We start from the raw sequence: 71,095 nt of genomic DNA on the forward strand, positions 1-71,095 counted from the left end.
AATGCAATGGAACTCTGACCTGAGTGTTTCAATTTTTGGCTTGCACAGGCATTTCAAGTGACAGATGGCATTCTCTTTACAGATCTCCTTATGGCTATATATGCTAATGCATACTTTTTTCGAACCATGTGTTTCTTATGTATGTATTTCTCTACAAAACAATTTCATAAATTAGAAGTCTTGCTGCAGCTACTTTCTTTTTATTGATTCTCCAATTGCTTGATACCTTGTTGATTCAATGTAATTATGTTGCACTTCTGCTCCACATCCAATTGCCTCATGGCTCTAAGATTTATGAAATCGTGTCATCTATTATTATCTATGTACTACATGAATCTAGCACTTCACATATTGTGAGATCTCTTACTGGAAAAGTCTAAGGCTCCGCATGAACCTAAAAATGGGCAATATACAAATGACATATGTGCAAAGGTCATTTTAACTAAATGTTCGAATTTACTCTAGTATATAAATATTCGGTTGGTATTACATTTTCCATCTTACGAGATACATTTGACATAAGTAAGTATCATAATACCAATATAATTACAATATGTACTTGAATATTAGCTTACTGTTGACTACAAGGTAGATAACTACAATATCATACTTACAAATAATGGCAGAGCATAGAACTCCTGTGCAGAGTCAGATTACTTTTTTAACTTAATATAATACTCTGTAAGGTTTTGAGTTTTCACACTGGTGTAGTAACTGATGAAAGTCAATAATGGCCCATTTGGACAACAGAGATCCATGCGTCTGTTTTGCTCCAACGGGACGCATGTGGATCCAACACCGGCAGGCGCGCGGCAACGCCGCGCGTAGTTTCTAGTCTACAAGCAAGCATCCACACGAAAAGCCAACATTTTTTTTTCAACAAGATCCTCGTTAATTGATAATGTGATATGTTATGAAATACAGGGAGATTGTTTCTGAACTGAAGGCAGCCGGTGCTTCATGGATTCAGTTTGATGAGCCTACCCTTGTTAAAGACCTTGATGCTCACGAATTGGCTGCATTCTCTATGTCTATACATGTGTGGAACTGACTAATCTATATCTTGGACCTATATGGCTCTATGTACTATGATCATCACTTGACCTGCTATATATATATATATATATATATATATATATATATATATATATATATATATATATATATATATATATAACTACTATCCTGTAGCTGGCTACAGAATAATTTATTCTGTAGCCACTTTGAGTTATGATAATTACTATGTTAATTTACGAGATTATAGTAACTCCTTACTAAGTGGTTTAATATAACGTTATGGTAAATATCCCCATGTGTTATAGTAACCCAACTATCGTAAATATGTATTGACATTATAGTAAATTAGTATATAAAATTATAGTAAATAGAGGTGGCTACAGAATAATTTATTTTGTAGCCGGCTACTGAATAGCCTCTCCCTATATATATATATATATATATATATATATATATATATATATATATATATATATATATATATATATATATATATATATATATATATCAAGTTGGTGTATGTATGGAAGATCTAATATATTATTTATATAAAAATCAAGTGAATTTGTTCAATGTGATGCCTTCTATATGAGCAAAAGTGGATTTGTCAAATTATTTTAATTGTAATTATATCTATGCAGTTTTGTCGACAAATTTTTTTTTGCAGGATATGGTTTGTAAAATACCTTGGAAATGGTTTGGCCAACATACAAACTGTCGGCAAAGGTCTTAACTGTCAGCGTAGGTCTTAACGGTCGGCAAAGGGTTAACTGTCGGCAAAGGTTTCAACTGTCGGCGTAGGTAGACCGTTTGCCTACACATAAAGTGTCGGGGATTCTGTTAACTGTCGGCAAAAGTTTCGCCGACGGCTTCTAGCGCGACTGTTTCTAAACTATCGGCAAAACTTTTCACGGGAGGTTATCTGTCGGCAAAGGTGTCCTTTGCCTACAATAGAAAGTGTCGGCAAAAGTATGTTGTGTTATAGTGACCCCGCTGTTCTCCAGATACACGTCCAGCCAAAGAAGAGTGCATATCCGGAGAACAACAGGGAGGTGATGCCGAAACTCTGTCTCGGACCAGAGCAGACCATGGAAACTAACACATCTACGCATCCGCGGGCTATAAAAAAAACATGGACAATCCAAAACAGATACGGTCATAGATATGCAAAGATCTGCATACCTCCAACCGTATCTCTTTCAAACGGGAGACGCCTAACTGGGTTACGTGATCTACGACCATGATACAGAAAGAGGGGTTATACCTAGGGTGGCAGTGGAGTCAGGCTAGCGGGGCCGTGGTGGGTCGGTGTAGTGGCGAGGCGACACGATGCAGGCAGACCGGCACGGCGACGGGAACTCCGACTCGGCTCCGACAGGCTCTTCTCTACAAAAATGGAACAAAATACTGTTATTTAAAAAAAAATTAGTAGAACCTCCCCTGCACGGTGAGGTTTCCAAAACCTACAAAAAACAACAGCACGATGGCCGACAAGCACATATGTCTTAAGAGAAGCCATGTAGTTTGGATATCAATCCATGCAGAAGAATATATCCAAGTAGTACCACTACTTCTACTACTACTTCCACTATTGCTACTACTACTACCACTAGTTCTACTACTACTACCACTACTTCTACTACTACTACCACTACTTCTAATACTACTACTACCACTAGCACTACTACTACAACTATCACTACCACGACAACAACAAGAGAGAGGGCATACCTGACGGGCACCAGGGGTAGGGGCGGGCGGCGTCGGGGTCGAGGTCGCCGGAGTCGGGAACGGGGTCAGGCATGGGCGGCGTCGGGGCAGGCGGTCCACAGGGCGTGGCCGGGGACAGGGCTGGCTCCTACTCCTCCTCCTCCTCTTGCTCCCCTCCTCCTCCCCCTCCTCCTCCTCCTCCCCCTCCTCCTCCTCCCCTCCTCCACCCGCCGGTGTTGGTGGGCCAGCGTGGGCGAGCTGGCCACACTTGGCCACACATGGGCGCGGGGGTGGGGGCTGGCGGGGGCGGGGGCAGGCGCTGGCGTGCGGCGCGGGGAGGGGCTGCGTCGGCGCACTGCGTCGGCGGTGGCTCGGTGGCTGGCGGGCGCTGGGGCCGCCGCTGGCTTGGCGCATGGGGAGCGGAGGGCGGCACGCGGCGTGGGGGCGGGCCGGCGTTGGCGGGCGGCGCGCGCGCTGTCTGTCTGTCTGTGGCTTGACTGACCGGCCGAATTCACCTAAGTGCCCCTACCCACCCCTTTCCGAGCGCCGGATCAGGGAGGCACTCGGCAAAGGAGGCAACTTTGCCGAGTGCCCCGATCCGGCCGTCGACATAGATTTTTTTTGAAATACCTTTGCCGAGTGCCCCTGTGAAGGCACTTGGCAAGGAGAAAATTTCTAAAAAAAATTCAAAAAAACCTCTTTGCCGAGCGTCTTATTCTTGACACTCAGCAAAGTTTTTTTTGTTTTTGTTTTTGGCCTCCAAATTTTTTGTGCAGCCCTTTTAAAGTACCAGGAACTCCTCGTTAGAATTTGGGGATTTTTTGTGGCTTTTTGATATATTTAGTTACTTTATTTCGTTTACTTGAATTTTTTCGAAAAATATAAATTTGAACTGCACGTGGTACGAATAATGGAATTTAATAATTCAAAAAATGATAGTCATGTTACTGAGTGTAGTGTGAGGCCGTATCCAGGAACAGACCCGAAATTTCGGACATCTTGTTCATGAAACATGACCGCGAACTTGCGTGCGAAGTGTTTTTAAATTCTATAAAAAGCAAACGAAGTCCGAAAATCATAAAACTTATTGAGATGTTGTAATATCGTATGTGGAGGCTATAATAAAAATTTTACAAGATGTTGTGCACGTTGTCACGTACGATGCTTACAAACCAAGACATCTCTACATATGACAACATGTAGAGAACATGCACGTACACATGTAGAGATGTCTTGGTTTGTAAGCATCGTACGTGACAACATGCACCAAATCTTCTAAAATTTTTATCATAGCCTCCACATACGATATCACGACATCTCAACAAGTTTCATGATTTTCGGACTTCGTTTGCTTTTTATAGAATTTAAAAACACTTCGCACGCAAGTTCGTGGTCATGTTTCGTGAACAAGATGTTCGAAATTTTGGGTCTGTTCCTGGATACGGCCTCACACTACACTCAGTAAGATGACTATCATTTTTTGAATCATTAAATTCCATTATTCGTACCACGTGCAGTTCAAATTTATATTTTTTGAAAAAATTCAAGTAAACAAAATAAAGTAACTAAATGTATCAAAAAGCCACAAAAAATCCCCAAATTCTAACGAGGAGTTTCTGGTACTTTTAAAGGGCTACACAAAAAATTTGGAGGCCAAAAACAGAAAAAACTTTGCCGAGCGCCGGGGCATGGCACTCGGCAAAAGGGGTCTTTGCCGAGTGCCAAGAATAAGGCGCTCGACAAAGAGGTTTTTTGAATTTTTTTTAGAAATTTCCTCTTTGCCGAGTGCCTTCACAGGGGCGCTCGGCAAAGGTATTTCAAAAAAATGTATTTTTTTAATTCCTCCCTTTGCCGAGTGCCTATGCTGTTAGACACTCGGCAAAGACATTTAAAAAAATATTGAATCTTTGCCGAGCGCTGTGTCAGGGGCACTCGATAAAGTATTTTTCAAAAAAAAAATTCTTTGCCGAGTGCCTAACAGCAGGCACTCGGGAAAAAAAGACGTGGCCGAACACCGTTACGCGGGGCATCCTATGCCAAGTGTCGCGCTTTTGCCGAGAGCCTGGCACTCGGCAAAGAAGTCCTTTGCTGAGTGCCATTTTTTGTCGAGTGCAATTCTTTGCCGAGTGCGGCACTCGGCAAAGAAGGTCTTTGCCGAGTGCCCGATTTTTGACACTCGGTGTCGGTGTTTCGGACCGAGGGGTCCTCAACCAACTAGTGAATTTATCCTGTGTGTTCTCGATTCTAGATGGTGATGCAAAGAGACACAAGGTTTATACTGGTTCGGGCAATTCGGGCCCTACGTCCAGTCTGGGAGATCGATCTTGTATTCCTTGCACCAAAATGCTTGTTGTAGGGGGTTACAAGCTAGGTGAGAGAGGGAGTTAGTCCCAGGTCTTGGCGGGGTGTGGTGTGGGTTGCTTGAGACGTTGATCTCAGGCGGCTGGGAAGTGTGTGTTACAGGGCGTTGTTCTTCGTGAGTCCCTGTCCCCCCAGAAATAGCCCAAGTCCTTTCCTTTTATAGTTTGAAGGGAGGACAAGGATAGTACATGAGCTAACTATACGGCGTCGTGCAAACAGAGGCAGCGTGTCCGAGCCCTGTGGCCTGTTCCTGTGGCGGCGTAGTCATCGGAGTGGTCCGTCCTTGGAGCACTAGGGCGGCGTGCTGGTCACATCCGATCCTGTGCGTTATGGGAGCTCCAGGGCTGCCTCGGAGTGGGTGCGGCGGTCAGCGTGCAAGTCGCTGTGGACTGACTGTGCGCGAGGCCGAGGCTCGGTCAGTGTCGAGGCTGCACCGCAGTGGGGGGTCTCGGTAGACACGAATCCCAAGATAGCCGAGACCCTGGTGCATAGTGCCGAGGCCCGGAGAGAGCGGTTGATCTGGTGTGCTGGCTCGGAGGTGGTGATGACCCAGGCCAGGTTGTCCATGTCGTGTTGTTTTCGAGGCGGGGATCGCGGGGCACAGTGTAGTGCGGGCGCTGATCGTGGGCACAGTGTCAGAATACAAGTGACCGGTAATCCCCGCCGTGCCCTGTCTCAGCTGGTATGGCGCTGATGCGACCTCACGTCCCGTCGGCCATTCCGCGGTGTTGAGCCGTCGTCCGGCTGAGATTGCGGGAGTGGTTGACGTATTAATGGGACATGACGTGCTGTCGGGAAGATCGGTCGAGGCGGGGGCCACGGGCTATGGACAAGCCAGCCTCGAGCGATACGGAGAATGAGGCCTCACGCGAGACGGAGATTGGGCTCCTTGCCGAGGCCTTCCGTGCGAGGCCTTGCACGAGGCGGAAATTGCGTCAGGATGCCGAGACCTCCCGTGAGAGGCCTGAGGTGATGCGGAGAGCCGGGTGGGCTCGGATGGGGCTGGTTATGAGCTCATGGCTTACCCTCTAACTTTGCCGTTGATGGGATTTTAGTGCCTCTTTTGGTGTACGCTCGGGGTACCCCATTTTATGGTACCCGATAGTAGCCCCCGAGCCTCAGAGAGGGTGAGTGCATTCTCCCTGAGGGTTTATCGAGACTTGGTTTGCAGTCGCTCTCGTAGGGATTGTGTTTTGTTTCTTGAGGTTTCGGTGGGTGCGCGCGAGCGCACCCGCCGGGTGTAGCCCCCGAGGCCCTAGAGGAGTGGAGTTACTCCTCTAGGGGCTTTTTTCATTTTCGTGTTTGAGTGAGGAGTTTTTATCGTATTTGCCGAGCCCACAAGTGCGAGTTCGGGTCGCGGGGGTCTCGGCGAGGTTGCAGGAAGAGCCCTCTAGCCTCCGCACGGAGCGAGAGGTCCGTCAGGGGTTCCCCTAGCTTTTGGTATGACCCTCACGCTTCCTTTTCGCTCGGAAGGAGGGGTGGAATGTGCCAGGCTACCCTCGATGGGCACGAGCGTTGGCACTTCCGGTGAGCTATTATCGGGTGAGTCCGAGTGGAGGCCCATGCCCTGTTCGCTAGGGGACGGCTAGCGGTCTAGAGACACACTCCAAGAGTACCAGAGGGTTTCTCTAGTGGGTGCCGAGGCCGTTCGCTGGGCCTCGGTGGCTCGGTGCCTCCCTACGGTGGGATCCCATTCGGAGACTTCCCTGCCGGTCTCGGACACGACTTAGGATGCCCCGAGCGATTGTTCGCTCGGGCCTCGGCCATTCGTAGGCTCGCCCCAAAGTCAGTCCCTGACTCTATTGCCCTGGGGTGGCTGTCGAAACCTCTGGAGGCCCAGCCTTCGAACCCCTAGACCGTAACGGGCTCGGTGCCCTTTATCGTATTTGTAACGAAACTTCTAGCGCGGACTTAGATTGTTTGTCTTTGTCTAGGGTGCAGGAGGAGCCCTTGAGCCTCTGCCTGGAGCAAGAGGGCGGTCAGGGCCCCTGGCTTTTTTATTCGACCCTCACATATCCTTTTCGTTCGGACGGAGGGTTTGTTTGCCGAGCCCATTCGGGTGCGAGCCGGAGCCGCTGGGTCTTGACAGGGTTGCAGGAAGAGCCTCCTAGCCTCTGCACGGGGTGAGAGGGCCGTCGGGAGCTCCCCTGGCTTTTTATACACCCCTCGTGCTTGAGGGTTTGTTTGCCGAGGCCCCTTTGGGCGCGAGCCTTGGTCGCGGGGTCTCGGCGAGGTTGCAGGAAGGGCTCCCTAGCCTCCGCACGGAGCAGAGAGCCGTCAGGAGCTCCCCTGGCTTTTTGTATGACCCTCGCGCTTCCTTTTCGCTCGGAAGGAGGGGTTGTTTTGCCGAGCCCCCTCGAGTGCGAACCGGGGTCGCTAGGTCTCGGCAAGATTGCAGGAAGAGCCCCCTATCCTCTGCACGGGGCGAGAGGTCCGTTAGGGGTTCCCCTGACTTTTTTGTATGACCCTCACGCTTCCTTTTCGCTCGGAAGGAGGGGTGGAATGTGCCAGGCTACCCTCGGTGGGCACGAGCGTTGGCACTTCCGGTGAGCTGTTATCGGGTAAGTCCGAGTGGAGGCCCGTGTCCCGTTCGCTAGGGGACGGCTAGCGGTCCAGAGACATACTCCAAGAATACCAGAGGGTTTCTCTAGTGGGTGCCGAGGCCGTTCACTGGGCCTCGGTGGCTCGGTGCCTCCCTATGGTGGGATCCCATTCAGAGACCTTCTTGCCGGTCTCAGACACGACTTAGGGCGTCCCAAGCATTTCGCTTGCTTGGGCCTCAGCCCTGTATAGGCTCGCCCACGGTTGTCCCTGACTCTGTTGTCCTGGGGTGGCTATCGAAACCCCTTGGGGCCTAGCCTTCGAACCCCTAGACCGTAATAGGCTCAGAGCTTGGTTCCTTCATCTGAAAGGAATAGGCCGGGGGAATATCTTCCCTATTGGCTCAGCAACGGGTGGCACGCCTTTTGAGGCAGTTTCCTGGGGAGATGAAACGATGCCTGCTGCCGTAGTGGCCGAGCATGACATGGTGGATGGGACGTAACTGTTCCTATAATTAATGAGAAAGAAGTGGGCGCATGGGCGGCAAAATCGGCTCGTGGTTAACTGCGTTGGATCAGGGGGAAACTTCCCCGATTTCATCGCCCGTTCGTTTTGCCTCCCCCCTGCATAAATACTTGAAGAGTCTCGCCCCTCCTCACCTTACCTTGCCTGTGTTAGCTCTGCCTCCATCGATCCATCGCTAGAGCAGCGGGTGCCGGGAAGAAGAAGGGAGAAGAGCGAGCCAGGGAGAAAGCGAGAAAAAGCAAGAGCATGGGAGAGAGAGAAAAACTCACCGCCGCATCCAATCCCTCCATCACACTCATGGCCGATGACATCATTGTTGTCGAGGCGGACCCCTAGGATCCTTCCGATGTTACCGTGGAGACACTCCAGTCGCTCGTCGACGGTAGACTCCTTCGTCCGTGAAGGACTCCACCAGGCCGGAGTGGATCGCTCCGTACGGCGAGCTAGAGCCAAGGCCTCGCGATGGCTACGTTGTGAGCTTCATCTCCTTTCACGAGCGTGGCCTCGGTGTCCCAGTGGATCGGTTCATGCGGGTGCTCCCGCACTACTATGGCGTGGAGCTCCACAACTTCAACCCCAACTCCATTGCACAGGCGGCCATCTTCGTTGCCGTCTACAAGGGTGTACTTGGGGATTGCTCCCCATTGGGAGTTGTGGCTCCATCTATTCCGGGCGGGGCACACCACTAAGCCGATGGGCACGTCGGGTATGAGGAAAGCGACGAGGGCCGGCGGCTACACTCTCTAAGTGTGCCAGGACCACCAGCACCTCTACATCCCAGCCCAGCTCGTGTCATCCAATCGCCGGTGGTACACGAGCTAGTTCTACCTTCGTAACGATGATGGAGGACTTCCCCCCTACACTGGGCGGATTGTGGGGAGCTGCCTAGAGAGATGGAAGTACGGTGTCCCGAAGGATGACCAGCCCAAGCTGCAGCCGCTTCTAGAGGGGCTGGAAAGGCTATAGGGCCATGGCCTTACCATGGCTGTGGTCGTGGCTACCTTCCACCGCCGGAGGGTGCTACCGCTGATGGCTCGGCGGCGGCGGCTGTTCGAGATGAAGCTGGGTGAGCCCATTTGGGCATTTGGATGTCCTCCTCCGCCCTTTCCGACGAGGAAATTGTTCATCGGGTGGGGGAGACGGTAGAGACAAAGCTGAGGGGTGGCAACTTGACCCCCATCGTGATGCGACCGTCGCGGGGGTTCCTCTCGCTGGTAAGTCGTGTGCCGCTGTAGCCCCCGAGCCTCCTCCGTTTCCCCTTACTTCTTGTTCCCTTATGCGCGTTCGTCGTTCCTGCAGGGGATGAGGGACGTGCGCTCCTCTCCGCCGCCCGTTCCCGAGGACACGAGGTGGCGGGCGATCAACCAGGCGCACGCCGACGTGCTGAAAAAACGAAAAGATGCCAAGGCGGCGAAGCGCACAAAGAAGATCCTCGCGCGCGAGGAGCTAGACAAGCACCGCCGTCAACAAAGGAAGGATGGCCTCCCGTTGGAGGAATCCCCATCACCGTCGCTGTCGACGGAGGCCTCGGATGGGGATGACAAGGGCGAGGTGGGGTGAGGTCCCCTGGACCATCTCCCTGACGTAGTGGAGGTGGTGCCCGGGGCGTTGGCAAGCAGCCCGGCACTCCCGGGAGGAGGAAGAGAAGCGGACCCGGGGTCAGCCATTGCCCGCTCTAGGGCTGAGGCCGACACGCCTGGGGCGCGGGCGTTGGGCAAACACGCCGTCAGCCTGGTGGGCTCGACGGTGATGGTGGAACAAGTGGCGGCGGAGGCGACGCAACCGCCCCCGTAGAGGACCGACGGGGCACCGGGGTCCTTTGAGGACCGACCGGCGCCGATGGACACGGAGGCGATGCCTCTACCGCCGCCACCGCCTTTGCGGACGAGGGTCGCCGTGGCGAAGCGGTTGCCGCCCCGTTCGAGGTAGGTGTATTTTTGGTGGGGTCGCAGTGCCTTCCGTTCGCTCTTTGGTCTCGTGCTGACCCTGTAGGTGATTTTTCCTTAGTCGGAAGCGGCCTGCGGACGAGCTTCCCTTGGCGCTCCTTAAGGCGCTCAAGGTGAGCCTCGGCTCCTCCGCCCACTGGGTGGCGGAGGCACAAGCCGCTATACAACGCGGCGCGGCGTCGGCGAGGGCCGACCCGAAGGAGCCAGCCACCCAAGGAGGGGCTACCGAGGTGACCCCGACACAGACGGGGGAGGGAGTGCTTCCGCCCCATGAGGGCGAGGCTCACGAGTCGGATGGGGCCAGGGTGCGCTTGGTTGTCGAGGCCCCCGGGGTCTCTGAGGCTGAGGTGACGGAGGCCGGGGCACCCAAGACCACTGAGACCGCAGCGGCGGCGGTCGGTGTTTCTGCGACCACCGAGGCCACGATGGCGGAGGCCGGAGCCCCCGAGACCTTCGAGGCCATAATTGTGGAGGCCGGAGCCCCTGAGATCGCCAAGGCCAACGTGATGGCGGCGAGACCGTCTGTCCAGGAGGCGGAGATGAAGGCGGCGGAGGCCTCGGTGGCGCCCTTGGTTAAGGGCCCGCCATTGTTACAAGAGAGCGCCCGGGAGGCAGAGGTCTATCCGATCTCCTCCGACGATAATTCCCGGGCACGGGAGGTGGTCGATGCCAAGGAGACTAGCGCCATGGAACAACCGGCTCCGATCTTGGGCGAGGGAAGCTTGGCCCTCGTGCGAGCGCGACCCAAGCCTTGCGGGTGGGATCACCCGCGGGTACTATGGCAGAGCCGGGACAACCCTGAGGGGGAGCCTCTGTTCGCCCTTGAGGATGCAGCCAAGGGCAAGCGCTGGGGCACCTTCGAGCAATACTGCCAGCTGGTGGAGCGGTCGCTACGGACGACGCTGTCCGTGGTGGCCAACGAACTGCCCGGAGTTGCCCAGGTTCGTGTTTTCTTTTCTTGCGTGACGTTGTCTTTTTCTGAGTTTTGTTGCAATCAATGACCCCTGTTCTGCTTCCCCAGGAGCTCGAGACCCGGTCCCTTGGGAAGTCGGTCTTTCTCCAGTGGGAGAGGGACGTCTGGGACCAGCTCAGCGGCAAAAGGGCCTACTTGCGGGTGCCAACGAGCTTCTGGCGGCACGGAGCGCGGAGGTGGAGGACCTCCGCCTCCGTTGTGCCGATGCGTAGGTCGAGGCAGCCATGGCCCAGGAGCAGCTCGCCCCTCTGGTGGCGTGGGTCAAGGAGTTGGAGGAGGAGCTCGCCTGCGTGACCAGTGATCGGGATGCCTTCAGGGCTCGAGCCGTTGAAGCTATGGCCCCGGCCACCGCTCTTGCGGGGCAGCTAGGGGTGGAACAGAACTGCGCACCAGCTGACGAAAGGTGCCTTGGATGAGGCCCTTGCTGCAGCTGAGGCCTCGCAAACCGAGGCTATGGTTTGGAGGAGGATGGTCGAGGGTGAGTTTTAGTCCCCTCGTTTTGTTTTCTTTTCCTTATGTTCGCTCCCTAACTTCCTTGTGTGACGCAGAGCTGGGGAGTGAAGCTTCCAGGCGGCCGAGGCTTCTCGGGTCAGAGGCCCAGCGCTTGAAGGAGAAGGCCGAGGCTTCCCGGGCCGAGGCCCTACGCTGGAAGGAGAAAGCCGAGGCCTGTCAGGTCGAGACCCGACGCTGGGAGCAGAAGGCCAAGGGTGAGTTCTGTGGGCTTCCACCCCTAATTTAGGTTGTTTTTTCCCTCGCTCAACCTCATTCCGTTTTCCATGGTGTAGAGTCAGAGGTGGAGGTTACTCGGGCAGCCGAGGCTTCCAGCGCGGTGCAGACGGTGCTCGAGACCGAGATCGAGGAGCACGAGGCGCTGAAACATGCCGCCCTTTCCGCCTGCGAGGCCTTGGAGGTCAAAGGAGTTTAGTCAGGCAGCTCCCTTGGGAGCCGTTTGATCGCGCTGAGTAGCCAGATGCGCGAGTGGCTCTGAGGAGCGCTGCACACGGGTGTCAAGCGCGCGTTGGCCATCATCTCCTCTCACTACGTTGGCGTCGACCTCCTGGCCATCAGTGATGGCTATGTCCTGCCTGATGATGACGAGGAGGCCGACGCGGCGGTCACGAAGCTGATGGAGGCGGCGGAAGGACCTGGCACGGTGCTGGCGATGCTCTTCGAAGAGGAGGTGGTCCCTCCCCTACCATCTGCCGATGCTGGAGGCCCTGAGCCTTGACCTGGGCCTAAGGGGCCATGTAAAAATAGAGTAGGGATTATCTTTGTATCGTAACGCTTGTGGCCGTCGAAGGCCTTTCTTTTTGAAGTATTTGTGTTTCTTAGTTGTTTTTCTCAGTGTTTCCGAGCCTCTGCCCTCTGTTGCTTCTGATCAGATTTCTTTTGCAAAACACCTCCTTGGAGCCTAAGCCGTCCCTTGGGCGAGAGGTAGTGAGGGAGTGCCGTAGCCCGGAGGCGTAGGCCGTCTCGCGACTCTACCTAGCCTCTTGCTTAGGAAACAGACTTTGGTCCGAGGGGTTTTTACAACCGATTCGTCAGAGCGTGCTAGAGACTTGGCGTAGGAATTTTTTTCGAAAAACGACTGAAGAATGGTGCGTGGGACTTAGGGGGAGTCCCCCATCTAGCCCCCGAGGGAGGCTTGGTTCTGCCGAGGCAGAGCCGAGTCTCCCTTACCGTGTTATCGTATTGCCGAGACCCACGATGGGCTCGGGGGGGTTTCTCGAAAAATTAGACCAACTAAAGAACGCTTTTTAATTGTATTCCGAGAAACAATATATACAATGCTTGGAAATTTAAGGATAAAAGCGACGTAGCTGTTCTATGTTCCAAGCGTTGGTGAAGATTTCGCCCTTCTCGTTGGCCAGCTTGTAGGTCCCGGGCTTCAGTACTTGGGCGATGATGTACGGTCCTTCCCATGGCGGGGTCAGCTTGTGGCGGCCCTTGTTGCTCTGTGCTAGCCTCAACACCAGGTCGCCTACCTTCAAGTCTCGGCCTCGGACGCGCCGGGCCTGATAGCGCCGTAGGGTCTGCTGGTATTTAGCCGAGTGTAGTAGCGCGACGTCTCGGGCTTCCTCCAGTTGATCGAGGGCGTCCTCTCGGGTGGTGCGGTTACTTTGTTCGTTATAGGCTTGTAGCCTTGGGGAACCATATTCCAAGTCAGTGGGGAGGATGGCCTCGGCCCCATAGACCAGGAAGAAAGGCGTGAACCCCGTGGCTCGGCTTGGAGTGTTCCTCAGGCTCCAGATGACCGATGGGAGTTCGGCGAGCCATTTCTTGCCAAACTTTTTCAACCGGTTGTAAATTCTTGGCTTGAGGCCTTGTAGGATCATGCCGTTGGCACGTTCTACTTGGCCATTGGTCCTTGGGTGTCCTACGGCCGACCAGGCCACACGGATGTGGTGGTCGTCGCAAAACGTCAGGAACTTTTTGCCGGTGAACTATGTCCCGTTGTCGGTGATGATGGTGTTAGGAACCCCAAACCTGTGGATAATGTCAGTGAAGAACAGCACTGCCTGCTCGGATTTGATTCGATTGATCGGACGAGCCTCGATCCATTTGGAGAACTTGTCGATTGATACCAGTAGATGGGTGTAGCCTCCGAGGGGCCTTTTGTAGAGGCCCGACCATGTCGAGCCCCCATACGGCAAACGGCCACGTGATGGGGATGGTTTGGAGGGCCAGGGCCAGGAGATGTGTTTGTCGAGCATAGTACTGACATCCTTCGCAGGAGCGTACTAGCTTGGTGGCGTCGGCGACCGCCGTCGGCCAGTAAAACCCTTGGCGGAAAGCATTTCCTACGAGCGTCCGAGGCGCCGCATGGTGCCCGCAGGCGCCTGCGTGCAAGTCCCAAAGCAGGGCTCGGCCCGCCTCGGCAGTGATACATCATTGGAGGACACCAGAGGGACTTCGCCTATACAATTCATCATTGCAGAGGACGTAAGTCTTGGCTCGGCGCGCAAGCCGTCGGGCTTCGGTCCTATCGCTAGGAAGCTCCCCCCGATCAAGCCAATCGAGGAACGGGATTCGCCAATCCACGTCCTAGGTCGGTCTACGGAAGGCTCGGTGTTGACTTCCATGACCTCGGGCTCGGTCGAGGGGGTCTCGGCAGTAGAGGGGGCATCGAGCCTCACCGCTGGTTTCCACAGGTGGGCCCTCCTCCGTTACCAAGGTGTAGTCAATGGAAGGTTTGTGAAGGTCCCTGGCAAATACGTTCGGGGGGACCAGAGCCCGTGCCGAGGCCATCTTTGCCAGTTCGTCGGCGGCCTCGTTGTACTTCCGCGCGATAGTGGTTTAGTTCGAGACCATCGAACTTGTCTTCTAGGCGACGTACCAACTTGTAGTAAGCCTCCATTTTGGGGTCGAGGCAATTTGACTCCTTCATGACTTGATCGACGACGAGCTGCGAGTCGCCCCGGACATCGAGACGCCGTACCCCAAGTTCGATGGCGACTTGCAAGCCGTTGACGAGGGCCTCGTACTCGGCCACGTTGTTGGAGGTAGCGAAGTGGAGCCGCACCATGTAGCGCATGTGTACTCCGAGGGGCGAGACGAAGAGGAGTCCCGCGCCTGCCCCGGTCTTCATCAGAGACCCATCGAAGTACATGGTCCAGCATTCTGTCTGGACTTGGGCAGGTGGTAATTGGGTGTCGGTCCACTCAGCCACAAAATCGGCCAAGACCTGAGACTTAATCGCTTTCCGAGGCGCAAAAGTCAAGGTTTCCCCCATAAGCTCGACGGCCCACTTGGCTATCCTGCCTGAGGCCTCCCGGTTATGGACTATCTCTCCCAAGGGGAAAGACGATACCACGGTCACTGGGTGAGACTCGAAGTAGTGACGCAGCTTGCGCCGGGCCAGGACTACGGCGTAGACCAGCTTCTGGATGTGGGGGTAATGCGTTTTGGTCTCGGAGAGCACTTCGCTGATGAAGTAAATAGGTCGTTGGGTGGGTAGAGCATGCCCCTCTTCCTGCCTTTCTACTACTATGGCAGCGCTGACCACTTGGGTCATTGCGGCGACGTAGAGTAAGAGGGCCTCGTCCCTGGCTGGGGGTACCAGGACGGGAGGATTTGTGAGCAGCGCTTTGAGTCTGTCGAGGGCTTCTTCGGCCTCGGGGGTCCAAGAAAAATGCTCGGATTTTCTCAAGAGTCGGTACAGAGGCAAGCCTTTTTCGCTGAGGCGCGAGATGAAGCGGCTCAAGGCCGCAAGGCATCCCATGACCCTCTGTACTCCCTTGAGGTCTCTGATTGGTCCTATGCTGGTTATGGCCGAGACCTTCTCTGGGTTGGCTTCGATGCCGCGTTCCGAGACTATGAATCCCAAGAGCATGCCTCGGGGGACCCCGAACACACACTTCTCGGGATTGAGCTTGATGCCCTTCTCTCTAAGGCATTTGAAGGCTATCCTTAAGTCGTCGATGAGATCCTCGGCCTTTCTGGTCTTGACCACGATGTCATCCACATAGGCCTCGACGGTCCGCCCAATGTGGTCGCCAAAGACCTGGGTCATGCACCGCTGGTATGTGGCCCCTGCGTTTCTGAGGCCGAAAGGCATAGTCACGTAGCAGTACATGCCGAATGGGGTGATGAAAGAAGTCACGAGCTGGTCGGACTCTTTCATCTTGATTTGATGGTAACCAGAATACGCATCAAGGAAAGACAGGGTCTCGCACCCAGCAGTGGAGTCAACGATCTGATCGATTCGGGGTAATGGGAAGGGGACTTTTGGACAGGCTTTGTTCAAACCGGTGTAGTCTACACACATCCTCCATTTCCCATTTTTCTTCCTAACTAACACGGGGTTAGCCAACCACTCTAGGTGGGACACTTCCTTGATGAACCCGGCCGCCAAGAGTTTCTGCACCTCCTCACCGATGGCCCTACGCTTTTCCTCGTCGAAGCAGCGTAGGCGTTGCTTCACCGGTCTAGAACCGGCCCAGATATCCAAGGTGTGCTCGGCGACCTCCCTTGGTATGCCCGGCATATCCGAGGGACTCCATGCGAATATGTCGGCATTCGCACGGAGGAAGTCGACGAGCACGGCTTCCTATTTGATGTCGAGGGTGGCGCTGATCCTCAGCGCCCGGTCGTCGGGGTAGGCGGGGTCGACCAGGATGAGCTTGATGGCCTCCGCGGGCTCGAACAGTCCCTGCACGACGCTTGGAGTCAGGCGCCTCGCCACTGAATTGGTCGAGGTTGGCGATGAGGGTCTTGGCCTCGGCGAGAGCCTCGGCGTACTCGATGCACTCGACGTCATAGTCGTATGCATGTTCGTATGTGGACTCAATCGTGATGATACCTGCTGGGGCCTGGCATCTTGAGCTTGAGGTAGGTATAGTTGGGAACTGCCATGAACTTGGCGTAGCACGGCCGCCCCAGGATGGCGTGGTAGGTTCCTCCGAATCCGACCACCTCGAAGGTAAGGACTTCCTTGCGGTAGTTGGAGGGGGTGCGAAGCAGACGGGAAGGTCGATGCGCCCGAGGGGTCACGTGCGTTTCCCTGGCACGATGCCGTGGAAGGGTGCGGCGTCGCCTCGGAGCCTCGATCGGTCGATCTCCAAGAGCTCCAGGGTGTTGGCGTATAGGATATTGAGGCCGCTGCCTCCGTCCATCAACACCTTGGAGAGTCGGGTGTTGCCGATGATCGGGTCGACAACAAGTGGGTACTGTCCGGGATTCGGAACATGGTCGGGGTGGTCGTCTCGATCAAAGGTGATAGCCTCCCAGAGACCAGTCGAGGTACCGAGGGAGTGGCCACCTTGACCGAGAAGACCTCTCGGCGTTCCCTCTTTCGCTGCCGCGCCGTAAGGCACGCCGAGGGTCCACCGAAGATCATGAAGGCGTTGTGTACCTCGGGGAACCCGTCGTCCTTGTCATCGTCCCGGTCGCCGGCGCCCTTCTGCTTGGCGTCGTCGTCGGGGGCCCGAGCCTGGCGTAGTAACACCGCAGCATGGAGCAATCCTCGAGGGCGTGCTTGACCGGGCCTTGGTGGTAAGGGCAGGGTTTCTTAAGCATGTCGTCGAAGGGTCTGGGGCCCCTGGGGCCTCGGAGATTCTTGCGTTCTGCGGCCGTGACCATATCGGTCTCGAGGACGGCCCGCTTCCCCTAGGCGATCCTTCTTCTTCCTTTTGGGGAGGCGGGGAACCAAGGCCTCAGGGGCCTCATCCCTCCGCTTCCCCTTGGCGTCGTCCATGGGGAAGATGGCCCCTACAGCCTCCTCGCCTGAGGCGAAGTTGGTGGCGATGTCGAGGAGCGCGGCGGACCGAACGCGGCACGTTTCGGCCTAATTCTCGGACCAAGTCTCAGGCAGGTGGTGCCAGAGAGAAAAGCCTGGACAATCTCTGAGTCACCGACGCTGGGCAACTCGGTGCATTGTTTCGAGAAGCGCTGGATGAAGTCTCAGAGAGACTCGTCTGGTTTCTGGCGACAACTCTTAAGGTCCCAGGAGTTTCCAGGGCGCACGTATGTGCCCTTGAAATTCTCGACGAAGATCCGAACCAAGTCGCGCCAATCGTGGATCTAGAGGGAGGAAGGTGCTCGAGCCAGGCTCGCGCTGAGTCTGATAAGAGCAAATGGAAGGTTGCGGATGATGAGCCAGGTCATCGTCGGCGCCGCCTAGCTGACAAGCCAGGCGGTAATCGGCGAGCCAGAGCTCGGGGTTGGTCTCACCGCTATACTTGGTGAGGTTGGCTGGCTGGCGAAACCGGGCTGGAAACTGAGCATTGCAGGATGGCTCTACTGAAGACTCGAGGGCCAGGTGGTTCAGGAGAAGGACTGCGGTCCTCTCCGCTATCGTAGCGGCCGCCCTGATGTGGATGGTAGCCTCGGGTGGGCCCCTCGCTGTCGTGGCGTCGTCGTCGGCCGACCACCTCGTGGTCACCCTACGCCTCGCGTCGATTATCGAGGCGGTCGTGGACCGGGGGGACCCTACCGATTGCCGGCACCCGAACGGGCTCGGGACAAATCGAGGCCTGCCTATCCTGCCGATGCGGTGCTGAGGGGAGGTCCGAGACGGCATCGCCCCGCCGGGAGGCGGAACTCTCGGCCTGCTGCACCGCGGCAGTCTCGAGGAGATCCCGGAGCTCACCGCAAACCAACCATCCTTCCGTGGTGGAGGGCTCGGCATCGCACGCACTAGCATTACCGCAGCCGCGACATTCTGGCTAGCGTGATTGAAGATTGGGGGACGATCGTCCCCTTCGTCGTCGTTGATGTGGTGGTGTACGTCGTGAGGCCCGCCGCCGGGCTCCCCCGTCGTCACCGCAGCCTTTGCTGCTCCTGCTCGAGAGTGCTTCAGAGCTGTTGCAGAAGGAGTCGATCTTGCTCGACCTTGGCCTGAAGCTCGCGGAGTTGTTCCAGGTCCGGGCGCCGGAATTGTCCGAGGGCAAGTTTCTCATTCCGTGCTGCGGTGGGACAATGCACGAAGGCGTCGCATCGCCCATTCCTGATGAAGCGGAGTGTGATTGTCTGCCCCCTCGTCCTCGTCGCCCGTGCTTGGCATCCCAAGTCCGACGTGGAAGCACTCATGAGTGGGATCGTAAGTATCTCCATCGTCAGAATCGGAGTAGCCAAAGCAATAGTCGCTTGCGGCCAAGAAGCGACGCATAGTTTTGTGGTCGCGGAGGTCGGAGAAATCCGCTCCGGCCCACGCCTCGTCCTCCTCCGAGGAGTCGGCGTGGGTGTGAGTCGACGCTGTGGTGTCGAAGTCGAGAACGAAGCACTGGCGGCGCTCCGAGAGATCCACGTGAGCGGAAGCGTAGGTGTAAGCATAAGATGCGGCGGCATTTCTCAACCCGAAGGGGTATGGAGATAGTGCCGCCGCCGGGCTCTATTCTGTCAGAGATAGCTCCTCAAGGATTGGTGGAGCGGAGCTTGATGTTCGGGGCGTCGCCAGGTGCCACCGGCGTTTTTTCCCTTGTCCATGCTCAGGCTAGATAGATCCCCAACCAGGGACCCTGCGCCAACAGCTGGTCGTGGGGTGCCGGCGGAGAGCGGCGAGTCGCCCTGGGTTTGCGTGGCATCGGGATGATCTTGCTCGCGTCGTGCCTGGCGAGCGCGGCGAGAACGGCCGCCCGGGCGCCGCCTGCGCCTGGGCTGCCGATGCGTGACGTCGTCATCGGCAGGCGGGGCTCGGGGTGTGAGAAGTACCATGTCGTACTCATGCCCTAGGGACATGAACTCTAGGCTCCCAAACCACACCACCGTGCCGAGACGCAGCGGTCGTACGGGGTCTGCCATCCGGAACCTGTTGGGATGATGAAGCTGACACGCAGATTCCCCTACCTGGCGCGCCAACTGTCGGTGTTTCGGACCGGGGGGTCCTCAACCAACTAGTGAATTTATCCTGCGTGTTCCCGATTCCAGATGGTGATGCAAAGAGACACAAGGTTTATACTGGTTCGGGCAATTCGGGCCCTACGTCCAGTCTGGGAGATCGATCTTGTATTCCTTGCACCGAAATGCTTGTTGTAGGGGGTTACAAGCTAGGTGAGAGAGGGAGTTAGTCCCAGGTCTCGGCGAGGTGTGGTGTGGGCTGCTTGAGACGTTGCTCTCAGGCGGCTGGGAAGTGTGTGTTACAGGGCGTTGTTCTTCGTGAGTCCCTGTCCCCCTAGAAATAGCCCAAGTCCTTTCCTTTTATAGTTTGAAGGGAGGACAAGGGTAGTACATGAGGCTAACTATACGGCGTCGTGCAAACAGAGGCGGCGTGTCCGAGCCCTGTGGCCTGTTCCTGTGGCGGCGTAGTCGTCGGAGTGGTCCGTCCTTGGAGCACTGGGGCGGCGTGCTGGTCACATCCGATCCTGTGCGTCATGGGAGCTCCAGGGCTGCCTCGGAGTGGGTGCGGCGGTCAGCGTGCGAGTCGCTGTGGACTGACTGTGCGCGAGGCCGAGGCTCGGTCGGTGCCGAGGCTGCACCGCAGTGGGGGGTCTCGGCAGACACGAATCCCGAGATAGCCGAGACCCTGGTGCATAGTGCCGAGGCCCGGAGAGAGCGGTTGATCTGGTGTGCTGGCTCGGAGGCGGTGATGACCCGGGCCAGGCTGTCCATGTCGTGTTGTTTTCGAGGCGGGGATCGCGGGGCACAGTGTAGTGCGGGCGCTGATCGTGGGCACAAGCGTCAGAATACAGTGACCGGTAATCCCGCCGTGCCCTGTCTCAGCTGGTATGGCGCTGATGCGACCTCACGTCCCGTCGGCCATTCCGCGGTGTCGAGCCAGTCGTCCGGCTGAGATTGCGGGAGTGGTTGACGTATTAATGGGACATGACGTGCTGTCGGGAAGATCGGTCGAGGCGGGGGCGACGGGCTATGGACAAGCCGGCCTCGAGCGATACGGAGAATGAGGCCTCGCGCGAGACGGAGATTGGGCTCCTTGCCGAGGCCTTCCGTGAGAGGCCTCGCGCGAGGCGGAAATTGCGTCAGGATGCCGAGACCTCCCGTGAGAGGCCTGAGGCGATGCGGAGAGCCGGGTGGGCTCGGACGGGGCTGGTTATGAGCTCATGGCTTACCCTCTAACTTTGCCGTTGATGGGATTTTAGTGCCTCTTTTGGTGTACGCTCGGGGTACCCCGTTTTATGGTACCCGACACTCGGCAAAGGCCATGTTTCCAGTAGTGTCCCCCGACGGTCTGCTTCATCCCGATGGAGGCGAGACGACGAGCAGGGCAAGCGGGGATGGACGGCCGTGTCCACGGTGGAGCAGCGCGCCGTGCCGGAGAAGGGGCCGCTCCGGCGTGACGAAGAGAGGCGCGACCATGGCCGTGAGGGAATCGCGCTGGGAGGAGTGCGCCATGGCTGCCTTCAACTCCACCTCCGTGAGCAGTGCGCCATGGTTGTCCTGCGCCGCTGCATCCACCGGAGGGAGCCGGATCTCGATGACCGGAGGGAGGCGAGAGCAGGGGCCGCCAGAGGTAGGGGAGGGGGCGCTGAGCTGGAGCTGGCTGTGCTCTGTGAGTTCCACGTGCGAGCTTGGAGACGAAATAACCGTAAGAGGCGTTTTGGGGGCTGACACCAAAGCCAACAGGAATCGGGTCCCCGGTGAGAATATCGGTGCCTAGCCAAATTTAGGTCCATAATAGGGTCTCTACTGGAGTTGGATCTTTGACCTGAGCCTTATATTTAGCTATGGGGCTCTTGTAAGGGCCCTGCTAGAGTTACTCTAATAAACCTTGAGAATAGATAAACGCCATGTTCGCTTGGCTTATAAGTCATACTTTTTTAGCCAACGAACAGTATTTTTCTCTCACAATAAATTAGTCAACAGTACTTTCAGCCATGACTTATCAGCAAGTTACATCCTCATCAACATTGAAGTGTACAAACCAATTCATTGCGTGGATAACACATGCATACAAGATGAATAAACTAACATATGGGAATGCACTATTGTCGACTATTATATTAGAACGGCTAATTGAAATGTTATATATAAAGAATTTTTCTATAGTACCTAAGTACTGCCTAGCAGTTATGTAATATTATCATCTACGCTGACCATCATTCTAAGTCCAGTAGTTGATGATAATGCATGGTCGTACTTTTCATTATTTAGCAGCCTGTTCGGTTGGCTGGTTCGTATCGTTGCTGGTTCGTGAAGAAGTACTGTTGGCTGGTTTGTGTGAGAGAAAAATACTGTTCCGGCTGAAAATTTACGATCGTTTACGACAAGCCACAGTCAAACGAACATGATGTAGGTCTTTTATAGATAGTTGCCACAATCTGGGCCTGTTCGGCTGGTATATAAGCCAGCTGGTTTCGGCTAATTCAATAGTATTCTGTGAGAGAGAATAAACTGAAATAGGCTGACTCCGCTGGTATATATGCACGAGGAGCTACAACATATACAAAATAAATGGATACATTAAGGGTCCCTTTGAATGAATAATGGTTAAATTGAAAGTGGCATCTCTGGTTTATACTACACTCAAAGGATACTCCAACAGCATCAGCAGTGACAAACCTCGTCCAAAAGAAATGGATAAATAAAGAACCTATAAAAGTGGTTCAAAATGGAAAAGAATAAAGTTTTGGATTAGAATCTATGGAAAAGCGGAACAGGCTAGTTCCTTAACAACTACTGTAGGAAAAGAAAGGAAAAATATTCGAGGCTGTCGCCTCCAGCTTACGTTTGGTTTTGCTTGGTGTCAGGTATGGCACTGGATTCCCTTCTATCTCTTCCAGGCCATGCATATATTTGTGCACCATCTCCTACATTCGACTCCTCGATTCTCTCTCTCTCTCACACAAGAGACGAGACGAGACGAGAAGAGAAGAGAAGAGAAGAGATGGCCGACCTGACCCACGGCGCCGTGGACTCGCTGCTGGGCGTCCTATCGGCGGCGATCAAGGACGAGGCGGAGCTGCTGAGCGGCGTCCAGGGCGACATCCAGTTCATCAGGGACGAGATGGACAGCATGAACGGCTTCCTCCTCCACCTCACCAAGTCCGGCGACGACCACGACGACCAGCAGCGCGCGTGGATGAAGCAGGTCCGCGACATCGCCTACATCGCGCAGGACTGCATCCAGCTCTACATGCGCATCGCCCCGTCCCACAAGGGCTTCTGGGGATACGTGCGCCACGTCCCCGAACTCGTCAAGACCTGGTGGCCGCGCCGCCGCCTCGCCAACCGCCTGCGCGACCTCAAGGTCCGGGTGCGCGACGTCGGCGAGAGGCGCCAGCGCTACGGCGTGACCGTCCCCGAGGCGAAAAAAGGGAACAAGCCCGCCGCAGTCCTCCACGGTGCCAAGGGTGCCGCCGACGAGGCCAGGGGTGCTTTCCTGTTGGCCTTTAGCGTCACTTAGCATGGATGCTTTCCTGCAGGCTTTAGCATCAGTTGCCATGGACGACGACGATGGTGCCGGAGCAGAGAAGAATATCGCCATCGTCGTCACATTGCTTCCCGAAGACCTCAGGTCTGACAAGACACTCATCGAGGACCTACAAGCTGTTGTTCTACGCCATGGAGATAATGCTACCATCTGCATGGTCATGGAGATGCTCCTCCGTGCTCTTCATGTATCTCCTCAAGGTCAAGGCCGCGTGAGCAAGGAAGAAGTGAAGAACCTCGTCGTCGCTGCCAGCTCCAGCTCCAGCGGCGCTGGCGCAGGCGCAGATCTTGATCTTCGCAAGCAAGTGATGCTCCTCTGCTACAGCAAGCTGTCCAGGGATTACAAGAGCTGCCTGCAGTACCTGACCGCCTTCCATGAGGAGAAGAGCATCAGCAGGACAAGCTTGGTCCGGCGATGGGCGGCCGAGCGCCTGGTCGTCAAGGAAGAGAAGCAATCGTACGAAGAAGCAGCCGAGATGTGTTTCACTGAGCTTCTCTTCCGAGGCTTCGTTTACCCCGTCGAGCATGGCGCTGCCGGCAACAAGGTCAAGAGCTGCAGGATGAGAGATGAGGTGAAGAACTTCGTCGATGGGATCTCCAAGAGCGAGAACTTCGAGGGAAGCCGATTGCCACCCCACCTTGATAACCAGTTCCGCATCCGTCAGATGGTCGCCAAGCAGGAGAAGAAGCTAGAGAAGGAGAAAGCAGAACGAGGAGCATCAGGCTCAGCCGTATCTCTGAACATCTGTGGGGTTTCCCTTCCAAGAAAGCAGCAGGGCCAGGGCCAGGACGGGAAGTCGTCCGTTTCGGCGGCGAGCAGTAAGAAGCTAGAGAAATCCATCGACAAGCAGCTGAAACATTTCAGATCACTCCCTGAAACCTATCGAGTGAATGTCATGGATCTCGGAGGCTGCAAAGGCCTGAAGAAGCGCCACCTGAAGAGCATCTGCAAGCTGCAGTCGCTCAAATATCTGAGCCTCCGGAACACGGACGTTCCGGATCTGCCCCATCAAATCAAGGCGCTCCAGCTGCTGGAGACGCTGGATATCCGGCAGACCAAGATTCGTCCCACCTGCACAAAGCGCATAAATAATCTAAGCAAGCTGAAGCATCTCCTCGCCGGTGACATCAATCATTCCAGCTGTGATGGGAGCGCACCATTCTCCACCACCGTAAGGATGCCGACCAACATTAGTGAGATGACCGACATGGAGGTATATATAGCTCTTGCTTGCACAAGTATATGATTGTCGTCCATAGTGTTCCATGCATAGATGAGATATTTTTCAAAGTAGTATATATTGCATCTAAAATACACACAAAGAGAGAAGACACAGAAATATGCAATTTGACTCGTTGTCGGTCTTATATATATATATATATATATATATATATAGAGAGAGAGAGAGAGAGAGTATTTAGTAGCCAGCTATAAAATAAGTTATTCTGTAGCCACCTCTATTTACGATAATTTTATATACTAATTTACGATAATGTCAATACATATTTATGATAGTTGGGTTACTATAACACATGGGGATATTTACCATAACGTTATAGTAAACCACTTAGTAAGAAGTTACTATAATCTCGTAAATTAACATAATAATTATCGTAACTTACTATGTTAATTTACGAGATTATAGTAACTCCTTACTAAGTGGTTTACTATAACGTTATGGTAAATATCCCCATGTGTTATAGTAACCCAACTATCGTAAATATGTATGGACATTATCATAAATTAATATATAAAATTATCGTAAATGGAGGTGGCTATAGAATAACTTATTTTATAGCTGGCTACTGAATATACTCTCTCTCTCTCTCTCTCTCTCTCTCTATATATATATATATATATATATATATATATATATATATATATATATAGAGAGAGAGAGAGAGAGAGAGAGAGAGAACTACTACTCTGCAGCTAGCTATAGAATAACTTATTCTGTAGCCACTTTTGAGTTACGATAATTATTATGCTAATTTACATGATTATAGTAACTCTTTACTAAGTGATTTACTATAATGTCATAATAAATATCCCCATGTGTTATAGTATCATAATTATCGTAAATATGTATTGACATTATCATAAATTAGTATATAGAATTATCGTAAATAGAGGTGGCTACAGAATAACTTATTTTGTAGCTGGCTACTGAATATACTCTCCATATATATATATATATATATATATATATATCAACGAATTTCTGATAGAGTAAAATACATAATAGGTTCTCAAATTTGTTCAGTGGTGTCACCTAGATCCAAGAACTATTAATTTGCATGTTTAACTCTCTAAACTTTTACTAAATGGTTCACTCAAGGTCCAAACCTCTCTAACTAGTTGATATGTTAACACCTACACGTGTCGGTGTCATTGTTTTTTTTACAAGCCATCATTCACATTACTGTGGGTCACACATCTATCAATGAAAAAAGAAATCAGCTGATGTAAGTGCAGGGGTGGCGAGGGACTGAGTTTTCCAGTCCTAAGCCAAATTTGTAGCGGCGCAGCTTGTGCCACTAGCTAGTTCTGTAATTTGCTCGTCTTATATCAATGAAAGCCGGTAACGGATCTTTCGAAAAAAAAGAAATCCAATAGGACACTCAAATGTTGCCTGAGAACATAATCTCTCTTTTTGATGGTCATGGCTGGTTTGCCATATCAACGGTCACATGTTAATTTGTATTTGGACTCACGAGGTCATAATTAATAAGTTTAGTGACATATGAAAATTAATGGTTTAGACTCTTAGGTGACACCGCCACACAAGTTCAGGGACGTTGGTGCACTTTATGCTCTTTCTAATATACTATTACTTAAGTCTACTAAGAATCTAACAGTGTTCTTAGACTAGTATTAACGAGTTAAGTTGGTTGTTACTACAATTTGAGAGTTTAGTGACACGAACGCTTGGCATATATATGTGGGAAACCTAAGTGGCTTGTGTTGCATTTTTCTCTTCGCTGCATGTAAAGGTAGCTCTAGAAGAACCAACACCACCAAAACCTTGACTAATTAAATGTTGAACAGGTACTGTCCTGTGTCCAAATTTCTCGTGGCAGCGAGCTCAGTGAACTCGAGAATCTGAAGAAGCTAAGGAAGCTTGGTGTATTTCTCCCCGGAAGGCAAGAAGACATCAATGATCTGCGCCAAGCCATTTCCAAGATGGGAGGACGCCTGCACTCCCTGTCAATTTGGATCAATACACCCTGTGCCGACGACGTTTCTCTTGACAAGAAAGACGGCGATGGCACATTCTTGCATCTGGAGAACCTTGAGAGCCTAAGCATCGCTGGCATGGATAAATCTGGATTGCCTAGCTGGGTCGACGAAGGCCTCAAAAGGCTTTCCAAGATAACATTGTGCAATACTCCTCTGGCGCCTGGGAAAATGGGAACCCTTAGCAAGCTCACCGGCTTGCTATGCCTCAGGCTCCATCACGGGTCATTCATGGAAGAGGAGCTCGCCTTCAGGGCTGACGGGTTCATTGCTCTCAAGTTCCTCCTGCTTGAGAGTGCCGCCACCACCAAGCTCACCTTCGAAGAAAATGCAAGTCCTCAGCTTGAGAAGATCGTCTGGTCCATGGACGCCAAAGTCGCCGCCACAGCTTGTGCTCCTGGAATCGAGCACCTTGCGGGACTGAAGCAGGTGGTGCTCAAAGGCCTACTTGAAGGTGATTCTTGCCCCTTGGTGGAAAAAGCCATCGCAAAACATCCAAAGCATCGAGCCATAGAGATGATCATTGGTGTCTGGAAGATCGTTGCTGTCACCTCCACTACATGATGGGCCACTTTCATTCATGAAAAGCAAATTAATTACAGTGGAGTACATGTATATCTATATCTAAAATAAGCATTGGCATGTGTTAGATCAAATTACAATTCTAGGTTTTCCCAAATCAACCAATAGTTGACCCAAGCTAACTACTACTCTCTTCCTTCGTTTCAAATTGCAAGTCGTTTTGGCTTCGCTAGGTGTGCAAGTAGTTTTTGTAATGCACCTAAATATACATTATGTCTTAGATACACTATAGAAACTACGTATCTAAGGAAGTCAAAACGACGTATAATTTAGAACGGAGGAAGTACCAAAATATTTTCTTTTGTCTCGTGGTACACCAATAAAGTATTCCTAAATAGTTAGTTTATTGTGTATCCTTCTAGCCATGTCATTTTCTTCTGGCCAAACACACTGTTGTAGTCCTCTACAAACGGCAACCAGTACAAATGGCAAAAGTGCTCATCGACTTTAACCAAAGATTAGAACTTCGTAGAACTCATATTTAACTATAGCAACACATAAAGTTATCATCTATTTATGTCTATATATTTTTGTTTGCACCGGGAGAAAACATCTGCCAAGATTGTATTTTAATTCGATACAAGCTTAATAAACATTGTCTTTTATTACCAATGTCAACTTATATGTAAAACATAAATAGACATATAGCATTCATTGTCCTCATTTTTTTTATAAATGTAATTAATATTTTTATTTTCTTCCGTTGTAATGTATAGATACGTTTGCTAGTAATGTTAAAGGGAAGGTGTTTCTTTCAACCCGCTTTTTATACTTCTAAAATATCCTTACACACTTCGTCCATTAAAATCCACGGTTCCGGATGTACATGGCTCGTCATATCGTGTGGTGATGGTTTAGGGCCAGGTCGGCCTAGCACGAGGTAACACGAGAAGCGTATATGTCTCTTCCTCACAGATTCGGCTGCCTTTGAGGCATACACAAGGATTATTAATTACAGGAGGCCGCCTTCGAGGCATGAGGATTTACAGAATGAGGTTGGGCTACCATTGCTTCACAGTTTGGTTTCGAAAAAACCAACAGTGTGCAGAATTATTCGGTTTCTTTACGGTTTGGTTTCGAAATTGAATTTCAAATGCATATGATGCTCATGATGAGTATGAAATTTAACATGTCATGATAGGGTCATGACACCCAGAAGGTTGCCTGTGGCTCGGGCCGTCGATTCCTCATCCGAGCGCTGACTTGGGCCTGTTCTGACAGGAGTCAGGCTCGGGATGCCGTCGCTTAGCAGTTCGGGCCCTGGCGAGCCCCCGAGCCCAAGCAGTGGGCGCAGGCGTGCTCAGGCTCTCCCTAACTCCTTACAGAGGGTGCGCGAGCGTACCCGATGGGTATAACCCCCAAGCGATCTGTGAGATTGGTCGGGGGTCCGTCGGTCGGCACCTTCCTAATGGGCGTGGCTAGCGCTCGGACGTCCGGACGCTCGCATAGCCCGCCCCTGTCCGCCTCGCCACGTGCCCGTATGCGCACCCCGCCCCTGTCGTTGCGCCCTCGGTTCCTTCCCAACGACCCCGCTCCTCTCTCTCCGCGTGGGCGGGACCCAGGAGCGGAGATGAGGATGAGCACGCCCCGGTCCGCAAGACCCAGGTGCGCCACGCATCTCGACCGCTGGCACCTAGCTCGCCACGCCCGATCCCCCGGCGCCCGGGCCATGCCCCCATGACTCTATGAACACACCTCTAAACACATGGAACATTTGAAGCAACATACATTTGAAGCAGATAAAACATTTGGAACAAACACTTGAAACATATGTGTGAAACATATGCAACATCTAGATAAAACACTTGCAACTTGCAACATGAGAACACTTACTGCAACATACAACCGAAACAGCTAAAACCATTGGAACATACTCTTGCAACATGTGTCAAACATATGCCACATCCAAATAAAAAATGCTTGCATACATAGGTCTAAAAAACAGATGAAACATTTTGAACAAACGCTTGCAACATGCCTCTGAAACACTTGCAACATATGCAACATCATGATCTACTTTTGCAACATCCCGATCTACTTTTGCAACATCCACATGAAACACTTGCAACATACCTCTAAAACATCTAAGACACTTGAAACATATGCTTGCAATATGTCAGGCGCGGCACTCTTGTGGGCGGCGACCACCATGTCAGGCGCGTTGAGGAACTCGATAACCACCTCGATGGGCAGATTGGGTCTAGGAGACGGCGGAGTGAAGAGCACCACGAACTTGGCCAGTTGCCCCCCTGTGAGCTTCTTCCGCTACCGGGGCACGAGGAGCATCGTGGTCAGCGTGAAGTCAGGCATGGCTGCGACGCCCTTGCCGTCTCCAGCAGCAGGAAGAGGTGATGAGGAGGACGCCGGCGTCGGTGGCGGCGATGAGAGGGGGGAGCCATGACTCCAGCGGCCGAACCTAGCATCGTGGAGGCGAGCGAGGGCCACGGGGCGAAGGAGGGGGAGCGGAGCCTATGACAAGCATGGGGCGGAGGAAGCAGAGCGGAGGCTGCAGCGAGCGCGTGAGACGGAGTGGGAGATATTTTTTATTTGGTAAGACGGCGCCCGAAGGGACGGACCTCCTCACCATATCATCATCATACTGTAATGTTTGACTCTCTTCAAGTAGAATAGAATAACTATGAAAAATGAAATCGTCGATCACCGTTATTATATACAACAATAAAAATGTGCAAAGTTGTTTTTGCATCAAGAATGCATACAATATCTTATCCACCAATGCAACCGAACAATTTCAATTTCTTCTTTGAATAGATACGTAGAAGAAAAACCTCCTCCTACATGGTTGAACAACTGAGAGAAAAAGTTGCAAGAAACTATGAAACAGTAGCAGGCTACAGATTCAGGTCTACTAGCTCCCTACGGATAGGTCGACTTGCATGGATTATTAGCCGAATCCAGGAACAGATAAAACATTTGGAACAGATGCCTGCAACATACGTGTATAGCCATTGCAACATATGTAGCATCCCGATCTACTTTTGCAACTGCCATATGGATACACTTGCAACATACCTTTGAACATCTAAAACATTTGAAACATACACTTGCAACATGCATGTGCTTTCAGCAAAACCTTGCAGGCGGGCGGGCGAAGCGCTGCACGGCGAGATCTAGCTCTAGGTCACGATGGAGGAGGAGGATGGTAGCGGGCCGGCAGCTGCGCTGCCCTCTACCCCCGGTGAGCGGCTACGCTGCCACGGCCATAGGGCGGGTACGGTGCCCCCAGCGAGCAGCACCCGCAGTGGAGGTAGCTGCGGCCTCCCACAGCGAGGCGCCCCCCGTGCTAGAGAAGGACGTGGTGAGGCGCCCCTGCGCTAGAGAAGACGAGCGGGGGCGATATGGTGCAACGGTGAGGAACACACGACCGTCTAGGGAAATGTCCTTTTTTCCCTCATCCGATGGAACGGACGTCCACACTTGAGGATTTCCGTAAGCAAAGTCACACCTATCATCATATAGGAATATTAAACCGAAACAAGAGTCTGAACCGAAATAGGCGATTCCACCGAAGAAACCAGTTTGCAACGTTATGTTTAAAATAATCGATATAAAAATGTAGCATCAAATAACAACGAAAAATGGAATGGCCCATCACCACCGTATATTAATATACAATAAAAAAGTGCCAACATGCTTTTGCATCAACAATACATACAATATATCTTATCCACCAATGCAACCGAACAATTTCAATTTCTTCTCTTAATAGGTAAGAGAAGAAAAACCTCCTACACGGCTGAACAACCGAGAGGAGCAAGTTGCAAGAAACTGTGAAACAGTAGCAGGCCACAGATTAAGAAGGGCCCTACGGATGGATGGCGATGGACTTGCTTGAATTATTAGCCGAATCGAGGCCCATCACATATATGCTAACAATGCAGTTGGGCTGGATCCATCAGTTGCTCCACTCCGGGGCAAAGTATCTAGTGTTGGGCCTCCTGGACCTCCTCGCGGTGGGCCGCCCAGCTGAGTCCGAGCCCGAGTCGGCCAGCGCGCCGACGCCGCGCATGAAGGCGACGTACTCCTCGGCGCGCGCTTCCAGCGCCACCGCGCTGACGGCCAACCTCCGATGCGCCTCCGCCACCGCCTCCCCGCCGGGCCTCGCCGCGAACTCGGCCGCCATCCGCGTGAACGTCTCCACCGATCCCGCCGCCTTGGCGAGCACCTCGAGCCCGAGCGCCTCCCCGCGCGCTGCGATGGCCTTCCACTCCGGGTCCCCCGGCGTGAGCTCCCCCGACGCGAGGCTCTCGGCCGTGGCTAGCATGAACAGGCGCATCACCTCGTCCTGCTTCGCGTCCACCGCCTCGGTCTTCGACAGCAGCTGCAGCAGCTCCTCGAACGCCATGGATGTGATGGCGGTGGACTTGCGTGGTTGTGTTGGACGAGAACCCGGGGCCTTTGGTCGCCTTTTATAAACAGAGGCAGGCGAAACTAACTGCAATGCCGTATGCGAGCCGAACTCGGATAGTCGGATTCCGAATCACCGATGCGGAGCCGGGAGGAACGTCGAACGTGCGCGTTACTTGTTTTTTTACCTGTTCTTTTTCCGTCCTATTTTTTTGACACCGCCAGGAGCTTTCCGTCCATTTTTTAATTCGAGAGAGGAACTGAAGCATGTGCACCGTCCATTTTTTATACTAGTATATGTAAATGAAAACATTTCTAATAATGATACTTTTTTAGATAGAGGAAACGCGAGCGAGCGTTAGCTCGAGTGGTTCCGTCCCTGTTGTGGGAAGGCCCCGGTCGGGAGTTCGACTCCTGGCTGCCGCGTGCACAGCTGCGGTAATGCGCAGTTTGTGCAGGGAAAAAAACCCTCGCCTGTTTCGCGTCCCAAAGCACAAGTAAAAAGGTTACGGGCCCCTGTGTGAGAGCGGGGCCTACGTGAGAGGTCTTCTTTCTAGCGTAAAAACCGCGGAGGCTGTCTGCCCACCGCAGACCGAGTTTTTTAGATACAGGAAACATTTCAGTTTCATCCCTTCTAATTAAGAGAACCAAACCAATTATTACAAAAAAATGTAACATACAAAACCAAACCCACTCAAATGTCAATCCTAACATTATTTGGCCATCCAAACAAAACAAAAAAAACTACATGGTTGTTGTTTCAAACACCCAATAAACTTGGAAAAAAATTCTTTGATGTCATCACATCTTTTCAATTGTGTCCAATGTCATAGCCATTACATTTCCTTTGAGTAGACCACTTTCGGTTGGCATTTATCAAAAAAACATTTTATTTTTTGTTAACTATAATGTCCAACAAATGGCTACACCACCTGTCAACGACAATGTCTTATTTGATCTACCCTTTTGTTTGTGCTAATTTTGAAAGATATTATGTTTATTCAAAGCCCAGTGTCCGAGACGCTAAGAATAGGTGTTGAATAGCTTCATCCATATTGCAAAAATATGCCAGACTTGTTCACATAATTCCTCTTTTAATAAATTATATTTAGTTAAAATAAACCCCTCTCTCGATGAATCAGAGAAAAAATATTGTCAACAGTATCTTAGACACCAAATAGCCATTGAGGTTTTAATGCTCGTAGTGACAACATGCTTATACATGGAACTTATCGTGAACATATGCCATTGTTTTTAAGAAACCAAAAGAACATATCTCGTTCAACTTGTAAGTTAATGTTCACAAATCTTGCTATTAAATTATTCCGCTCAACCAACTTAAGTCCGACTGAAACCCTTCTGAAGGAAATATCTATTTAGGGGACCTATCCATAGAGTATTTACTATAATAGTATGTTGAGCTTTTTACCTGTATGGCCCTGAAAAAAATACATTTTCCTTCCATGACCCTTTTTTATTTGAACTTACTTGTGTGGCCTCAAAACGAAATTTCCTTGACTTCCGTCAAATCTGTTAGGTCGATCTGTTAAGTCTCCCCACTGGTAGATGGCCTTCCACTCCGGGTCCCATGGTCGGCTCAAGCTCACTCTCTTGGCCATTTGCAATGACATAGCAACCTTATGAGCTTAGCCAAAGCCCTCCCACTCATCTCCATCCTTGTTTCATCATCATTGTTTCATCATCATTGTGAGATTAGGAGAGAATCCAAGTGCATTGCTTGAGTGATTGCATCTAGTGGCACTTGGCATTCGTGTTTCGCTACGGGATTCACTTGTTACTCTTGGTGGTTGCCGCCACCTAGATGGTTTGGAGCAGCGAGGATCGTTGAGCGGATGTTGGTGATTGTCTCCGGCTCTGATCATGGTGATTGTGAGGGGTCTTATGCCTTCCCCGACGGAGAGCCGAAAGGTAACTCTAGTGGATTGCTCGTGTCATTGAGTTACCTCACTTGTGGGTAGGTTCTTGCGGTGTCCAATTATGTGGACGAGGTTCGTGCAACACCTCTTAGCCGTCGAACCACCAAGTGTTGGTCGACACAACGGGGACTAGCGTGCCAGCAAGCACGTAAACCTCGGGAGAAAAATTGATTGTCTCTTGCCCTTTGGTATTCTCTCGGTGTTGGATTTAGTATTCATCTTGTGATTGGTTCACTTCTCTACACGGCGGTATAATCATCCTACTCACTCATTTATATTCTTGCAAACTAGTTGTGGCAAGCTCTTTAGTGTAATTAGAATTGAGAGCTTGCTTTGTTTTTTTTAAGTTCATCTAGTGGAGCTCTTTAGAGTAGCAAGATTGAGAGCTCTTAGTGAGTAGTAACATTGTAAGTTGTGTACTTAGTAATCATTGCAACTAGAATTGTTGGATAGGTGGCTTGCAACCCTTGTAGAGCTAGAGCAAGTTTGCATTTTGCTATTTGTCATACTAATCAAATTGCTCTAGTTGATTTGTAGATTTTTAAATAGGCTATTCACCCCCCTCTAGCCATATTAGGATCTTTCACGCGAGGCCATCCTAGCCCCCACGCGATGCAGCCAGGGCCCGCCGTGCTCGCGCATCTGGCCGCGCCGAGGCCGAGCTCGCAAAGCTTCGCTGGAGATGGGAGGCCGCCGTGAGAGGGAGCGCCACCAACAAGGGAGGAGCGCCGCCGTCGCCGGGGAGGAAGGAGCGCCACCACCGTCGGTGATGGAGGAGCGTCGCCGTGGCCGGGAGGGACGAGCACTATCGGTCGTCGGGGGGAGGGAGCGCCGTCGAGCGTCGGGTCACAAAAGAGACGAGGGAGATTTTTCTTTTTTTATTAGCTGCGGTATCACAGGTGTCGGGGTGGGCAGATGGACGAACCAAAACAAATATCGCAGGGGTCGATGCATGATTATTGTTTCCTTCCTGTGGCCTCAGGTGATCGATTTGTTTCCTTCAAAGCAGGTGAGGATTCTTTGAAGAACAACAACGTACCTCCCTTCTAGAGCAACATGATTTCGATGCATGATTATTGTTTCCTTCCATGCATGTGGCCTTAGGTGATCGATTTGTTTCCTTCAAAGCAGACAGGGATCCTTTGAAGAACATCAACGTACCTCCCTTCTAGAGTAGCATGATTTCGATGCAAGATTATTGTTTCCTTTTATGCATGTGGCCTCAGGTGATCGATTTGTTTTCTTCAAAGCAGGCAGGTACCACAGGCGGACGAACCAAAACAAATGTCGCACCAAAAAATATCCACGTTTTATTCTTTTTAGTTGTAGGAGATTTGTTTTAAGAGAAAAAAATACTATACCATGGTTGATAAGCCAGGCTCACAAGCCGATAGGATGTCCACCTGTCATAAATCTCAAAACAACATGGATGACTTACGGCTCACAGTTACATTATGAGAAATCAACTCTCTATTTCACACGTCCACCGTCTCACTCTTCTCCAGCAACTACTATATTTTCAGCCAGCATCTACGATTTGACATACTGAGTCGTCATAAGCAAAGCGGTAGTGCTAGCACCCGGATGTCCGCGCCTACACTCCGTCATGCTGTGTTTGCGTGCTCACACGGACCTGCATCACCAAGACGTCGCCTACACCGCCAGACCACACGCAGGAACCACTCGCGCCCCCTCCGTTTCCCACACGCATGCACAACGGCACACCAGCAACTATAGAGGCGGCTACTGCGGCATATGGGTCCTATGGCAACATGTGCAATACCAGATCTACTTTTGCAACATCTAGATGAAACACTTGCAATTGCAGCATATGTGTGAAAACAGCTAAAACACTTGCAATATACGTCCGAAACACTTGCAAAATACACAAAAACACTTAAAAGTCATTGCAAAACATATGCAACATCCAGATAAAACACTTATAACGTATGTATGAAACATATGCAACATCCAGATATAACACTTGCAACATATGTCTGAAAACAGATGAAATATTTGGAATAGACGCTTGCAACATATGTGTATAGTCATTGCAACGTATGCAGCATCTCGGTCTACTTTTCCAACATCCATATGAACACACTTGCAACATACATTTGGAACATTTGAAACACTTGTAACATGCATGCGCTTTCAGCAAAACCTAGCAGGTGGGCGGGCAAAGCGCTGCACGGTGAGATCTAGCGCTAGGTCACGGTGGAGGGGGAGGATGGTAGCGGGCCAGCAGCTGCGCCGCCCTCTGCCCCTGGTGAGCAATTGTGCTGCCCCTGGCCATAGGGCGGGTACGGTGCCCCCAGCGAGCAACACCCGTGGTGGAGGCAGTTGTGGCCTCCCACAGCGAGGCGCTCCCCGTGCTAGAGAAGGACTTGGTGAGGCGCCCCTGCGCTAGAGAAGACGAGCGGCGGGCGGGCGACATGGTGCAACGGTGAGGAACACACAACCGTCTAGGGAAATGCCCTTTTTTCCCCTCGTCTGCGGATGATGGAACGGATGTCCACACCTAAGTATTTCGTAAGCAAAGTCACACATATATATCTCTCTACAACTAAAAAATCCCTACAACTATCGTCTGCCCCCCCCCCACAGCAAAAAAAACAATGTTCCCTCTTCCACATCCCCGTTTCTGAAATAAACAAGTACGGAAAAAACGTTTCTAGAAAAAACATATACGGCAAAAAGAAAACCTTTTAAAAAATGGCAAAAAAAAACGTTTCCAAAGAAAATTATAGATGAAACTAAGTCTGATACTTGCTTGTGTCCGTGCAAAAATAAATCAATCTCCTAAAAACCCAAATCAAACAGTTTTAATGAGATGTAAGAAGTTTATCTAAAGTAAACATATGCAAATAATAATTCTCTCAAATTCACCTTAGGTAACTATGGTGAACACACGTGTTGCACTATAAAATGGATCTAATCGATTTCAAGGGATCATGTAAACATCAATATTCATCCTTCACTCGACACTGGTTCGTGTTATACCCGGTTCTAATACGAAGACCAAATCTATGTATCCGCGTCCGATACAATGTCTTCAAAGCTAACGCGTTCACGTCCTATCCGATTCCAATAAAAAAACAAAATCTACGTGTCTGCATGCAATACAAAGTCCTCATAGCTCACACGTTCATGTCCAATTAGTAAGGTTCACTCAAGTTGTGAGCGGTTGTGGGTGATTCGCCGCGACGGAGTGTCGAAGAATCAACCCGTAGATAGCACTTGATCCTTGCGCGGATCAAGGGGGAGCTACACCCTTGCGCGGGTGCTCCAACGAGGACTAGTGGGGAGTGACGACTCTCCGATACCTCGGTAAAACATCGCCGCGTTCCTCCTTCTCTATTTACTTTGAGCATTTACTTTGTGCAATTCAATTCTTGTCTTTACATTCATATAATTGCCATGCTAGAGTAGGATTGGAACTTAGGTTATAAGTCTTTTGTGCGGTAGAACAATTAGAAACATTTTCTAGGCACAAGAGGTTAATTGGGCTAACCATAGGATTTAATTATTGCAAAAAAAATTAGAATTAGCCCAATTCACCCCGCCTCTTGGGCATCTTGATCCTTTCACACACGACCGTCTAGGGAAAATGTCCTTTTTTCCCTCATCCGATGGAACGGACGTCCGCACCTGAGGATTTCCGTAAGCAAAGTCACACCTATCATCATATAGGAATATTAAACCGAAACAAGAGTCTGAACCGAAATAGGCGATTCCACCGAAGAAACCAGTTTGCAACGTTATGTTTAAAATAATCGATATAAAAATGTAGCATCGAATAACAACGAAAAATGGAATGGCCCATCACCACCGTATATTAATATACAATAAAAAAAAGTGCCAACATGCTTTTGCATCAACAATACATACAATATATCTTATCCACCAATGCAACCGAACAATTTTAATTTCTTCTCTTAATAGGTAAGAGAAGAAAAACCTCCTACATGGCTGAACAACGGAGAGGAGCAAGTTGCAAGAAACTGTGAAACAGTAGAAGGCCACAGATTAAGAAGGCCCTACGGATGGATGGCGATGGACTTTCTTGAATTATTAGCCGAATCGAGGCCTATCACATATATGCTAACAATGCAGCTGGGCTGGATCCATCAGTTGCTCCACTCCGGGCCAAAGTATCTAGCGTTGGGCCTCCTGGACCTCCTCGCGGCGGGCCGCCCAGCTGAGTCCGAGCCCGAGTCGGCCAGCGCGCCGACGCCGCGCATGAAGGCGACGTACTCCTCGGCGCGCGCTTCCAGCGCCACCGCGCTGACGGCCAACCTCCGATGCGCCTCCGCCACCGCCTCCCCGCCGGGCCTCGCCGCGAATTCGGCCGCCATCCGCGTGAACGTCTCCACCGATCCCGCCGCCTTGGCGAGCACCTCGAGCCCGAGCGCCTCCCCGCGCGCTGCGATGGCCTTCCACTCCGGGTCCCCCGGCGTGAGCTCCCCCGACGCGAGGCTCTCGGCCGCGGCTAGCATGAACAGGCGCATCACCTCGTCCTGCTTCGCGTCCACCGCCTCGGTCTTCGACAGCAGCTGCAGCAGCTCCTCGAACGCCATGGATGTGATGGCGGTGGACTTGCGTGGTTGTGTTGGACGAGAACCCGGGGCCTTTGGTCGCCTTTTATAGACAGAGGCAGGCGAAACTAACTGCAATGCCGTACGCGAGCCGAACTCGGATAGTCGGATTCCGAATCACCGATGCGGAGCCGGGAGGAACGTCGAACGTGCGCGTTACTTGTTTTTTTACCTGTTCTTTTTCCGTCCTATTTTTTTGACACCGCCAGGAGCTTTCCGTCCATTTTTTAATTCGAGAGAGGAACTGAAGCATGTGCACCGTCCATTTTTTATACTAGTATATGTAAATGAAAACATTTCTAATAATGATACTTTTTTAGATAGAGGAAACGCGAGCGAGCGTTAGCTCGAGTGGTTCCGTCCCTGTTGTGGGAAGGCCCTGGTCGGGAGTTCGACTCCTGGCTGCCGCGTGCACAGCTGCGGTAATGCGCAGTTTGTGCAGGGAAAAAAACCCTCGCCTGTTTCGCGTCCCAAAGCACAAGTAAAAAGGTTACGGGCCCCTGTGTGAGAGCGGGGCCTACGTGAGAGGTCTTCTTTCTAGCGTAAAAACTACGGAGGCTGTCTGCCCACCGCAGACCGAGTTTTTTTAGATAGAGGAAACATTTCAGTTTCATCCCTTATAATTAAGAGAACCAAACCAATTATTACAAAAAAAATGTAACATACAAAACCAAACCCACTCAAATGTCAATCCTAACATTATTTGGCCATCCAAACAAAACAAAAAAAACTACATGGTTGTTGTTTCAAACACCCAATAAACTTGGAAAAAAAATTCTTTGATGTCATCACATCTTTTCAATTGTGTCCAATGTCATAGCCATTACATTTCCTTTGAGTAGACCACTTTCGGTTGGCATTTATCAAAAAAACATTTTATTTTTTGTTAACTATAATGTCCAACAAATGGCTACACCACCTGTCAAGGACAATGTCTTATTTGATCTACCCTTTTGTTTGTGCTAATTTTGAAAGATATTATGTTTATTCAAAGCCCCGTGTCCGAGACGCTAAGAATAGGTGTTGAATAGCTTCATCCATATTGCAAAAATATGCCAGACTTGTTCACATAATTCCTCTTTTAATAAATTATATTTAGTTAAAATAAACCCCTCTCTCGATGAATCAGAGAAAAAATATTGTCAACAGTATCTTAGACACCAAATAGCCATTGAGGTTTTAATGCTCGTAGTGACAACATGCTTATACATGGAACTTATCGTGAGCATATGCCATTGTTTTTAAGAAACCAAAAGAACATATCTCGTCCAACTTGTAAGTTAATGTTCACAAATCTTGCTATTAAATTATTCCGCTCAACCAGCTTAAGTCCGACTAAAACCCTTCTGAAGGAAATATCTATTTAGGGGACCTATCCATAGAGTATTTACTATAGTAGTATGTTGAGCTTTTTGCCTGTATGGCCCTGAAAAAAATACTTTTTTCTTCCATGACCCTTTTTTATTTGAACTTACTTGTGTGGCCTCAAAACGAAATTTCCTTGACTTCTGTCAAATCTGTTAGGGCGATCTGTTAAGTCTCCCCATCGGTAGATACACAAAATGTCTAGATTGCCCTTCTGTTCTTTTTCCCTTCTACCGCATGCGACCGTGCCTAGGGAAAAACGACCGAGCGCTACGAGCTTTGACCGAGCCGGGGAAAAAAGGTCTGATGGAGGAGGGCGCCGTCGCCGCCGGCCAGGGGCCGTGGCCGGTGGGCGATTTGCAAACATGGGACTCGAAACATCGGTCGTTTGCAGATTTGACACTGGACCCACATTCATAGACACAGATGGACCCACTTGTCATCCACCCGAGTGTCATCGTAATCAAGAGTCATTATTTTGAGTGCCATTTTTGCAATTTTTCGCCGTGGCCGGCCTCTCTGCCGCCGGATCCACGGCGGGCCGGGCCCCCTCGGCCGGCATTTACGCGTGGGGGAGACGCCGCCGCCCGCCTAGTCGAGCGTGCGCGACCGGGGCTGATCCGGTGCGGCACCAGGCGGCCCCTCCCACGCCCATCCCGGCCTTTCCAGGCCTTTCCAGTGGCGCGGAGGAGCAGCCCAGCGCGGCCGGCCTTTCCAGCGACGCCGAGGGGCAGCCCGGCCTTTACAGTTCTGTACGATTCACAGTTATGTAGATGATTTTCTGAAATTTGCATCGGGCCATTACGAAACTATGTTTCAGGAGTTAGTATGACATGTCTGTGACCATGTTGTTCTAGACAAGTTTATCTATTTCTCAGAAAACTGCATGACGGACAGCTGTTGCCTATTATTTCAGAGAAACATGCATGCTGTTGCAGTTCTGAAAATGCTGCTGACAACTGAGTGTGCAGGAGTGCTTACCAGTGTTTGCAAAATTCTAGCACTGGTGAATTTTACTTGATGTTTTCTTTTCAGTAATATTCCTGTTAGTTAGCAAAGAATTTTACCATGTCTGTTGCTGCCATGAAGTGTTACTTGCTGTTTTACCTTTCCAGACAATTAAGTTATGTTACTTAGCATGGTGAATTTTACATGGTCCTATTTCTTGCAGTTATGGCTACCTAGATTTTTCTCTCAAATGTGAACTATTTTCTCTCAAATTAAATGAACATGATTTCAGGCCTGTAGCTATTGTTCTCTGAACCTGATTTTAGACCTATTGCTGACCTATTGCTGCTGTTGTTCTGTGAACTTGATTTTAGAGAAAATGAGAACTCTTTTCTCTCAAGTGTGAACTATGTACATTCTCTCTCAAGTATGGCACAAGGAAAGCATAGGAGTCAATCTAGGTACATTTTTTTATGTGTTGTTCTGTTACTCAGAGAATAAAAATGCTATATGAATTTTACCTTCATAGGACAATGCTATCTGAATGTCACCTCACAGGGAAACCAAGTTGAACACCTGTTGTACCCACCAAAAGAAGCTAGGCCTTCCAAAGGAAAAAGGCGTAGACAAACAAAACTCTGCATTTTTTTTCACCAGGGATAAACTGGTCATTTTACCCTTGACTTAACACCGTCAAGTGACAAAAACGGACGGAAGGCTATAGAAGGAAAGGAATTCGTTTTGGGGCTATATAGGTAAGTTCAAAAAAAATAAGGGCCATAGAAGGAAGAGGCATTTTCTCTAGGGCTATACTGGTAAAAAGCTCTAGTATGTTTATGTCATACTATATTGTACAAGTTTGGATATTGCGCATTGAGAGGATGCCGTCAACCATGTATCTTTCCAATACCTTATTTGAGTATTGTCTCCTAATTGAATTTTCCTAAGCTCATGAATTTACCCTTCACTCCCAAAACACCCAACTAAAATGAGAATCGCCATATTTTTTTGTAATATGCGACAAGATGTTGTATTTAATGTACCTATTATTTCTTAGCAGCTCCTGAGTAAAAGCATATCAACAGTCTTTCTTAAACACATTCTCTAATTTGTCATTTGGACATCCATTGAAATAAATGACTCCATAGATCTCTCCAGCCTCTAACAACTTCTCTATACATTATGTACACTTTGAAGAGCTAGCCCCGTTCTCCACCTTTGGCGAGCGAGAAACCACAAATAGATGGAAATGTTTAGAAATCTAGTTGAAGAAGCTGTTGGAGAGGATTTTTGTCAATACAAAAAGATATACTATGACAACAAAAAATGGTGCTAAACTTGCAGCTCTACATCACAAGTCATCTAAATGGGGATGGATAAGGAGAAAAAGAAGGTACACAATATAGTCTATTTTTGGTGCTACACATCATAGACTATGATAAAAAAAGATACTATGGACCATATTGTGACTACAGGAAACCGTATCCGATGGGACTAATGTGCTATTACCGCTAGCACGTCCATTCCACCCCCCCCTCCCCGGCTGGTGATCATCAGATCCGGCGCTGGAATCCTCCCCTACCTCCCATGCTCCCTTCCCTCCTCTTTTAGCACTGAGTTCACCCTCCTTGCAGGCATCTTCCCCAAGTCCAGACGAGATACTTACTTCCTTGAGCTCCTGTTCCGCCAGCTACCTGAGCCCACGATCTCCCCTCCATCACTGGTCATTCCGAAGCGCCACCCCAACCTCGAGCTCCTCTTCCGTCGGTTGCTTGAGCCCACAAGCTCCCCTCCATCATTGGCCGTCCCAAGGGCGACCTCGAGTGGGCCTTCTTGGAGCGCTACCCAACCTCAAGCTCCCTTCCACCGGTAAGCGGACACCATGAGAGTCGGGGCTCAAATTTGAGGACTATTGCTCTTAAGAAAAAAAAATCTTCTTTTTTCATACCTCCCTTCTAAAAAAGTGTTCAGGTGCACAGCAAGAGAATCACATGAGTCTTGGGTCACATGTAGCAGTATCTCAGTTGTATTACTGACTCTTAATAAAGACCTCTCGCTGACCTTTAATAATAAATAAATATATGGAAGGTGTAACCGGAAAAAAATAATCGACAAATAACGTGGTATTAGAAAGACTGCATTAATTGAAGAAAATAAGTTGCAACTTTGCAATAAAAATAACTTAAATGTTAATTGATAAATTATCACAAAAAAAATACAAATTTACAAATTAAATAGATGTTCCACTATGCACAGGAAAATAGTGAAATTCTAGACTAAATTTCAAATTCGATAAGAGAGTACCTACTAAAAACAACAAATAAGTGCACTATGCATATAAGTAATAGAAAGTCAATTTAGGATAAAAGAGTAGAAAAAATAAGAATAATATAAGTATTTTCAATATCCATGACACCATGTATAAAGTATAACCCATCAACTGAAACATACGTGCTTTATATACGAACTACTTCATATATAAAGCAACAATCTTGAGAATAGATAAGATGAAATCCTCAACATTGAAGTATAAACCAATAAATCATTGTGTGGATAACAAATGCATACAAGATGAATAAACTAACCTATAGGAATGCACTGTTGTCGGCTATTATATTAGCACAGTTAATTGAAATGTTATATATAAAGAACTTTTTCTATAGTACCTAGTACTGCCTAGCAGTTATGTAATATTGTCATCTACGCTGACCATCATTCTGAATCCAATGGTTGATAATGATAATCCATGATGCATATATGATTATTAGGTCTTTTAGATACATATCACAATCAAAATGAGGAGCTACCACTACAAAATGAATGAATATATTAAGGTTCCCATTATTGAATAATGGTTAAATTTTAAGTGGCATCTCTTTGGCATATACTCAAAGGATACTCCAGCAGCATCAGATATGAGAAACCTCGTCCAAAAAGAGATGGATAATAAAGAACCTATATAAAAGTGGTTCAAAATGGAAAAAGAATAATATATGTATCACCAGATTGCTTGCGGGGTACCTCAAGTCAGACACATCGTTGTCACTTGAGGAGATACAAAATGCTCTACTAGCCCTAGCCCAGGGAGATGAGAATACTATCATCTGCATGGAGATGCTCCTCCATGCTCTTCAGGTGGCTCCTCGAGGTCAAGGCCGTGTGAGCAAGCAAGAACAGCATGACCTCAACCTCATAACTCCCAGCTCCTCCGACACAGACGATCTTCACTTCCGAGTGATGGTCCTCTGTTACGGCAAGCTGTCCAATGACTACAAGAGCTGCCTGCAGTACCTGAGTGCCTTCCTCCACGAGAAAAGCATCAGAGGACAAGCTTGGCGAGAAAAGCATCAGCAATACCTATCGACTGAATGTCTTGGATCTCGAAGGATGCAAAGGCCTGAAGAAGCACCACCTGAAGAGCATCTGCAATTGCAAGACCATACAGACGCTTAAATATTTGAGCCTCCGGAACACTGATGTTTCCAGTCTTCCCAAACAGATCCGGGAACTCTGGCTGCTGGAGACGCTTCGGCAAACCAAGATCGATGCCTCCTGCACAGAGTGCATCAATCTACGCAAGCTGAAGCATCTTCTTGCCGGTGATGGGAGCACAGCAAGCAGGACTGGGGAGTCGCTCTCCACTGTAAGGATGCCGGCCAACATCAGTAAGATGACTGAAATGGAGGTATAAATAGCTCTTGCATCAGCATATCCATAGCGTTGCTAAAATATTTGCAACATTTTATCATGCAAAAATAAAGGCCACAACTCAGAAATCATGCATAGAAGGTACGGTACGGTTCAAATTGGCAACAGTTTTCGGCTCGGATTTGCTAAAATCAGTCACCATAAAACCCTAAAAAACCATTGAAATTTCTGACTTCAGATGAGCACCTAAATATAGGTTGTCTTAGACACATTGTAAAAATTATGTATCTAAAAAAGTCAAAACGATGTACAATTTGGAATGGAGGAAGTACCCAAAATATTTTCTGTTGTCTAATTACACCAACAAAGTACTCCCGAATAGCTAGTTTATTGTGTATCCTTCTAGTCATGTCATTTTCTTCTGGCACAAATGGCAAAAGTGTTTTGTGTATTCAATTGCTCATTATTTAATTCAGACTCATGCAGTTTATCATCACAATTAAGAAGGCAATGGCAAAGAAATTAAAAACAAAATAAAGATGCATTAAATTATTATCATGTGCAACTAAATGCTCATCTACTGTGGATGTATGATGTATCTACCTCCATCCTGAGTTAATAGCATTTAGAGAAGTATATAACAGAATAGTGCTTCTAAAAACAATACAAAAGTGATTTGTTTTTTTTCCACAACCCGAATTTCATTATCTAAGAGCAACAGAATTACAGCAAGTTCAGGTTCAAACGGAAATTAGAAGGATCTAGACTCTGGAGCATACAGCCCTACTTGTCAATGCCTCTAATCACACAGGGATCACAAAGCAAGGCCTGATACTACTGGGAACGCTGGATGGAACGTGTAACATATATACCACCGAGCAATTACCATTTAACAACGACAAACCTTTAATGCGTTATGCAAACGGCACGCAGGCGGCAACTTAAGAAGACATGATTAGCGGCAATTTTTTTGTGACAAATCTAGAGACTTCTGTAATTGGCAGAAGTATCCATTTGACTTCACAATCACTGATCTGAACCAAAACACAAGCTATCTAAGAGTAGCATGCACAGATAACATTATTGGTCACAGAGGACGCAGTCACCAATCACCACTAGCAAAAAAACATTATTGTTACAGCTAAGTTTCCGGGATAAGAACATACTAGAAAGCAACGCGCGGCATTGCTGCGCGCCTACGTGGAGTGCATATGTCAAGGACCTCAGGTCCTAGGGTAGCTGGCCCCTGGCTACGGAGTTCGTAGCCACGGTCCGTCTTCTCCGGCGAGGTTTACTCCTCCGCCGTAGGCTTAGGTTAGTTGAGAGAGAGAGAGAGGTGGATTTAGGCGATAATAATCTTCCTCTCAGCCACTCGTGGTGGCTTCCTCCTGCGCGGCTGCGGCTCTGGCCGCGCGCTCTGTGGCGCGCCGCACGTCGCGGGCCCGCCGGCGCCTGGTATACGTGTGGCCCCACATGACATCTCTCCCCCCCTCGAGGTTCAGCTCGTCCTCGAGCTGAAATGCCGGAAACCGGGCGGTGAACGGCTCGACGTCTTCCCAGGTGGCTGACGCGGCGGACTGGCCCCTCCACTGGACCAGGACTTGACGAACGCCGCGAGCGAGGCGGTACCGAACTGCGCGTTCGGGTTCCGGAGCGACGGCACCGTAGTGGATCGGTGGCAGCGCTGGTATAGCTTGCGGGGGAGGGCCGTTGAACTTCTTGAGTACGCCGACGTGAAAGACATCATGCAGGCGGGCGCGGGGCGGTAGGTCGAGGCGCACCGCGACGTCGTTGATCACCTCCGTGACGCGGTAGGGGCCATAGAACTTGGGCTTCAGCTTGCCCGTGACCGGCTGCTGCAGGGACGCCGGGGTGCGATGGCGAAGGCGGAGAAGGGCCCAGTCGCCCACCTGGTAGGACACCTCCCGGTGGTTCTTGTCGTAGTGCCGCTTGTGAAGCGCCTGCGCCTGCTCGAGACGGTAGCGGACATCCTCGAGAAAAGCAGCCCGCTCCTCCATGCTCTTGGCGACGGCCGCCACGCGAGTGTCGCCCGGCTCATATGACCGGATGGAGGGAGGGTCCCGGCCGTAGACGACCCTGAACGGCGTGTCCTTGAGGGAACTTTGGTAGGCGGTGTTGAAGACGAACTCCGCCCATGGGAGCCAACGGAGCCACTGCCTCGGCCGATCTCCTGTGAGGCACCGGAGATACATGATGATGACCCTGTTTGCCGCCTCGGACTGCCCATCCGACTGAGGGTGAAAGGCAGTGGACATGTGCAGCTTCGTGCCCATCAAGCGCATCAGCTCACGCCAGAAGGTGGACGTGAAGATCGGGTCGCGGTCGGACACCAGCGACTGTGGAACTCCGTGCAGGCGGACGATGTCGGTGAAGAACGCCTGAGCGACGGACTCGGCGGAGTACGGGTGCGCCAGAGGGATGAAATGGCAGTACTTGCTAAACCTGTCCACCACGGTTAAGATGACAGACTTGCCCTTGACGCGCGGGAGAGCTTCGACGAAATCGAGGGCAATGTCCGTCCACACGCCTTGCGGCACGGGCAGGGGCAGCAGCAGCCCTGCGGGGTGCAAATGCTCCGACTTGTATCGCTGACAAGTGGCGCAAGCCCTCACAAAATCCTGCACAACCTGCTTCATGTTAGGGAAGTGAAAATCACGCCGCAGGCGGTGGAGCGTGCGATGGACGCCCTCGTGGCCCTCCTCGTGTACCGCGGCCACGATCTCGGGAACGAGGGAGGACGTCGGGGGATGTAGAGGCGCCCGCTGAACTGAACCATGCCGTCGACCACGGTCCATGGGTCCTGGCGTGTCCCAGCGCGCACATCGTCCTGGAGCGTGACGAGGGCCGGGTCGGTGAGCTGGGCCTGGCGGAGGCGCGTGATGAAGTCGAAGCGGGGGCCCGAGAGCGCCAAGATGGTCCCGGTCTCCTCGGTGTCGCGGCGGGAGAGGGCATCGGCCACCGCGTTCGCATTCCCGGGCTTATATTCGACCGAGAAGTCGAAGCCCAAGAGCTTGCCAACCCAATGGTGCTGAGGGATCGTCGCCAGCCTCTGGTCGAGTAGGTATTTGAGGCTGTAGTGGTCTGTCTTGACGACGAAACGACGGCCCCACAAATACGGCCTCCAGTGCCGGACGGCGTGGACGAGGCCGATGAGCTCACGCTCGTAGGCCGCGAGCGAGCGATGGCGAGGCGCCACGGGCCTGCTGAAGAACGCGATCGGGTGCCCCTCCTGGATCAAGACCGCGCCGAAGCCGTACGTGGATGCGTCGCACTCGACGATGAACGACTTGGTGAAGTCGGGCATGGCGAGGACCGGCGCCGAGGTGACCGCGGACTTGAGGGCGTCGAAAGCCGCGGCCGCCTCAAGGGACCAGGAGAATCCGTCCTTCTTGAGTAGAGCCGTTAGCGGTGCAGCGACGGTGCCGTAGTTGTGGACGAATTTGCGATAGTACCCCGCCAAGCCGAGGAAACCCCGCACCGCCCTAGCCGACCGCGGTGTCGGCCAGTCGTGGATGGCCTGTACCTTGGCCGGGTCCATGGCGACGCCCGCCTCCGAGATGACGTGGCCAAGGTAGGCGACGGAGGTGGCGCCGAAGGCGCACTTAGCGCGCTTGACGAAGAGTTGGTGGCGGCGGAGCTCGGAGAGGACGACGCGGAGGTGGCGCAGGTGATCCGCCCAAGTCGAGCTGTAGATTAGAATGTCATCAAAGAAGACAAGAACGAACCGACGAAGAAACGGCCGCAGCACGTCGTTCATCAAGGCCTGGAATGTCGCCGGGGCGTTGCACAAGCCGAACGGCATCACCAGAAACTCGTAGAGGCCATCATGGGTGCGAAAGGCGGTCTTGTGGATGTCCTCCCGGCGCATCCGCACCTGGTGGTACCCGGACCGCAAGTCCAGCTTGGTGAAGAAGCGCGCCCCGTGAAGCTCGTCCAGGAGTTCGTCGACGACGGGGATGGGGAAGGCGTCCTTGACGGTGAGAGCATTGAGCGCTCTGTAGTCGACGCAAAACCGCCACGACCCATCCGCCTTCTTGACGAGGAGGACCGGCGATGAGAATGCCGAGTCGCTGCGGCGGACGATGCCCTGCGCGATCATGGCGGCGCACTGCCGCTCCAACTCGTCCTTGTGGGCCGCCGGGTAACGATAGGGCCGCACCGCGACGGGGGCCGCGTCGGGCTTGAGGACGATGGCGTGGTCGCGGCCGCGCGGTGGAGGCAGCCCGGTCGGTTCGGCGAAGACGTCCGCGAACGTGGCCAGCAGATTGTCGAGGAGGGAGCCGCTCGCGTCGACCGAGTGGGCGCGCGCGCCGAACGGCGAGTCCACCCCACGCCAGCAGACGTCGCGCCCGTGGAGGTTGAAAGACATGGTCCGCGCAGGGAACGTCCCAGGTGATGCGCTCCAGCGTGGTCATCCACTGCGTGCTGAGGACCATGTCATACCCGGCGAGCGGCATGACGTAGAGGTCGACGCTGAAGTCCAATCCGTCGATGGAGATGGGCGCGCGGCGGAGAACGCCCGGACAGGCGACCTTCTCGCCATTGGCGACCGTCGCGGTGAGCCGCGGACGTGGCTGGATGGGCAGCCCCTGTGCGCTGGGCGGCGGCCTCCCCGATGAAGTTGTGCGTCGACCCCGTGTCGATCAGGGCGACGAGGGAGGCGGCGCCCACAGCCACGCGAAGCAGCAGCGCGGTGTTGGTCGGCACACCCGCGACGGCGTGGAGGGAGAACACGGGCGACTCCGTGTCCGGCGTGTCCTCGCCGTCCCCGCCATCATCGTCGTCGTCCACGCTGTCCACAAAGAACAACCGTTTGCAAACCTTGTTATGCCCGCGACTGTACTTCTCATCACAGTTAAAGCACAGCCCTAGGTGGCGCCGTTCATCTTGTTCCGCTTGGTTCAGGCGCTTGATCGGGCGGCCCTCGGCAGACGCTGTGGGTGCCGCCGGCTTAGCCACGAGTTGTGGGGACGGGCGTGATCCGGGCGTCGGCAGCATTCCCCGGCCAGGTGCCTTTGGCGCGGAGGCGTAGTACTGCTCCAAGAGCTCCATCTGGCGCGCGAGGCTCATGGCCGCCGCCAAAGACTGCGGATTTTGGTTCTGCACCTGGAGGCTGAGCGGGGGGAGGAGACCGCCCGTGAACAACTGCACGCGCTGCGCTTCGTCGAGGTGTCCCGCGCGGGGCAGGAGGGCTTGGAAGCGATCTTGATATTCCTCCACCGTGCCCGTACGCCGGCAGGACGCGAGCTCGAAGAGGGGGGCCGAGCGTAGCGGCGGCCCGAAGCGGAGGTTGAGAAGCTCCTTGAAACGCGGCCACGACGGCGTCCCCTCGTCCTCCTGGAGTTGCATGTACCACAGCTGCGCCGCGTCCTGGAGGTTGTAGGATGCCATCCACACCCGTTCTTCCTGCATGATCCGCTGCTGCCTGAAGAAAGACTCGCACCGGTTGAGGAAGATCAGTGGGTCACTCTTGCCGTCGTAGTGGGGAAACTCGGGCCGCCAGTGCTTGGGCGGTCGGTCTTGATGGTGCTCGCCCCCGGATCCCGGTCGCGCACCGGACGCGGACGAACCAGCGATGGAGAGGTCGGCGATCGCCTTGGCGTTAGCCTCGATCGATTTTTGCATCAGGGCGACGGACTTGGTGAGCGCCTCGAGGGAGGCTTTGAGGTCATCCCCCATGGTGCCTGGGCAGGATGCGACGGACGACGAGGGTGAAGATGCAGCGATGGCGGCGGCGGCTGGTGGTGGGGTGCGGGTTGCGGCGGCTGGTGGTGTGGCTGAAGGCGCGGCGGTTGACGGTGAAGAGGATCGACGTGACCGTGATACCAGGTTGTCAAGGACCTCAGGTCCTAGGGTAGCTGGCCCCTGGCTACGGAGTTCGTAGCCACGGTCCGTCTTCTCCGGCGAGGTTTACTCCTCCGCCGTAGGCTTAGGGTAGTTGAGAGAGAGATGGATTTAGGCGATAATAATCTTCCCCCTTCAATTGTTCACGGGATTACACTTAATAGGCCAACCGGCCAACAAACTTGGCAACAACCAATTCTAAAAATAGGGAAATAACCTCTCCTAAACTTAAGGAAGTAAACAAAGGAAACTAATCAAATCTTCCTCTCAGCCACTCGTGGTGGCTTCCTCCTGCTGCGGCTGCTGCTCTGGCCGCGCGCTCTGTGGCGCGCCGCACGTCGCGGGCCCGCCGGCGCCTGGTATACGTGCTGGCCCCACATGACAGCATACCATTTTGATCCAGTTTGGTCATGCATTTTTGTTGCCCCGACCTGTTGGTTGCTTCTTTTTTATGAAGCAATGATGCATAATTTGGGGATTTGGCTACTGTAGAATTCGGTGATTGTCTATAGGCTAAGGATTGTAATAGAATAGCCAGTAGGTAGTTCGTCATGGAAGGACATTAGAGGATGTTGCCGATTGTACTGATAAATCATCATATTTTTCTGAGCTAAAACAAATTTTGCATGAATTTTGCAATATTAAATGATATCTTAGGATTTTTTATTGTATAAATTCTCTAGGAAAAAATACGTGGATAATGTTTAGCAAAATATATTTTCATAACTTTTTGGTAAAGTCCATTTGACCCTTGGACTATCAATGTAGTTCATTTTATCTCTCTCATGACTGATGTGGCGCCACGTAGGTTAAAACCACCGTAAAAAAAGAAGAAGAAAAGAAAAGTGGTAATATTTATGAATTATTATACCGAACAGGTATCATCGGATTACTTATATATATAATATAATTTTATATGGAGACATAAATGTTGATACAATTTTATATAAACTTGGTCAATATTAAGAAAATTTGACTCAATTTAAACCTAGAGTTATACTCCTTTGGGATGAAGGGATCAGGAGCAGCAGGTAACTAAATATATATGTACCTGTTGATATAGTGATTTGCTAAAAATATGCAGCAACACTGCAATATGATAATGTTTCCAGCTTGATGTCACTTCGTAGGTCCTACTTAGTTAGCATACTTTTAGCTTGAGCAATCGGAATAGCTAAGGGCAGCTCCAACAATTGGCTTTTAAGCTAGCTCTAAGCATTTTTCTCATATTTTAATAGAAGAGAGAGAAAAGATAGCTCTTAATCAAGAGCTAAGCTCTTACACACATTTTAATGTTATATGAGAGTGTCATGTGGGGCTATCCATGTTAAAAGCTATGTGCTAAAAGTTAGCATTATTGAAGAAGTTGGCTTAGAGCTAGTAAATAGCTCTAACCATTGCGGGTGCCCTAAGAACTTATAAATGATCGAATTTACATGGACCTTGTACCTGCTGAAGGGGGGTCACTCCTATGTAGAAGGAAGAGGTGCTAGATTCTGAGGTTCACAGATATATATGTGTGACACAAGCTAACTAATGAACATATATGATTCTATAGTTTTTGCAAGGTTGACTTAAACAAATAGGGAATATGGCATCATCATTATGCTTAGAAGACCTTCAGCATACTTAAAAGTCAAAATTGTAGGTCACTTATATTGAACATCTTCGAGAGAAGCTGAAAATAGTCTTTTATGCTATCCAGCTATAGTTCTTGTAGTTTGATAAATATATTTTAGCAATAGGATATATGATTGTATCTGGATGCTGGAAAAAGCATGAAGGAGTAATTGTAGATTTTCTGAAAGCATATTTCAACATAAGAATATAGGGTAGAACGATAGAAATAAGATATATCCGAGGTCTAACATGAAGACTGCAATTTTGGGCATGCAAAGATGGCTTTATTCAGAGCATTTGTAGCACAAGCTATTCTTTAGCTACACATCTAGTTACATGATCTATTTTCAGGAACATCTATACATAATTCACTGCTAGTAGGTAGTAACTTATCATAAAAGCAGCCATCTTGCACACTAACTACCAGGTAAAATTGTCAGATGGAGTCCCTTCCTCAATATGGAGTGCTTTTGTATAGAAGAGAAGCGAGGAACAGAGCTGTCAGAGTAATGGATAGATCAATGAAGGAATGGTTTTGCATGAGCACACCTTGGCATAAGAACTCCATCTGTACACAAATTTATACATGCAGGTGCGATGGAGCAGTGCTCATCATATAGTGAGTTGATCAAAATTCTCTTAGATTAAGAGTATACAGAGGCACATGATTTTTCACTTTGGTGAACTGACGTAGCAATGTCAAATATCTATAGGAAGCATACTTGAACAGATAAAGATGTCATGTACCAAAAGGCAAGAAAATGTCCATACCTGTATGTCTGTAAGTTTCAGAGGTTTGGCATTTTCACAGACACACAGTGGGCACTGCGTTAACGCCGGATAAATGATGCAGCGGTGGAAACAAACAAATATTCTAACTATAAAATGTGATGGCATGATGTTTGCATAGGCAATAAAAAGGGAAATAAGATGAACTCAGCCGATTCACTCTATCCTTGATTTTTTTTTTCTTCTAGGAGCTCTGCAAGCTTATTTGGAGAAGGCCACAAGAAGATACAGCAATCATTGATTGCTTTCCGTCTTTAATTATTTCCAGCCAATCTAATATAATGGACTTTGTATATAGCTGTTGCAAAGAATATCAATGTACTTTAGAGGCGATGTCTTGGAGATTCGAAGTACCTCTGTACTATTGTAGTATAGCTACTTGGTTTGCTGTCAGATAGAGTGTAGACTATGGACATGTAGCACATGAACCAGCATGAGCAATGGAGGAACCTTTGTGGATGCAGTCCGTTAATCGTGTATCATCAGAGACAGAGAGATTGCCGGGAACCGAGAACTGGGCTCTTTTCAGAGACGTGGAGGAAGCACAAACCTCCGTGTGTCTAGTGAAGGCGCAGAGGAAGACGAAGCCACCGCCGCCCACCGCTGCAGCAGCTGCGCTTCTCCTGAAGGGCGACATATCGCCTCCAGCCGCCGGCTTCGGTCTCAGCTCTGGCTTCGCGCTTGCCATCTCGCTTCTGTCAGAAGAAGGCTTGGGCCCGGCAGGATGGGCACAGCAAACCCATCGGCGCGCCGCTTCGCCGTTGCGTCGCACCTGCGCCGTGCGCGGCTCTCTCCTCCTGGCATTTCAACGAAACATGGTGGGTGTTCTTGTTCATATCGAAACGACAGCAACCAGGACCGAGTCCAGACCTTCTTCGCGGTGACAGCGGTGCCCGCGCGTCTGCTATGCGCCTGGCAGCGGTGAAAGCTCCCGCACGCGCCTGGCTGGCTGACGGTGGAGCCTGCACGTGCCAGGCCCGAGGTGGCTCCTAACAGGCGACGGTGTAGCCCACACGTGCCAGGCCAGCGGCCTCGGTCACCCCGGCGTGGACGAGAGGGGCGCGGGCATGATGGCTCCGGCCACCCCGGCGCGTGTGGGGGGCTCAGGCGCGGCAGGACGGAGACGGAGCCGGCGAAACGGACGTGCGGTTTCCTGATGATTCTCGAACGCCCGTGCTGGTGGCGTAATGGGTGAAACCCGAACCGATCCGCAATCCGCAATCGGATGGCCCATATTGTGAGTTCGCTCGATCCAACGGCTCACGGGTTATCGGATGACGTGGATACCGGGTCTGCCGGAACCTTGGCTCTGGATTAGAGATATAGAGATTCAAATGCATAATTTAGTTTATTATAAAATATAAATTAACACAAGGACAGATAACATGATCAGCCACTAACAAAATATGAGTATGCAGCTCAATAAAACAAAATAGTTACTATAAGATCTGTTCAGCATACATGCAAAATTGCAAACTGATGTTCAGAGAATGTACACATCAGGAGATGATCAACCAGAGCAATACTTTGCTGTCGGCTGAGGATCGGACAGACCTCCCCGACCAGCGCAAGGCAACCCCGTCCCTCGTCTATGGTGTTCTACTTTCATGTTGTTGTAGTCATGTTCAGGCATTCAGTTATCTTAGTTTCAGTTTCAGCACCTAGCTTTGTTATCTGTATCACCCTAATCGCTCCCTCTGCTGCTAGGCCCAGCAAGGAGCCTGTTGTAATCGTGTTTCATCCATGAATCAAAGTTGCCTTGCTTACAAGTTCGTGTCCTGGAATGTCAGCGGGTTAGGCAAATCTGATAAACTTGATATCGTCAGAGATTACATCTCCAGGGACGCCTCATCGTGTCTGTCTCCAAGAAACGAAATTGAGCTCTCTGGATAACCGGCTCCTGCGCTCCTTCATTCCCTCCACTCTTGCCTCCTTCCAGGAAGTCCCTGTCTGACGGCTCCGGGGTGGGGGGGGGGGGGGGGGGGGGGGGGGGGGGTGGGGGGGCGGCGGTGGAGGGGGAATTCTCACCGCCTGGAACGACTCTTTTTGCTGCACTACCGTTCTCCACCGATGATACCCTCTCACAACTTCCCTGCGCTCCACCTACTCTGAGCACTCGCTCACCATCACGAACGTGTATGGGCCGGCTGATCATAGTGCCACTGATGATTTCCTAGATAAGCTTCAGTCTTTGTCTGACAGCATCACAGGCCCTTGGATCCTTGTGGGCAATTTCAATCTTACCAGAACCCCATCCGAAAAGAACACCCCTTCTGTCTCCTCCACCAACTCAGATAAGTTCAACAGCTCCATAAACTCCTTGGGCCTCATAGAACTTCCACTTCTTGACCGGCAATATACTTGGAGCAACAAACGCGCGATCGTATCAATAGTGGACCTAGCTCGTAGTCACTTGCATGCTTTTTACTTCTCTTCTCTGTGTGATATCTCTATTTGATTTTCTCCATCTGCAGAAAGATGATACGTGACCCCACTTCGGGCCCTGATCAACATCTCCTTCAGCTCCTTATACCCTGATACCAGCCTGTCTTCAGCCATTGGAGGCACCTCTGACCACGTCCCTTAGTCATCTCTATCCCCACCTCCATCCCAAAATCCAAGATTTTCCGCTTCAAACGTGCCTGGCTTCATCTCCCCTCCTACATCTCTTCTGTCTTGCCGGCTTGGTCTATGGCTCGGGTCTCTCCAGATGCTACAGCCTCCCTGGTGGCTCAGGTAAAAGCAGTCCGCATGGCGTCAAAGGTTTGTACTTGGCGCAATCGCTACCCCCCCCCCCCCCCCCCCTGAATTTTACAACAATTGCAAATTCATTATTCTGCTGATTGACCTATTTGAAGAATACAGGCTCCTCAATGCTGGGGAGCGCCGCCTCCGTAGTTTGTGTCAGGAAAAACTGCAGACTATCATCAAACAGCGCGCAGCATTCTGGAAGCAGCGAGGGAAATGCCGATTCATCAAAGAAAGTGATGCCAACACCAGCTACTTCCATACCAGGGCCACTGTCCGCCGGCACAGCAACAAGATTGCCACTGTGACCATTGGTGAGGATGCTTTAACCGCTCATTGTGACAAGAGTGATGCTCTCACTGCATACTACACCACTATCTTGGGCGCCAGGGACCATACCAGCTGGGGTTTTAATCTGTCAGCACTCTATGAGGACAGTGATCAGGTGCAGGAGGATCAACTAACTGCTGCATTCAGTCAGGAGGAAGCATGGTCAGAGCTGAGAGGGATGAACATCAACAGTGCACCTAGTCCAGATGGGTTCGGCCCTGCATGGGTACCGAGCTACTTGGACCACAACGGCAGCAAGCATTATGAATTTCCTCCAGAACTTTCACTCAGGGACAGTGGACACTGCAAGAATCAATAGAGCACACATTGTCCTGCTGCCCAAATTCCCAGGGGCTACTTCTCAGAAGGATTTCAGGCCTGTTTCACTCCAAAACTGCCCAGTCAAGATCCTCACCAAAGTCCTAACCTCAAGACTCCAGCAACAGATTGGAAAGTTGATAGATGTTGATCGGACCGGCTTCCTGAAGGGCAGATCAATCTCTGAGAATTTTGTCTAAAGGGCGTACCCAGTGCAGAGAGCTCCCGCTCGGTGCAGGGTCTGGTGAAGGGTGTCAGTGGCAAGCCTTACCCTCGCCTGTGCCACGGAATTAGTGCAATGCTGCCATATGAGAAAAACCCCCACTGTTGTCCTGAAACTCACTTCTGTTGTCCTGAAACTCACTTTGCAAACTGGAAAAGCCTTCTAGATATCCTGCAAGTAAGAGGGTTCCCGCCCCTTTGGTGCAGGTTGGATGGAGAAATTACTGAGCTCCTCACACTCTGCGATTATGCTGAACAGCTCTCCAGGGCCATGGATTCGGTGCAAACGGGGACTGCGGCAAGGAGATGCCCTCTCCCCATACCTATTCCTACTAGTGGCTGAGGTTCCGCAGAAATATATCAAAAAGGATGGCAGATTCAGACACCCCATCACTGACGGTCCCTGCCCCATACTTCAATATGCGGACGACACACTACTATTAGTTCAGGCTGAGATCCCTGACATAAGAAGACTGAAAGTGCTCCTGGACAGTTTCACAATGGCAACCGAACTCAAAATCAACTTCACGAAGAGCACGTTGGTTCCTATGAACGTGCAGCCACAGAAGGTGACCCGAATTGCAAATATACTTGGCTGCCAGCTAGCGAGCTTCCCACAGGTCTACCTTGGTCTGCCACTTTCCAACACTAAACTGAATATCGCCGCTTTTGCCCTGCTCATTGCCAAGGTGGACCGTTGGCTATCAGGTTGGCAAGGGGTGCTGCTGAATCACGCAGGCCATTTGATTCTCGTCAATTCAGTGTTGGATGGGTTGGCGACATACATCATGCAAGCATTGCCGCTGCTGGTTGGGGTGATTGAGCAAATAGACAGCAAGCGTCGGGCATTCCTCTTGAAAGGCTCGGAAAAAGCTTCAGGAGCAAACTGCCTGGTGGCCTGGGAGACAGCTCAGAAAACGAAAGAGGAGGGCAGGCTAGGTGTGAAACATCTCGCAACTCAGAATGCCTGCCTCCTGCTTAAGTTGATTCACAGATTGTATCAGCCTGGGGAATCGAGTTGGTCCAAGTGGGTGCAACAGAATGCAAGCCTTGCCGACTTGGTTAACACTGAAGCGGGCAGTCACTGGGACTCCATTGTTGAACTCCTGCTGGCATACAGGAGTATCACGAAGGTTTTGATTGGGAACGGTGCAGACACCTCCTTCTGGGAAGGCAATTGGCTTGGCAGTGAACCTCTTTCAACCTCTTTTGCCGCACTCTACAGCCATGCCACCAAACGTCATCTATCCGTGAAGGACGTAGCAACAGGAGGACCTGACCGCCAGCTTTGTTCCGAGAATGTCCAGAGCTGCAGCGATGGAATTGGAGATAGTCCAGTCACTTGTGGCTACAATCCATCTGTCTGATCGGCAAGACGAGCGAAGCTGCTGCTTTGAATCCGTCCCAGGAAAACTTGACACGGCGCAGATTTACCGTGCATCTAGAACAACCGGAGAAGCAAGCGACCTATTCAAATTCGTGTGGTGCAACCATGCAACCCCTCAGGTGAAATTCTTCGGCTGGCTCCTCCTGCAAGACCGGATCCAGTGTAAGGCCATCCTGCTGCCGAGGCATGTGCTGGACAATGACATCTGTGAGTTGTGCCAATCAACCTCTGAATCCGCAAACCACCTCCGCTTTGAGTGTTATGTGGCCAGGAGCTTCTGGAACTTACATTGGCTGGGGCGCAGTGGCCTTCCCCCCAGTCACTTAGTTGATGCACGTAGTACCTCCTGTTACCACCTCTCCTGAACTCCTCCCTACAATGCTTCTTCTTTGCTGCTGGAACATCTGGAAGCACCGACACGACGTTGTGTTCCGTGGGCTGCAGCCGTGCTTGACCCGGCTTCTCGTCGCCTGCCGTCAAGACGCCAATCTGTGGCAATGCCGTCTTCCAACTCATCTGGTTCACCTGCAAGGCAGTGGTCCCTTTGCCTGAGTCGAGTTCCGACTGCAATGTAATTTCCTCCTCTTATGCTGGGGTCAATTCCCCCCATCTTTTTATTAGTGGACCTGTAACTGTAACTGTTGGTGCCTCGAGCACCCTCCATCCACCGGCTTAGCTCTGGAATCAATGGAAAATCATTGAGGTCGGGGCGCTAACAACCCCCCCCCCCCCCCCCCCCCCCCCCCCCCCCCCCCCCCCCCCCCCCCCGCGGGGTGTTTCTTTTTAAAAGAGAGAGAGAGAGATGATCAATACAACTGTTAGTCAGCGTTTTTTGTTTTGTCCTTCTCTTGTGCAAGTCTATAGTATAGTATATGTTCTAGTCTATAGTATAGTATCTCTCGACAAGTTGCTCTCCCTCACTGTCAAGCATAGCAGTACAGAGCAGATACAAACCACAATTTTTTTCTTCTCTTGTGCAAGTGCAGCATACATAGGCGGCTGCTCAAATCATGTGCACCTAACTTAACGCTATGTGCTCAAAATACAAGCAGTGAGAAACAAACGATTTGCTATAAGCAGTGAGGTAGGGCACCTGCTGCGGCTGCTTCTTAGACGGAGAGGAGGGAGGCCGGCCGCCGTCGCGGCTGCCTCACCGGCGCACGGCGTTCTTTAGATGCGCATGCGCCGCCAGGAGGGAGCAGGGACGTGAATGAATCGAGGGAGGGTAGAGAGATGATGTCGGGAGGCCGGGAGGGGATGCGAGAGGGACGGAGCGAACGAAGCAAGGCCATTGCTGGCGTGAGAGGCGAGGGGCAGGCGGCGGCGCCCCGCACGGGCGCACGCACCAGAGAGAGACGCGTTCCCTGTTCCACGCCCGGACCTAAAAACTTTGGGCCGGCTGGTATTGGGCTGAGTTTACACACGGGCCGGCCCGGTGGCGTGGATCGGGCCTTAATCCCGGTTAATGCTTCCACAGGCTTAATAATAAATCTAATGCCATAGTCTGCGTTCCAAGCCGCGCCTTCCCGCACTCCCATCCCATCGTCGTCTTCCTCACGATCCCCGCCTCCCCTTCCCCTTCCCCGTTTCTGGTTCCTGAGAGATATTCAAGAAGGCGAAGAAAATGCCTCCGCCGACTAAAAGGCAGAGGAAAGATAGCGCAGGAAGCGGAGTGCTTCACGAGGACGAGAGCGGCAGGTTTCTTGAATCCTGCCTTTCTGCTGTTCTTGGGCGGTTTCTTCGAAGAGAGAACTCGAGTGGTGTTTCTTGAAATCAAACCCCTGCCCCTGTCAACTTTTTGCGAGCCATAAGCTTTGGCGTTTCTTGGTTAGTGTGTTTAATAGATTCTTGCCGGGAACTGAATCATTGCTCCGCTGTGATTGGCGGATTTCTTGCCGTTCTGCTGTTCTTGGGCGATTTCTTGGAAGAGAGAACTCGAGCTGTGTTTCTTGAAATCAAACCCCTGCCCTTCCGTTCTGCCACAAGCTTTAGGGTTTCTTGGTTATCGTGTTTAATGGATTCTTGCCGGGTTATCGTATTGTTTTCTTGAATTCTTGAAGGGTTATGGTCCTATTTTCTTGCCCTGCTTGTCAACCTTTTACGAGTGGAGCACTGGCATTTCTTTGTTATGGTGTACAATTCTTCTTGCTGGGTTATCGTATTATTTTATTGAATTATTGTCCAGTAATCGCGTTATTTTTCTTGAATTCATGCCAGTAAGTCTGTGTCCCTTTGGTTGGTTTTCAGACAGAGTTGCCCTGCAGCCGGACAAGCCAAGGCGGCAGCGAACAAAAAACAGAGAAGGGATCGCGCTGATGGTACTCTGCTAAAGGACGAGTGGTAAATAATAAACACCAAAGGCTTCAATTTGCATTGACCCCATCACAGGGAAATACACTGAATTGTTTTCTTCCCAAAATAATAAAATTTCTGTTGGCAATGCCATATTCCCAGCAACCATAGAAACACACAATAGAAATGGTTGGTTTCTCCTTGCAAAAAGCAAATTCGGCAGAAAATTTCAACTTTAACTTTAGTTTTGCAAGCATGTGAGATGATACGAATGGGAAAATTTAAGGAGTTCCAAGGCTCGCTGATGTGATTGAATTCAACTAACTAAACTGGTGGAGCGGTGGCTAATAAGACCTGGCTAACACCAAAGATCTGTTTAAGTGTTTATGTCATCATCAATTAATTCCGGTGAAGCTAAAAAAATGGTACCTACAATGTTGAATGATGTTGCTCTTTCAGGAAAACTAAAATGTGTGTCCATTGTCTGTTTTGCTTAAATTTTCCGTTAAAAAAAGTAGTAGCAAGAACAAATATAAAGAATAATGGTTGTTTTCTGTAACTGTTAACCGATGGTTCAATTGTTAACGAAATGCTACCTATCCAATCACTGTTGTAACTTGCTGCACATGGTATGCATCCTGGAAACTAAAGAAATGATAACTCTTCTCTAATTTGTTTTCCATTTAGAATATGAGTATGCAATTGACTAAAAAGTTAAGATTTTCTAAATTTCTGCAACAATTTTAATCTACGCGATATGCATGCATGTACAGACTATAGTGAGGCTCGATAGCTGTCAACATCATTTTCTTTAGTGTCATATTGGATGGTTGTCCTAGAGAATAAGCATGGGTGGCACGGAAACTTTACTTGTCGAGCATTTCTTTTTCACTTCAATGCATACATTGTGATTAGGTGCGGGCTAAGCCAGAGTGCCCAGTCAAGGCATGTCAAAAATGAGATTCGGGCAAGGATTCGTGCAATGATTCCTGGTCCGGGTAAAGTAAGTGAAAATGGCCTCATGCTACAAGCAGCGTCAAGAATCAAGGAGCTTGAAATAGAGATTGATTCAGCATCCAATTATCTTGAAAGACTCCAAAAGTTACAGAGCAGTGGGGAAAGTGCAGATAACAACTTGAAAGATCAGAGTGTAGCTGCAGTTGTACCAGCAATACAACAAGCAAAAGATGGAGCTGAAGCTCTAAGAGAATTTCTTCCCCAACCAACAAAAGCCAAGGGAAAAAGACTTCTTGAGCCCGCATGGCAATATTTGACTGAGCTTGACCAGGAAAAGAATCAGCTGGTTGATCAGATTGTTGAGCATCAAGGTCGTACGGAAGCCCAAGACCCCACCTGACGGTGGGAAGTAAAATGTGTGGATACGTCAGTTCTGAGAGCGTATACTTCACCATAAATTTTGTACCTGGTAAAGAGACATTAGAATTAGAATTATGATGATACATGAGCATGAGGGATTGCATGTTAACTTCTTCAGCATAAAACTCGGAATGTATATCACATTGGGTCAGAGAATTCATTGATAAGCACATGAAACTGGTTGAGCGTACTAGTTTGGTTCTGATCTACTGTCATTTGACGATATATGGTCCAGTGATTGTGAACCTCACTGATTCTGCTAAGCAAACTGGTTAAAGGAATATGGTATTCTGTCCCTCGGACAATTTCCCATGGTTTACAAGCAGTGATTGGATGGATAGAGGAATTTGGAAAGTTGTGTGTCCGTGTAGGTCCAGACACAAGTATATATGAAAGAAAAAGATAGAATTTACACTCCGTTGTGCGTGCTTGCACAGAGGTGCCTCCAAAATCAGAGGAGCAGATTTACTGCAGAGTGGAGGGAGAAGGGAAGACGCAGAGATTGGAGGAGCACGAAAAATCAGGACGGAAAGGAGATTGGAGCTGAACTCACCCGGACCCGGGAGAAAGCCGGCTGCGGTGAATCCGACAGGCGGCAGGCATGAGGGGAGATAAGGCGCCGACGCCAGCGACTCACGGCCAGCGATGGAGTCTGCCTGCAGTTGATCGAGGGGCTGGCTGGCTCCGTGGAGAAGAGGGCAGTGACTTGAGTAAGGAGGAGACTATGAACTGAGCAAGGTGTTGCAGCCGCCGACGGTTCCACTTATCCACGACGCGAGAGAGAGGGAGGCGTAGCAAGGAGCGAGTCAGCGTGCGCGTGTCAGGCGGCGGGGACTCTGGGAGCCGGGGGCGGACGGGTGGCCGCGTGGCGTGGAGCCGTGGCCGCGCCGGCTGTGATTCGGAATCCGACTATCCGAGTTCGGCTCGCATACGGCATTGCAGTTAGTTTCGCCTGCCTCTGTCTATAAAAGGCGACCAAAGGTGAAAGGCCCCGGGTTCTCGTCCAACACAACCACGCAAGTCCACCGCCGTCACATCCATGGCGTTCGAGGAGCTGCTGCAGCTGCTGTCGAAGACCGAGGCGGCGGACGCGAAGCAGGACGAGATGATGCGCCTGTTCATGCTAGCCACGGCCGAGAGCCTCGCGTCGGGGGAGCTCACGCCGGGGGACCCGGAGTGGAAGGCCATCGCAGCGCGCTGGGAGGCGCTCGGGCTCGAGGTGCTCGCCAAGGCGGCGGGATCGGTGGAGACGTTCACGCGGATGGCGGCCGAGTTCGCGGCGAGGCCCGGCGGGGAGGCGGTGGCGGAGGCGCATCGGAGGTTGGCCGTCAGCGCGGTGGCGCTGGAAGCGCGCGCCGAGTACGTCGCCTTCATGCGCGGCGTCGGCGCGCTGGCCGACTCGGGCTCGGACTCAGCTGGGCGGCCCACCGCGAGGAGGTCCAGGAGGCCCAACACTAGATACTTTGCCCCGGAGTGGAGCAACTGATGGATCCAGCCCAACTGCATTGTTAGCATATATGTGATGGGCCTCGATTCGGCTAATAATTCAAGCAAGTCCATCGCCATCCATCCGTAGGGCCTTCTTAATCTGTGGCCTGCTACTGTTTCACAGTTTCTTGCAACTTGCTCCTCTCGGTTGTTCAGCCTAGTAGGAGGTTTTTCTTCTCTTCCTATTAAGAAAATTGAAATTGTTCGGTTGCATTGGTGGACAAGATATATTGCATGTATTGTTGATGCAAAAGCATGTTGCCACTTTTTTTATTGTATATTAATATACGGTGGTGATGGGCCATTCCATTTTTCGTTGTTATTCGATGCTACATTTTTATATCGATTATTTTAAACATAACGTTGCAAACGGGTTTCTTCGGTGGAATCACCTTGTCGGTGCAGAAAGTGACCAACAAGTAAATATTTGTAGTTTTGCCGTACGTTGTCATCGGATGTGGCCTAGCACTCAATGACACAGGGTTTATACTGGTTCAGGCAACGTGCCCTACGTCCAGTTTGAGTCGGTCGGTGACTTTATTCCTGAGTCCAGGTGCTCGAAGTTTGCAGTGGGGTTACAAACGAGAAGGAGAAAGATGGGGTATACAAGAGGTCCGGTCGGCTCCGGTCGGAAGGGCCGAGAGCGACGAGAGCTCCGCTATGAGCTAAGTGTTCAAGCGTGTGCTTGAGGACCGAACCTGACAAATCTGTGGCTATGAGCCAGTGAACTTTGATCGATCTAATGAATCTGGAATCACTTGAATCGACCTGGATTAACCTTCTTTTTTGGGAGAGAGCGCATCCCCTTTTATAGATGAAGGGGATGGCTTTACAAGTGAGAGGGATGTCAGATACACGTGGAAGGTTACGTCGCCTTGTTCAGGTATGGCAGATGTCGGTACCTGCATATACTATTGATGTCCAGAGGCATGTGAGGAGCTTCACCATGTTCACTCGATACGGTAAATCCCGGCGCCCTCAACACTGTCGATGCCCAGAGACATGTGGGGGGAGCCTTACCGTATGGGAGTTAATGACGCCCACAATACTGTAGGAGAAAATATTGGCGCCTACAACACTGTCTTGTGTCAGGGAGGTTGCAGAGCACTGTTTTCTGCAGGTGTACAGGGTATTGTCCCTAGTATCGTGGTTTGACTTGTGCGCCTGGCCTTGCTTTCTCCGTTCGTTCCGTGGTCCTTTCCGAGCGGGCGTCCCCGGTCGGTTGGTCCCAGTCGGCTCCGGTTGCGCTAGTCGGAGAAGAGCAGTGAGCAGGGTTTTGGCGTACCCCCGGTTGGAGACGTGGGGTCGGAGTCGGAAGTAGCGTTTTGGCCAGGCCTTTCGGTGGGAGAGGCTGTCCGAAGGCGGTTGGAGTCGGAGCGAGCGCTCCGGTCGGAGAGGTGGGCCGGAGTTGGAGAACGGGTGCCGCTCTTCCTCGGCCAAACCTTCCGGTCGGAGATTGGATCGCCCCTCTGGCCTGTTGTTCAGATACTTGGGCCATCCCATGAGTTGCTCGTTGTCTACTTGGGCCGAGCTTTTGTTGGGAAACCGGTCCGCGAGGGACCCCGGGTTTATGAACCCGACAGGAGCCCCTAAGCCCCCGCGGGTGTAGCCCTCGAGCCCTCGGGCGATTTGGGCAGAATCATCTGGGGGGTTTTTCGTGTTTGTCAGCGGGTGCGCGCGAGCGCACCCGCGGCTGTAGCCCCCGAGCCCCCGTGGACGATTTAGGCAGAATCGTCTGGGGGGTGTTCGTTTAGCGAGCGTGTGTGCGTGCTTTTTAGTCGAGATGGAGTCGTTAACCAAGGCGTTGTTGCGCAGCCGAGGCGGTTAGTTTTGGGATCGGGTGAGATAGAGCTCGTGGATCATGACGTCGGTGCGCGCCGTGGGATTGGGCGAGACAGTTAGTTTTAGGGATCGGACGAGACGGAGCTCGTGGGTCTTGGCGTCGGTGCTCGCCGTGGGATCGGGCGATAGGGATCGGACGAGGCGGAGCTCGCTGATCCTGGCATCAGTGCGCGTCGTGGGATCGGGCGAGGCGGGGCTCGCTAATCCTGGCGTCGGTGCGCGCCGTGAGATTAGGCGAGTCGGAGTCGTAGACCCTGGCCTCAGTGCGTCCTGTGCAGCTAAGGTAGTTAGTATAGGGATCGGACGAGGCAGAGCTCGATGATCCTGGCCTCGGCGCGCGCCATGGGATCGGACGTGTCGGAGTCGTGGATCCTGGCCTTGGTGCAGCCCGCGCAGTCGAGGCAGTTAGTTTAGTTAGTTTTAGGGATCGGGCGAGCTAGAGCTCGTGGATCCTGATGGGGCGAGTTCGGGGTCGTAGACCCGATCGTTTGGTGTGCAGTCAAAGCGTAGCCGGATGGGGCAAGTTCGGGGTCGCAGACCCAGGCGTTTGTGTCTAGAGCCCCCGAGCCCCGTTGGGCCTTAGTAGGGGTCAGTTTTGAGTTGTGTGCGTTACCCCGTCCTCGGTTTCTCCCAACTGGAGGGACTAAGTTTTGTCGCTTGTCCCGATCGCTCGGGCTCGAGTGACGCGCTTGGTGAGTTCGCTAACGGGTATGATCGAGTGGAATCTGGGTCCATCGTTCATGACGGGGTCGGCATAGGCCTCTTGTGACATTCCATTGCTCCTTTACCTGCAACCCGGCAGATGCCTGGGTCGTTCCGGACACCGACCCGGGTGGCCTAATGGCCTCTCCTCGATGGAGATTCTGTGGGCTTGGCAGAGGCTTAGGATCGAACGAGAAGGTTGAGATGACCTTGTCTGCTAGACAGGGCGAGGGCCGCACGGGGCTCATCTGTGTTTTCTCCCCAGGCTCTGTCGTTGCTCATATCGAACGAGGCAACTGTCGTTTCGTGACGCAACACGGAGCGTTGTGATGCATTTCGCTGCATGTGCGATGCTTAGTTCCCGAGCCCCCGGGCGGTTCAGGGCCCGAATCGTCCGGAGGGCACAGGCACATGGAATGAATGCGCGTATGGATGTATGAAATGATTTATAAAGAAATAGAGGGGGTCGGTAGTGTTACCTGGATGACTTGAGTGACGGGGTTTGAAGAGCTCCAGTCAGAAATGTCTGACCGGGATTCGTGCTCGTCGTTCATGACGGAGTCGGCATGGCCTACATGGGGCGTCCCTTTGCTCCTTACCTGTCCCTCGATGTGTCTTTCTGAGCCGTTCGATCGACTTTTAGGAAGCCCGATGGTCTCCCCTGACGGAGATCCCGTTTTTGGGTTTTTCCAAGTTCCGCCTGGGGAAGCGGAGGGCCGCCTGCGTGCAGTGGCGCTTTGGTTCTTGTGCCCGTCATGTGGTAGTGGCTGACGTGCGGTAGTGGTGGGCCATGCCCATGCCACGTCCCGTCCGATCAGGTGACGTTCCGTCGGGCAGAGCGCGTCTCATCGGTCTGGGTGCGTTCCATCTGCATTAAATGGGAAAGGGAGAGGGTTTTTCGCTCCGTCGTTTCGTCTCTCCCGATTGGCGCGCCTTCCTCAACCGCTACGCCCTTTTCCTTAAGTAGGAGAAGGGAGAAGGTTTTCGTCCTGTTCTTTCGTCTATTCCTTATCTACCGCCTCCTTTCCTTTTCCTTCTTGCCGAGAGCATTCTTGAGCGTTCTTGAACCGTACCGTACCTTCTATGCATGATTTCTGAGTTGTGGCCTTTATTTTTGCATGATAAAATGTTGCAAATATTTTAGCAACGCTATGGATATGCTGATGCAAGAGCTATTTATACCTCCATTTCAGTCATCTTACTGATGTTGGCCGGCATCCTTACAGTGGAGAGCGACTCCCCAGTCCTGCTTGCTGTGCTCCCATCACCGGCAAGAAGATGCTTCAGCTTGCGTAGATTGATGCACTCTCTGCAGGAGGCATCGATCTTGGTTTGCCGAAGCGTCTCCAGCAGCCAGAGTTCCCGGATCTGTTTGGGAAGACTGGAAACATCAGTGTTCCGGAGGCTCAAATATTTAAGCGTCTGTATGGTCTTGCAATTGCAGATGCTCTTCAGGTGGTGCTTCTTCAGGCCTTTGCATCCTTCGAGATCCAAGACATTCAGTCGATAGGTATTGCTGATGCTTTTCTCGCCAAGCTTGTCCTCTGATGCTTTTCTCGTGGAGGAAGGCACTCAGGTACTGCAGGCAGCTCTTGTAGTCATTGGACAGCTTGCCGTAACAGAGGACCATCACTCGGAAGTGAAGATCGTCTGTGTCGGAGGAGCTGGGAGTTATGAGGTTGAGGTCATGCTGTTCTTGCTTGCTCTCACGGCCTTGACCTCGAGGAGCCACCTGAAGAGCATGGAGGAGCATCTCCATGCAGATGATAGTATTCTCATCTCCCTGGGCTAGGGCTAGTAGAGCATTTTGTATCTCCTCAAGTGACAACGATGTGTCTGACTTGAGGTACCCCGCAAGCAATCTGGTGATACATATATTATTCTTTTTCCATTTTGAACCACTTTTATATAGGTTCTTTATTATCCATCTCTTTTTGGACGAGGTTTCTCATATCTGATGCTGCTGGAGTATCCTTTGAGTATATGCCAAAGAGATGCCACTTAAAATTTAACCATTATTCAATAATGGGAACCTTAATATATTCATTCATTTTGTAGTGGTAGCTCCTCATTTTGATTGTGATATGTATCTAAAAGACCTAATAATCATATATGCATCATGGATTATCATTATCAACCATTGGATTCAGAATGATGGTCAGCGTAGATGACAATATTACATAACTGCTAGGCAGTACTAGGTACTATAGAAAAAGTTCTTTATATATAACATTTCAATTAACTGTGCTAATATAATAGCCGACAAGAGTGCATTCCTATAGGTTAGTTTATTCATCTTGTATGCATTTGTTATCCACACAATGATTTATTGGTTTATACTTCAATGTTGAGGATTTCATCTTATCTATTCTCAAGATTGTTGCTTTATATATGAAGTAGTTCGTATATAAAGCACGTATGTTTCAGTTGATGGGTTATACTTTTTACATGGTGTCATGGATATTGAAAATACTTATATTATTCTTAATTTTTCTACTCTTTTATCCTAAATTGACTTTCTATTACTTATATGCATAGTGCACTTATTTGTTGTTTTTAGTAGGTACTCTCTTATCGAATTTGAAATTTAGTCTAGAATTTCACTATTTTCCTGTGCATAGTGGAACATCTATTTAATTTGTAAATTTGTATTTTTTTGTGATAATTTATCAATTAACATTTAAGTTATTTTTATTGCAAAGCTGCAAATTATTTGCTTCAATTAATGCAGTCTTTCTAATACCATGTTATTTGTCGATTATTTTTTTTCGGTTACACCTTCCATATATTTATTATTAAAGGTCAGCGAGAGGTCTTTATTAAGGCCCCGTTTAGATGCGAAAATTTTTGGTTTTTGACTACTGTAGCACTTTCGTTTGTATTTGGCAAAAATTGTCCAATTATAGACTATTTAGGCTTAAAACTGTGCAATTAGTTATTCTTTTTACCTACATTTAATGCTCTATGCATGTGCCGCAAGATTTGATGTGACGGGAAATCTTGAAATTTTTTGGATTTTGGGTGGGATCTAAACAGGGCCTAAGAGTCAGTAATACAACTGAGATACTGCTACATCTGACCCAAGACTCATGTGATTCTCTTGCTGTGCACCTGAACACTTTTTTAGAAGGGAGGTATGAAAAAAGAAGATTTTTTTTTCTTAAGAGCAATAGTCCTCAAATTTGAGCCCCGACTCTCATGGTGTCCGCTTACCGGTGGAAGGGAGCTTGAGGTTGGGTAGCGCTCCGAGAAGGCCCACTCGAGGTCGCCCTTGGGACGGCCAATGATGGAGGGGAGCTTGTGGGCTCAAGCAACCGACGGAAGATGAGCTCGAGGTTGGGGTGGCGCTTCGGAATGACCAGTGATGGAGGGGAGATCGTGGGCTCAGGCAGCTGGCAGAACAGGAGCTCAAGGAAGTTAGTATCTCGTCTGGACTTGGGGAAGATGCCTGCAAGGAGGGTGAACTCAGTGCTAAAAGAGGAGGAAAGGGAGCATGGGAGGTAGGGGAGGATTCCAGCGCCGGATCTGATGATCACCACCCGGGGGGGGGGGGGGGGGGGGGGGTTGAGAATGGACGTGCTAGCGCCATCGGATACGGTTTCCTGTAGTCACAATATGGTCCATAGTATCTTTTTTTATCATAGTCTATGATGTGTAGCACCAAAAATAGACTATATTGTGTACCTTCTTTTTCTCCTTATCCATCCCCATTTAGATGACTTGTGATGTAGAGATGCAAGTTTAGCACCATTTTTTGTTGTCATAGTATATCTTTTTGTATTGACAAAAATCCTCTCCAACAGCTTCTTCAACTAGATTTCTAAACATTTCCATCTATTTGTGGTTTCTCGCTCGCCAAAGATGGAGAACGGGGCTGGCTCTTCAAAGTGTACATAATGTATAGAGAAGTTGTTAGAGGCTAGAGAGATCTATGGAGTCATTTTATTTCAATGGATGTCCAAATGACAAATTAGAGAATGTGTTTAAGAAAGACCGTTGATATGCTTGTACTCAGGAGCTGCTAAGAAATAATTCGCAAGATACAAAAAAATATGGCGATTCTCATTTTAGTTGAGTCTTTTGGGAGTGAAGGGTAAATTCATGAGCTTAGGAAAATTCAATTAGGAGACAATACTCAAATAAGGTATTGGAAAGATACATGGTTGACGGCATCCTCTCAATGCGCAATATCCAAACTTGTACAGTATAGTATGACATAAACATACTAGAGCTTTTTACCTGTATGGCCCTAGAGAAAATGCATTTTCCTTCTATGGCCCTTATTTTTTTTTTGAACTTACCTATATGGCCCCAAAACGAAATTCCTTTCCTTCTATAGCCTTCCGTCCGTTTTTGTCACTTGACGGTGTTAAGTCAAGGGTAAAATGACCAGTTTATCCCTGGTGAAAAAAATGCAGAGTTTTGTTTGTCTACGCCTTTTTCCTTTGGAAGGCCTAGCTTCTTTTTGGTGGGTACAACAGGTGTTCAACTTGGTTTCCCTGTGAGGTGACATTCAGATAGCATTGTCCTATGAAGGTAAAATTCATATAGCATTTTTATTCTCTGAGTAACAGAACAACACATAAAAAAATGTACCTAGATTGACTCCTATGCTTTCCTTGTGCCATACTTGAGAGAGAATGTACATAGTTCACACTTGAGAGAAAAGAGTTCTCATTTTCTCTAAAATCAAGTTCACAGAACAACAGCAGCAATAGGTCAGCAATAGGTCTAAAATCAGGTTCAGAGAACAATAGCTACAGGCCTGAAATCATGTTCATTTAATTTGAGAGAAAATAGTTCACATTTGAGAGAAAAATCTAGGTAGCCATAACTGCAAGAAATAGGACCATGTAAAATTCACCATGCTAAGTAACATAACTTAATTGTCTGGAAAGGTAAAACAGCAAGTAACACTTCATGGCAGCAACAGACATGGTAAAATTCTTTGCTAACTAACAGGAATATTACTGAAAAGAAAACATCAAGTAAAATTCACCGTGCTAGAATTTTGCAAACACTGGTAAGCACTCCTGCACACTCAGTTGTCAGCAGCATTTTCAGAACTGCAACAGCATGCATGTTTCTCTGAAATAATAGGCAACAGCTGTCCGTCATGCAGTTTTCTGAGAAATAGATAAACTTGTCTAGAACAACATGGTCACAGACATGTCATACTAACTCCTGAAACATAGTTTCGTAATGGCCCGATGCAAATTTCAGAAAATCATCTACATAACTGTGAATCGTACAGAACTGTAAAGGCCGGGCTGCCCCTCGGCGTCGCTGGAAAGGCCGGCCGCGCTGGGCTGCTCCTCCGCGCCGCTGGATCAGCCCCGGTCGCGCGCGCTCGACCAGGCGGAAGGCGGCGTCTCCTCCACGCGTAAACGCCGGCCGAGGGGTCCCGGCCCGCCGTGGATCCGGCGAATCCGGCGGCAGAGAGGCCGGCCACGGCGAAAAAATTGCAAAAATGACACTCGAAATATTGACTCTTGATTACGATGACACTCGGGTGGATGACAAGTAGGTCCATCTGTGTCTATGAATGTGGGTCCAGTGTCAAATCTGCAAACGACCGATGTTTCAAGTCCCATGTTTGCAGCCCCTGGCCGGCGGCGACGGCGCCCTCCTCCATCGGTCCTTTTTTCCCCGGCCGGTCAAAGCTCGTAGTGCTCGGTTGTTTTTCCCCAGGCACGGTCGCATGCAGCAAAATGGAAGAAGAATAGAAGGGCAATCTAGACATTTTGTGTATCTACCGGTGGGGAGACTTAACAGATCGCCCTAACAGATTTGACAGAAGTCAAGGAAATTTCGTTTTGAGGCCACACAAGTAAGTTCAAATAAAAAAGGGTCATGGAAGGAAAATGCATTTTTTCAGGGCCATACAGGTAAAAAGCTCAACATACTACTATAGTAAATACTCTATGGATAGGTCCCCTAAGGCCTTCTGTAGTGTGCAAGTGATGCCCAAATAAAATGGGTCCCACAGCAAGAAAAGCTAGCATCACTAGTACGAAGCTGCAGTGTGTGAAAATGCAGGCATCGCTGCTATCTTGCATGTTGGGGGCCCAAGGGAATAGAAAAGTACTGATCCTATCGAGTCTTCCACCCTGTGCTACAGTGAAACAATGCTAGTTTATTATTTGGGCAGCGGTGCCTATACATGCTTCGCTCCCGATTTTTGTAGCATCACTGGTAGATGGCACCACTGGCTGCAATGTTGAAAGTGATGCCCAAATGTTCTTTTTCTGTTTCAGGCATCACTTTAGCTCAACACTGCGGAAGGCCTAAATAGATATTTCCTTCAGAAGGGTTTCAGTCGGACTTAAGCTGGTTGAGCGGAATAATTTAATAGCAAGATTTGTGAACATTAACTTACAAGTTGGACGAGATATGTTCTTTTGGTTTCTTAAAAACAATGGCATATGTTTGCGATAAGTTCCATGTATAAACATGTTGTCACTACGAGCATTAAAACCTCAATGGCTATTTGGCGTCTAAGATACTGTTGACAATAATTTTTCTCTGATTC

The 71,095-nt window shown here is 50.5% G+C and overlaps 3 protein-coding genes, 1 long non-coding RNA gene and 1 pseudogene across 5 annotated transcripts; 2 read left to right on the top strand and 3 right to left on the bottom strand.

Annotated features, from left to right (window-relative positions):
* The first annotated feature begins 22,354 nt into the window (after positions 1-22,354).
* Positions 22,355-26,701, top strand: LOC136476611 (disease resistance protein Pik-2-like; annotated as a pseudogene).
* Positions 26,702-30,635: 3,934 nt separating this feature from the next.
* LOC136476614 (uncharacterized) lies at positions 30,636-31,093 on the bottom strand. Its single transcript, XM_066474528.1, has one exon. It carries the CDS (start codon positions 31,083-31,085, stop codon positions 30,636-30,638), a length of 450 nt encoding a protein of 149 aa, XP_066330625.1. The 5' UTR covers positions 31,086-31,093.
* A 6,014-nt stretch (positions 31,094-37,107) lies between these two features.
* Positions 37,108-37,604, bottom strand: LOC136476616 (uncharacterized). Its single transcript, XM_066474530.1, has one exon. It carries the CDS (start codon positions 37,602-37,604, stop codon positions 37,155-37,157), a length of 450 nt encoding a protein of 149 aa, XP_066330627.1. The 3' UTR covers positions 37,108-37,154.
* Positions 37,605-42,950: 5,346 nt separating this feature from the next.
* On the bottom strand, positions 42,951-58,211 carry LOC136476619 (uncharacterized). Of its 2 annotated transcripts, none has more exons than XR_010763668.1 (4): positions 57,956-58,211; positions 52,728-53,166; positions 52,408-52,654; positions 42,951-43,576 (listed from the first exon to the last, which is right to left on the bottom strand). It is a non-coding gene; the product is annotated as an uncharacterized lncRNA (long non-coding RNA). The 2 variants fall into 2 exon arrangements; XR_010763667.1 differs by having other exon boundaries at positions 42,951-43,609.
* Positions 58,212-61,570: 3,359 nt separating this feature from the next.
* LOC136476617 (uncharacterized) lies at positions 61,571-62,207 on the top strand. Its single transcript, XM_066474531.1, has one exon. It carries the CDS (start codon positions 61,571-61,573, stop codon positions 62,015-62,017), a length of 447 nt encoding a protein of 148 aa, XP_066330628.1. The 3' UTR covers positions 62,018-62,207.
* The last annotated feature ends 8,888 nt before the right edge of the window (positions 62,208-71,095 follow it).

This window comes from Miscanthus floridulus, chromosome 8 (assembly GCF_019320115.1).
Source record: "Miscanthus floridulus cultivar M001 chromosome 8, ASM1932011v1, whole genome shotgun sequence".
Lineage (NCBI taxonomy): Eukaryota > Viridiplantae > Streptophyta > Magnoliopsida > Poales > Poaceae > Miscanthus > Miscanthus floridulus.

Coding starts and splice junctions, on each gene's coding strand:
- LOC136476616 (XM_066474530.1), bottom strand. CDS start 37,604: ATGGCGTTCGAGGAGCTGCTGCAGCTGCTGTCGAAGACCGAGGCGGTG.
- LOC136476614 (XM_066474528.1), bottom strand. CDS start 31,085: ATGGCGTTCGAGGAGCTGCTGCAGCTGCTGTCGAAGACCGAGGCGGTG.
- LOC136476617 (XM_066474531.1), top strand. CDS start 61,571: ATGGCGTTCGAGGAGCTGCTGCAGCTGCTGTCGAAGACCGAGGCGGCG.